The following is a 72,089-nucleotide window of genomic DNA, read 5'->3' as shown; positions in this document are numbered from 1 at the left end:
CTATGCGTTAGAAATATCATTATAAAACCACTGATGAATAAGAATGAATACATACCCAATGTATAATTGCATGATCAAAACAAATCCTATAATCCGAATGCAGACAGTTTATTTCCCTATCAGGATGGAAATATCATAGCATTTGAATAAGTTAATAACGAAATTCTTAAACATCAATTATTAAAATATATAATTTTAGAAATAAGTCTTTAAAACATTTAATTTAGTATTTGAACGACATACATCAAATTGTTAAAGCTGGCGATGCATATCCACGAAGTATTTAAACTATGTTTTACTTTGACGTTTAATAGACGGACTCGTTACGCATTTTTATGTATCATGTACTCGTTTACAAAAAGTCTGTAATCGTGTTAGCTTACTTTTAATCTTGAAGACAAGATATCGCTCATTTTGGGCAAACAAAACGATACAAGAAACACATACGTGCCTTCTGCAGTTTGGATTTTTTTGGAGGTAAACATACTAATTCTAACAACTTGTAAGAAATAATTTATTTCAGTTGCAACAGAGCTGAAATAAGAATGAGTTTTTTGTTTGTAAATTTTGTTTTATACATATTAACGAGTTACTTATAGTTTACTACATAATATTATATGTTTTTTTAATCGACCGATAAACTGTTTTAAATACGTTTTATGTGTGACTGTCTATTAATGAATATCCCCTTAATGTTTTACAAACATAATTTGTGTGCATAAATGATGATAATGATGGATCGATACAAAGTAGATTAATGCGTGTGCGTGTGTGCGTGTGCGTGTGCGTGTGTGCGTGTGCGAGTGCGTGAGCGTGTGATTTGCGCGTGCGTTCATATTTCTAATAAATGATTGGTCTGTGTTACATTGATTAATGTGTAAATGCATTTGTCCAGATGGCTTTATTGGGCTGAGTGAGTGAGTGAGTGAGTGAGTGAGTGAGTGAGTGAGTGAGTGAGTGAGTGAGTGAGTGAGTGAGTGAGTGAGTGAGTGAGTGAGTGAGTGAGTGAGTGAGTGAGTGAGTGAGTGAGTGAGTGAGTGAGTGAGTGAGTGAGTGAGTGAGTGAGTGAGTGAGTGAGTGAGTGAGTGAGTGAGTGAGTGATCGAGTGATCGAGTGAGTGACTGATTGAATGAATGAATGAATGAATGAATGAATGAATGAATGAATGAATGAATGAATGAATGAATGAATGAATGAATGAATAATGAATGAATGAATGAATGAATGAATGAATGAATGAATGAATGAATGAATGAATGAATGAATGAATGAATGAATGAATGAATGAATGAATGAATGAATGAATGAATGAATGAATGAATGAATGAATGAACGCATGAATCAACGAATGAACGAATGAATGAACGATGAACGAACGAACGAACGAACGAACGAACGAATGAATGAATGAAGGCACGAACGCGCGAACAGACGAACAGACGAACGGACGAACGGACGAACGAACGAACGAACGAATGAACAAACAAACAAACAACAACCAAACAATCAAACAAATAATAATAATAAAATAATAATAATAATAATAATAATAATAATAATAATAATAATAATAATAATAATAATAATAATAATATACAATTAATTACTTATAAGCTGGACCCAAATATCTTTATTGATTGAGGCGATATAATAGATAATACTGACTTTGCGGTCAACATGATCTGTATATTTTAAAAAAAAATAAGTTAATAGCTGTTTATCTACTTGATTACGCATGTCATAATATCACGTCACGATAACAGTATGACTGTGCCATTATTTCTACAGTCGGATTATATTTTAGAACTTCGCTTTTAAGATCATCCGTGCAACATCGATGTTATGTAACTAAGTTAGTTTAGAATTAAACTGATATTAAACGTATTGTCAACCAGGTACGACTGCTGTATATTGATCTGAAAAATACCTTAATTCACAGTACAAATTAATCAATCTTTATACATGAATATTGTTTTAAAAAAGGAGAAAATAAAATAGTCTATTTTCATTTCATCACCTTATCTAAATGTGTTTTCGTACATAATTGTTTTTGTGTTTGTTTAGCAAAAACCGGTCTTAAATGGTAAAACACAAAATGTTAAGTCGGAAACACTTAATAAAGAAAAGCACATGGACAGAAATAGCGAATGAATCTATTTCGGGTTGTAGAATTACACCTCGGAGTGAATAACAACTCAAGTGATGTAGGATTTCTTTTTAAATATCTACTGCTACTACTACTACTACTACTAATAATAATAATAATAATAATATTAATGATATTAACAATTATTATATTACTACTACTTATAAGAATAATAATCCAACTGACTGTTCGCTATGAAATGCATATCAATTCCCTGACCACACTCTGAATAATAAAAATGCGTAAAACCTCAAAGCTGCAATGTACGTGATGTTAGCGGCCTATCGGCATTTCGGCCAAGCTGCTTGAAGCAAGCGGCCTGGCGACCAGGCAGCCTAGTGGCTTAAATTTCTTCCTAATTATTTTATTTGCGTTTTCTTCTAAAACATTGATAAAACATTGATAAATCTAATGTTCCTTTTCACAAATCAATATCCTTTAGCGAATACCAGCATCTTCCCTAGCTGGACTGGTTGATTGAATATTTTTATACTCGCTTCAGAGTGTTGAAGTTTTTAGAAAATATTGTTAAAGGGGAAAGCTCATATAAAAATGATTTCTGTTTATCTATGAATAAATATGCTTTGATTTATCATTGTTTTTTTCCCAAAACGGATGTTCAATTTCATTGAATAGAGAACAAATCTATGCTGATAGGACCCTAATTCGCGCAATTTCGCGCCGCACGGCCGCTCGGCTGCTAACTTCACGAACTTATAGCTAGCTACCTATTCTTGCATCAAGGGATGTATTGCAACAATCAGATTTGCTGGGCGTTCATAATCAGTACGAAACAAAACAATTATGTGATATGCGCATCCTTTTGAAAATTTGATTTTTATAGAAGTCCAGTGCATGTACATCATGTAGCCCAGTATTTTCAGGTCACTTATATTTCCAAATAGCTGATAGTTTCTCCTTGTCATGTATATTTAACACTCAGACTCATTCGGTTTGTATTTACATCTAATCCTCCGAGGTCGGTTCAAGTGGCCTTGTGAATTTATATGAGATATATTTGGGTGCCATTTATAAAACTTATTCAGTCAAATCCACACATAATTCATTTTAAAGTGAAGAATATTACTGGTCATAAGATTTTCATGAATACAAGCCAATGTGCCTGGTCAGCTTTTTTTCTAGGTGCATAATTTTGACAATTTTGGTCTAAGACTGGACTCGGAAATAAAGGGCCGAATTCAGATTTACCAATCTCGCCCACACACAATGAGTTAATCCTCTGTAATAACGGCTCAGAAATGAGTAACACGTAAGTGTTTTGTGTGTGGGACATTTGTAAGTGCACGACTAGACCACCCATAATGTACATGACAAGCAGTAAAGATAAAATATTTAATACATTTAGAACGACTATGGGGCATGATCGTTCCCAGACAATATTCGATAGACCGGGACAGTCCATTGGAGTACATGTACTTAAAAAACGTGACTTCTGTGAAGACATCAATTTTCAGAAGGATGCACCATTCACATATTTGGTTTTGTTTTATGCTGATCTTGACCGCCTTGAAAACTTGATGGTTGTAATTCATCGATGACTGCAATAAAAAACAGCATTATGTACGTGAAAAAAGCGGCCTAGCGACGTTATAATCGGATCGGCTAATGATGACAGAAACAATAATAATAATAATGATGATAATGATAATAATAATAATAATAATAATAATAATTATTATTATTATTATTTTTATTATTATTATTAATATTATTACTATTGTTTCTGTCATCATTATACGATCGTAGTTTTCCTACATTTCTTTATTCTGTTATTTTTCTTAAGAAGTAGATGAATTCGCCTTTTATATCCATGTGCTTCTTTATAAAGTGCATTCAACTTCCATCTTTAATTTATTTTCAAACGCTAAGCCCACTTCCTGCAGACTAAATTACATTACGATTATATACGAATATGTTCAAATCACGTGATACAATTGAAAACGGTTATATTTTAAAAACAACAGGAAACAGAAAACATGCATTTTAACGAATTTTAGAACTGTTATTTACAATCCAAAATGTTTATTTTTTATTAGCGAACTGTTTTAAAAGGTAAGTTTCATTTTAAGAATAATAATTTTAATTGTCATTTGTTTGTCGCAATTACTGACAAAAAGGTACTCAAATCACATATGTTTACATGGTATACTATAAACACCACCATGATAGTGAAGCAGATAATCCGATATGATCATTAAAACATAATGTATTTGTACCGTATTTGTCACTTGATGAAGTGGAGTGTAAGCGAGGCATGTGGATATGAACAGGCCCAAATTTCTTGAGACTTCTTAAGCTTAACAGGCTTAAGTAGCTTATTTTATTTAGCTTAAATACTGACTTAAATTGATTTTTTATAAATGAACAATGGTGTATTGTGATTATCATAGAGATAATTTCTATTTAAAGTATAAATTTCTGAAAGAAGTTAATATAATGCAATAAATTGAAAACAAACAATAATGAGATTAGCTTAATCCTGTTATAAGGGACTTAAAATGTTTGGAGAAATCGGGGTCAGATCACTTGAGTGTCACTTCCCTTTTTCCAATCAATTGGTAACTTGAGTTTCACTTACAGGAATGTGGTTGGAGTGTGAGTGAGAGTAGATGTCTTGAATTCGGGCAAAGAAGATTTGTAAAGTAAGACAAAGTATATTGAAAACCTTGTACCACACTGGGCCAGTCCGGACGGCAAAAACTTAATTTGAACAAACTGTGTTGAGCACCATTACATAATGGTTAAGATCTTATTTCAAGGGTCTGTGCCTTGCTGTTTCAGAGGAAAAAAGTGTTGTTTTATTACTTCAGACGTTATAAACGAAGGCCAAGGCATGCTTTGACCAAAGGAATATCATTTGATTTTTTTAGTTAACAGCCATAACATGAGGCTACATACAAATTTTCAAAAGTCCTGTGATCGAGAGAAAATTTTAAAATACTCGTAAAAAGGAAACCAGGGACAGCTTGGGCATGGTCACTTATGACAACAAAGCTAATATTTTATCATGTTGTTCAATTGGCATTGAAAAAAACAACAACATTGAGGCTCCTCGGAAGAGTAAACATCGCGTCCCGCACTCAACCACCAATACTTGGGCCTGACATTTTGGGACAGGCCCTGATCCTAGTTAAGACCACACACACACGTACAACAGCATGCCAATAAGAATAAATTAGTGTTCGGTTTACAGCCATAGTCAGGAGCGTAGCTCTTCCTCTATTCGTGAATGTGTTTACCTCCACTTTTAAAAATTGTTTACCATGGTGCAATCAGGTGCATTCTGGTAGTTCGTATGTTCTTAATAAGGCTGTAGGCAGCTAGGCCTGCATACTTTTATAACCGTATTCCTGAAATCGCATCGGCAATTCGACATAACATTTTTAACTTTTGGCGAATTAATGCGCGCACGGTCGTATCAACCCCAGCGCGGTTAGAACTGCGGTGGTCACCGGCCTAATTTGCATTTACATTCGCATCGAAAATACCTCGAGGGCAAAAGCTACTTCTTATTAATAAGCTTGCTATAAATAACGCTGTAATGAGTTCTCAATCTATGTTATGCGGTTAATATATTCGAATAAAATGCATTTTACGTAATATAACGCGATTGAAATTGTAAAATAAGCAATTATTTAATTATCTGCGAGTTACAGAACGTAATTTAAAAAGCAGAATCCTATATACATGTGTTTCGATTTTGCTTCGGCCGATGAATGATAATATCTGCATGTACAGTGTCGTTTAGAATAGAATGTGGGTCATCGTTTTCGGACAGGGGTACTCCCTCTGCGAAGTTGTCAAAACCCGGAAAAATATGAATCATTTCATGATGCAATTAAATGCTAATTAGGCGTTAAATATAAATTCATAATGTTTTAAATGAATCATTCATTTTATCCTACAAGCATTTTGTTTGGGGGGGGGGGGATTTAGTTATTTCATGAGTATATTTTCTATGCTTTAAATGTCTTGACAATTTTTATTGAGATTCTTATTTTATCCTTGTGTTTATAAAATGTGTGTCGCATTGAACCATAATCTTGTGTAAGCACTTACTAACAACCTTTTAACCCTAAATAAATGCATATAATACATTTTTACCACTCAAATTAAACGGCGTAAAACGTTAAAAGGTTATCGACCTGCTACAATTTGTATCATAGTCATGTAATGCCAAACTGAAAGTATGTGAATATTTCTCAGTTTGTCTCAGTAATTTCAGTCCAATATTTTGAGCATGATCAATATTTTTTTTAAAAAGAACTGATATAAATGTGTTCATATAAATATGTTCATTTTTTCCACCAAAGATATACGTAGAGCGCATAATTAAGATACAAGTATGTACATCAAACATTTATATATAAATAGTAAGTGGGTTTTCGAGCCATAGGTATTTGGCGTTGTAGAAAGAAGGCTTTAACATAAACCTAATTAAAATGTCCAATGCATTTTGTTGGGATTCAGTAAGTTGAGCTAACATACCCTGGTAGTAAATTAAGTCAGATTTCAAGAGTAGAGTAGATTCTACTAAAATTTCCTTCATGCCTTATCCGTGGCAGTGCATTGTTCATGAAACCAAAGCTCCAGATAAGGGTTTAATATGAGTTTGAGATTTACTCCCTACCTTATATGTAACGTTTGGCGTAGTCCACATTTTAAGTGACTTATATTGCATGATCTCATTAAGAATCAACTTTAAACTCTAAATGTGTTGACGAAGGAAATTATGAGCAAGCATATACTATCTTTAAAAAATGATGGTGTTTTTTCGAGAACGTTTAGTTTAATTGAAAAAGAATACCTTGTAGAATACATTTGCTGAGTGCAATGAGTGCAATTGTAAATGTGGAAAGCTGCGTATTGATATAAGAATGCAAATGCAGGTATTAAGTTGATCATTTAATTGACTTACACAGCAGAGTATGTGTATAGCTATAATACGGGGACACAAATCGTTATTCATCTGTTTACTTGAATTATTTGGACTTTTAAAAAGGTACTAAATGGCTAAATATTTAAGTACACGAGTCCTGCTTATTTATTACGACATATGGAAATTTCTTTGCTAGTAGTTTTTGCACAATGATGAGCTTGAAATACCAGAACTGAAAGTCTCTGACGTTTTGCCGAACGAGTGTTAAAAGGACCATAGTGAAAAAGTATGTTTACCATTGCTTTGATGACTCTTTTAAAACTGGTTAAAGATATTATTTTAGCAAATGATGGTTTGATCAGTTTCGCAAAAATTTAAAACAAGTCTAAGAATTTGAGGACTGTTGCAGCATATATTGCAAGGTCGTACACTGAGGAGCTGGCCGAAAGGATAAGTATTGAAAATGTATCTGTTTACAAACTTTGACATTGGCTCTCCGATATGGGTGCCAGGTTTGTGCTTCGACATTTGAAAGTGACGACAATGCTAAAAAGGGCAATTATTATATTTTTTTATAAAGATGAGTCATTTACCAGGCGGTTGATCGGCATTGTTGTTTCGCACGAAACCCTGCTTCGAATCCTGGTCCGGAGTGGAACTATATCCAATCAAGGAAATATGGTCTTCTGATAACTTAATATTGTCACCGTTTAGTGGCCATTTTGAGTTAAAAGTAAACGGTTTCTAACTTATCTGAATGTGAAAATATATCACTTTATCAGTATGACCAGATGCACATACTTTCCAGTTACTCTTGTGTACAATGCACAAAATACCCTTGACCAACAGTCACACCCAATGCTTTCTTTTTATAGATTTTATCGACATTTCATGATGTTTGAAGTATTTGTCACATTTCAATTTTAACATTAATTAAGTCACTGTGTATTCCAAATAAATTTAAACACGGCTTGCATAAACATATATCGTCATATACTCGACATTAAAGTCATGAGATAACGCGTTGTATTGTCTAAATTCAAAAAAAATATTTCTAAGACACAACTTTTATGCTAATCTGGAAAATGTACACTCTTACTTACACTAATATAAAGGTGAACACATATCCATGAGTTTTTTTACAGCGACTAAAAACTACATGATATGGGTAAAGGGTCTGGCATCAAAAGACAGCACGTTTACGATGTAACCATATAAACACAGTACAGCAAGATTGCTTATAATTGTTGGGATCACATTTTATTTGACCTGTTTTTAACAACAAAACTATTTTATGCAATTGCTCAGTTTAAGTTCCAACGGCAGGACATTCTCAGACGGGACACTAGTGCTGTCTCTTCATCGCTCAGTTCAGTGTTCAAGCGGTTAACTGTTGGATGTTTACAAACATTAGATTTGAGTATACTTAAATTTGGACTTTCTTTGGACATTAAACAGTAGAGAAATATTTTGCGACATTTTATGTGTTACAAATTTAGTAGAAGAGTAACTGACAGGGAATCTCATTTAAAGATGCACTCTCACTCCCACATAAGAAGTACCACCATTTACCGAAACTGAGAAAAATAATGGTTGTTATGAAGGATACCGAGTTAGATATGGAAGAAAGATGCGTAAAACACAGAATTTCCTTTTTATGAGACAATAATTGATTACTGTCGGACCCACCCGTCATTCATGTTCAGTGCGTTCTAAGCTACTAAATACATGTTTACAATCCTAATATCAGCAATAAATAGTTTCCATAAATGCATAATAAAGCAAGAATAAAAAGTTTATCACTCAAAAGGTATGTTTGTCATACATATGTATGGGTTTACTTTTCATACGATTGTCACCATAATATGATTCAAAACTATTTACGTACATATATTTTTCAGTAATATACCATTTCGCAGTTCTTTTTACCGTTAATAGAAACACACATACAATTACATTAAAACAGTCAGCCATAATAATGTTTTGTCCTAATTCAAAGCTATTGACGTACATATAATTTTTGCAGTTCTTTTCGCCGATAAATGAAACACATATATGATTACATGAAAACAGTCAGTCAACTAATCATTCACTATAAAGTTAATGCCGCTCAACTGCCTGGTAATAGTATTAACGCATCATTACGCGATGAACAGTTTTTCGTTTGCTAAACCGTTCTTTTTATAAAGAAATAAACATATATTTACTGAGCCTGAAACATAATAAAAAAGGTATAAGATCAAAAAATAAAAAACCTAAACCACTTGCTTTTTAATGAATTCCGCAAAATTTGTTGACAACGGAAATAAAAAAGACTGTTATTTAATGACTAGTACGATAAGACCACACATTTTGGAATGGTTACCGGCAGCATGCAGTCTTTACGCATTCCATATAGGAAATTGTTACCTTTGATTTATGTTTCTGTAGATACAGACTGGTCAATTAGTAGCGATTAAAGATTTTAGATACAGCTTTTGTATAAAAGGCCATATATTTTGTAGGCAACCTTATAAGTTTTCATGATAAAATGATATGTGCAGTGAAAAACATTTAAATCTGTGATGGCACAATACTAAAATATGTCAAATAACTGTTATGAATCACTATAGGTCCATGACTTAGATATATGTGCTGTATTTGGCTTGTAATGGTTCAGTCTGAGCTTATTAGTTTTATCTGAGAGTTAGCATATGAACCTAGAATTGCCATTCGTTGTTCTCACGTAGTTGCGTCAGGACCGCTACCCTGGATAGTTAGGGTGGTGCAATTGTTCAATAAAACATTTTAAAATAAAACTATTATGATAAGCACTTTTGACATTTGTGTCCATAAACTTTTAAATAAAGTAACAAATGCAACGAAAAGTACAGGTCTTTCTTATATTTTGTAAAGTATTGCATTCACATCAACCTTTGGGCGACACAATAACACGGAATTTACGCATATTTCGAAACTATTTTTTTGAGGGAATTTTGAAATCTTTTAAGTTGAACACAATTAAATTTTCTGTTAAAAAAAGTTTTGTTTTTCACATTTATGAACTCTTATCTTAAACATACAACTATGACAAGAAAATTATTAATAAAAATATAAATGTATCCCAAAGGTTGTTTTCAAAATATACACACTTTTTTTGAATTTCATGATTTTTCCTAAAATGGTATTCCTGCTGATTAGTGCTTAATGACTGAACCTTTTTAAAGCGCTCAAAATCGTTTGCAAAATTGTTTTATTATTTTAAAAAATAAATTAATAGAAAAAAAGACAATTACTTTTGGGCGACACAACATATATCCTATGGGCGACACGAGTCTCCCAAAGGTTGCATCAAAGTTACCCAAAGGTTGGATTGTTCTAAATATATATATATATATATATATATATATATATATATATATATATATATATATATATATATATATATATATATATAGTACGATATATAATGCATACAATATAATTATAGATGATTGTGAAAGACTAAATTCACTGCCAACAACAGAAGAACTGCTTGTTATTTAAAATGGTGTGAAAGACTTCCAAGTTTCATTAACTTCTACGAAAACGTTTCCCTTTTACTCCTAGTATGTTTCACTTAGTCATTAAGAAACTTTTACTTTAAAGTGTCAGGCAATAACAGTTCAAGCCCGTAGAGGCAACGCATTAGTTCATATTAAGGTTTTACATATTTGGCACAGCGGGGAACCATGGGTAGATGCAGGATTTGATGTTAGAGGTGGCATAAATTATGGGCATTTGCTTTTGACATGCACGCTCTCTCAGAACCGAACTTTTTTTGGTTTAAAGTGTTGATATAGGTAGTTTTGGGTTACTCTACCAAGAACATTTTAACAATCCCCCCGCACCCCTGGATTGCCTGGAGGGAACAGCCTGGTTCCAACATATTATTAAGGAGACAAAATGTATACTTTTGACATTTAATTGATATACAGGTGGAGGAGTCAGGAAATAAATTTTGCAAACAAACAAATAATTCTGATCAATAAGTCGATGTAAGTTATATGTACAATTTTAAAAATGAATGGCCCATAAGCCGGAGCCATTGCTTGTCCATTACTTAAAATTTTAAATTATACTTTCATACAATAAGGACAAATATATATGTCATTGTGAGTGATAAATGCAATCACAAGCGAGTCAAAGTTTACTTTATATATCAATATAGGAGAGAAAAAGTAATGAAATACACACAAAATGCACCATTTTATATACAAATTAATATAAAAATATTTTGGGGGTGGGGGGGGGGGGGTGGAGGAGTAACCTCCAGAAAACCAGCAAGCACTTTTAACGAAATCATTTTCGGTTCTGAGGGAGGGGCTCAAGTCTTAGGGTAGCAACCCTTAGTTACGCCCCCTCTAACGTCGATTTCTAGATCCACCTCTTGCAACTGCTCGAGTAAGATATGTGTTTCCTGCAAGCTTCTTGTCTCCTGTATGCACCAAATATGTTAAAGTTTTAATAAAACAAACATTTTTGCGATTGGTTATAACTATTAAAAAAGAACAAACTTACAAATTTATGTATGAACTATTTCATGGAACTAACTGTTACAATTAACCCGCTTGGTAGGTATCGGTTGAATATTTACTTGGCCACATGTGCTAGTAATGAGTTGATAGATCATTTCTACCTACAAACTCTAACCGTGTACATGTATGCACAAGCATTTTGAATGTGACCAATTTCCTTCAATTGTTTTCATTCATCAGTTCAACAGTTCATTTTTCTTTTTTTAAAAATGCTCAGCCTTGAAACGGCTTGTCCAATAGCTGAACGATAAAGAATTTCCGCCTTATCAAATAGTTCAGATCATCGGCCATAAAAACCTGATCAATTAAAGCAGATTAACCCTTTGCATGCTGGGTAAGTTGTCGTCTGCTCAAAAATGTCGTCTGGTTTGTTCTAAATTTCTTTCAATTTACTTAAAACTTTGGGGATATATTGACTGAGTGGCAAACAGCTTGGAACCTGACCAGGCGCCTTACTAGGCCGTGGTGTTTTCCGACATCTTGTCTGCGCTCCATCCCTCCCAAAAGCATCTGCGGGCACATCCTCGACATTTCCTCTTGGGCCTTTGTAAACACAAAATTTAACGAAAACGTTACATGCAACTTTAATAGATATGAACTTAATTCGCTATCTGAACAATAAAGCATCTTTCGGCTGCACTTGCCATCAATTCACCCCGGAAAAATAACATAAGATCCAGGGACAGTCCATCTTTGTTAATTCAAATCTGTTCAAAAATGCCACATGCTCAAGTTTTTTATTTAATTGTTTTAATACGCGATACATATATTTATTTATTTCCGAAATGCTTTTGATTAAATACTTGCTTTGTGCCTCAATAAATGTTGAATATAATAGGTTTCGTTGATGGTAGTAGGGTTTTATCTTAAAACAATTTCTGCTCGCTCGAAAAGGATATTTTTTCTGTGACCGCTCGTGAAATAAAATATGATCTTGCATTGAATTAAACAAATATCCTTTATTTCTTCTTGTTACACTTTGGGACCAATAACAAATCGATATCGATCTAATCATTCCACTTGGCTTCTTCTACCTTTAATCATATTTTGACTGACAATTATTAAATCAAAAAAAGGGATCCCCTTTGGTATGTTCAAAATGCGCATGTGTAGTGACAAACATCCGTTTAATTACCGCTAAGGTAACAATTGCGTACTTGCGTTGAAATGTTTCAAAGCGTTTCATTTCGTAACTGCGTGTTTATATGGAAAGCCATATAGGTTCGCAATTACACAGGCCTCCATATATGCGGACCTGGGGGAATTTCCTATGAAAATACCATCAGAACTGCGTTCATTAGCGGCGCAACTAGTGAGTTTTCTATGTGCGGGATTGCGGAACTTGTAACTACGGCACGGCAAACTGCTTCAGTTACTGCGGGCTAGCTAAGTGCGGTACCGTTTCAATAAAGTATTTTAATTTAAAACTTTAATAACTTAAACCTGTTTAAAGATTAACAACATACATGTACATCGATTTTTTTATTTACTCAACTTGGTGTTCATTTTCAATGCTGACTCAAGTTCAATTCACTGAAATATGTAACAAAATATTGAAACTATGACACCGAGATAATTTCAATTTACGCTAAAACTCTTTTTTGAAACGCACCCCTGTGTAATTGCGGACCTGCGGGAAATTGAAAATACCCTCGGGACTTATGGCTTTCCATACAATACCTCGATGAAGGGCCGATCATAAGAACAGTTTCGAAACAGAAACAAAAACTTGATAGGTAACGTTTAAGCAATGGGTAGGTAGAAGGACTGTATTTAGGGATACAGGGAATAACATAACTGGACATTCAACCTGTGTCCGTTTTATTTTTCTATCCAAACAGCCCAGTGGAGCATTGTCCCAGAATATGAACGGCCTGGTTGACCGTCTCTCCCGCCTCTCTCCAGAGGGCCTGCTTCACGATCCATGATATCCGCAACCAGTCTGCCCATCCCAGGTCGCAGAACGTGGGGACGCCAGCCGCCGCGCGCGTGTAGCACTGCCCATGCGTATGAAAGGCGAACGTCTGCACTTCTTTACACGTCATCGGTTTAAGCGGTTTTAGAGCAGGAACTAGACGTTTCTGGAAAAAAGTCAGGATGTTTAATATACAACTGAATACCATTACATTGGTTAAGCACATCTCTCAAATAGCTTAATAGTGCAATATTGTAAAGAAAATATAAGCGATATGTGTTACGTGGTGCTTAGACTCGCTAATGTCAGCTCAATGCGGTGTCAGTTATTTCACGTACACACATGCCTAAAATTTGAGCTAACGCTCATGAAAATGTGAGCTTTATACGTAATGTGTGATCAATAGCTTGTCACAAGGTGAGGTGCAATGTGTAACGTGCTAGTTACTCGTTTTAAGGTGGCTTTTGGCACGATGAGCTATGTGCTTTACGTGTGAGCTATTGCCTTTATTAAGGTTAGCTTTATGAGTTACGTTTGAAATAAAGCTTGTGACTTGGTGAGCAATACGTGTTACGTGTGAGCCTGTACCATGGAGGCTATATGCAATGTGAGCTATTGCTTTAATTAGATAAGCTACATGCGATACGTGTAAACTATAGTTTGACAAGGTGTGTTATATACGTTAGCAATAGGTTTTGCTTGATACATGGGGGGCTATACGTGTTACGTTTGAGGTTTTGCTTGTTACATGGGGAGCTATACGTCTTCCGTTTGAGGTTTTGCTTGTTACATGGGGAGCTATACGTCTTCCGTTTGAGGTTTTGCTTGTTACATGGGGAGCTATACGTCTTCCGTTTGAGGTTTTGCTTGTTACATGGGGAGCTATACGTGTTACGTTTGAGGTTTTGCCTGTTACATGGGGAGCTATACGTGTTACGTTTGAGGTTTTGCTTGTAACATGGGGAGCTATACGTGTTACCTTTGAGGTGTTGCTTGTTGCATGGGGAGCTGTAAGTGTTATGTTTGAGGTTTTGCTTGTTGCATGGGGAGCTATACGTGTTACGTTTGAGGTTTTGCTTGTTGCATGGGGAGCTAAACGTGTTGCGTTTGAGGTGTTGCTTGTTACATGGTGATCTATACATGTTGCGTTTGAGGTGTGGCTTGTTGCATGAGGTGTTGCTTGTTACATGGGGAGCTAAACGTGTTGCCTTTGGGGTGTTGTTTGTTGCATGGGGAGCTAAACGTGTTGCGTTTGAGGTATTGCTTGTTGCATGGGGAGCTAAACGTGTTGCGTTTGAGGTGTTGCTTGTTGCATGGGGAGCTAAACGTGTTGCGTTTGAGGTGTGGCTTGTTGCATGGGGAGCTAAACGTGTTGCGTTTGAGGTGTTGCTTGTTGCATGGGGAGCTATACGTGTTGCGTTTGAGGTGTTGCTTGTTGCATGGGGAGCTAAACGTGTTGCGTTTGAGGTGTTGCTTGTTGCATGGGGAGCTATACGTGTTGCGTTTGAGGTGTTGCTTGTTGCACGGGGAGCTAAACGTGTTGCGTTTGAGGTGTTGCTTGTTGCATGGGGAGCTATACGTGTTGCGTTTGAGGTGTTGCTTGTTGCATGGGGAGCTATACGTGTTACGTGTGATGTTGAGCTTGTGATACGGTTACCTTACCAGTGTTAAATAACGTCAACGTAAATAAAACAAAAACCTTGCGACTGTAAACATGTGGTACTTATAGTAGAATTTATTACAAACGAGAATCGATGTAACTATGCACCTGAAGACATGCACGTGTGGCGTCCACCCATCGTTGTCCAAGGGGGGAGAACTCAGCCCTACTGTTCGTGAAGTCAGTGCAGATCCGCTCACCGAACCCAATAGCGTACGAGTCGTTACTTCCGTTACATCCGTCCACCTTCTGTATGTTGTCAATGTTGTATAAGTTATATTTAAGGAACTGCTTGCCAAACGAAAGCTTACGAGATATTTATATCAATGATAAATACGTGTAAATCAGTGCTTGCACGTATGTATATGCAAAAGAGAAAACATATGTAAGAGGCCTGTACCACGTCCTATATTAACTTACTGAGGCAGTCCCTGTACCACTTGCAAACTTAACTTACTGAGAGGCCGTCCCTGTGTCACGTGCGGTTGAATTTACTGAGTGGCAGTCCCTGTGCCACGTGGGGTTGAACTTATTAATAGGCCAACCCTGTATCTCTTGAAAACTTAACTTTCTGAGAGGCAGTCCCTTTGTCACGTGAAGCTGAACTTACTGAGAGGCCAACCCTGTGTCACGTGCGGTTGAACTTACTGAGAGGCAGTCCCTGTGTCACGTGCGGTTGAACTTACTGAGAGGCAGTCCCTGTATCACGTGAAGCTGAACTAATTAAGAGGCAGTTCCTGTATCACGTGAAGCTGAACTTACTGAGAGGCAGTCCCTGTATCACGTGAAGCTGAACTAACTGAGAGGCAGTTCCTGTATCACGTGAAGCTGAACTTACTGAGAGGCAGTCCCTGTATCACGTGAAGCTGAACTAACTGAGAGGCAGTCCCTGTATCACGTGAAGCTGAACTAACTAAGAGGCAGATCCTGTATCACGTAAGGCTGAACTAACTGAGAGGCAGTCCATGTATCACGTAAGGCTGAACTAACTGAGAGGCAGTTCTTGTATCACGTAAGGCTGAACTAACTGAGAGGCAGTCCATGTATCACGTGAGGCTGAACTAACTGAGAGGCAGTCCCTGTATCACGTGAAGCTGAACTAACTGAGAGGCAGTTCCTGTATCACGGGTAGCTGAACTAACTGAGAGGCAGTCCCTGTATCACGTGAAGCTGAACTTACTGAGAGGCAGTCCCTGTATCACGGGTAGCTGAACTAACTGAGAGGCAGTTCCTGTATCACGTGCGGTTGAACTTACTGAGAGGCAGTCCCTGTATCACGTGAAGCTGAACTTACTGAGAGGCAGTCCCTGTATCACGGGTAGCTGAACTAACTGAGAGACAGTTCCTGTATCACGTAAGGCTGAACTAACTGAGAGGCAGTCCTTGTATCACGTGCGGTTGAACTTACTGAGAGGCAGTCCCTGTATCACGTCAGGCTGAACTAACTGAGAGGCAGTCCATGTATCACGTAAGGCTGAACTAACTGAGAGGCAGTCCCTGTATCACGTGCGGCTGAACTAACTGAGAGGCAGTTCCTGTATCACGTAAGGCTGAACTAACTGAGAGGCAGTCCCTGTATCACGTGTAGCTGAACTTACTGAGAGGCAGTTCATGTATCACGTGCGGCTGAACTAACTAAGAGGCAGTTCATGTATCACGTGTAGCTGAACTAACTGAGAGGCAGTTCCTGTATCACGTAAGGCTGAACTAACTGAGAGGCAGTCCTTGTATCACGGGTAGCTGAACTAACTGAGAGGCAGTCCCTGTATCACGTGTAGCTGAACTAACTGAGAGGCAGTCCTTGTATCACGTGCGGCTGAACTAACTGAGAGGCAGTCCTTGTATCACGTGCGGCTGAACTAACTGAGAGGCAGTTCCTGTATCACGTAAGGCTGAACTAACTGAGAGGCAGTTCCTGTATCACGGGTAGCTGAACTTACTGAGAGGCAGTTCCTGTATCACGTAAGGCTGAACTAACTGAGAGGCAGTCCCTGTATCACGTAAGGCTGAACTAACTGAGAGGCAGTCCCTGTATCACGTGTAGCTGAACTTACTGAGAGGCAGTCCCTGTATCACGTAAGGCTGAACTAACTGAGAGGCAGTCCCTGTATCACGGGTAGCTGAACTTACTGAGAGGCAGTTCCTGTATCACGTAAGGCTGAACTAACTGAGAGGCAGTCCTTGTATCACGGGTAGCTGAACTAACTGAGAGGCAGTCCCTGTATCACGTAAGGCTGAACTAACTGAGAGGCAGTTCCTGTATCACGGGTAGCTGAACTTACTGAGAGGCAGTCCCTGTATCACGGGTAGCTGAACTAACTGAGAGGCAGTTCATGTATCACGGGTAGCTGAACTAACTGAGAGGCAGTCCCTGTATCACGTGTAGCTGAACTAACTGAGAGGCAGTTCCTGTATCACGTAAGGCTGAACTAACTGAGAGGCAGTCCTTGTATCACGGGTAGCTGAACTAACTGAGAGGCAGTCCCTGTATCACGTGTAGCTGAACTAACTGAGAGGCAGTTCCTGTATCACGTAAGGCTGAACTAACTGAGAGGCAGTCCCTGTATCACGTGTAGCTGAACTAACTGAGAGGCAGTTCCTGTATCACGTAAGGCTGAACTAACTGAGAGGCAGTCCCTGTATCACGGGTAGCTGAACTTACTGAGAGGCAGTCCCTGTATCACGGGTAGCTGAACTAACTGAGAGGCAGTTCATGTATCACGGGTAGCTGAACTAACTGAGAGGCAGTCCCTGTATCACGGGTAGCTGAACTTACTGAGAGGCGGTCCCTGTATCACGTGAAGCTGAACTTACTGAGAGGCAGTTCATGTATCACGGGTAGCTGAACTAACTGAGAGGCAGTCCATGTATCACGTGCGGCTGAACTTACTGAGAGGCAGTCCCTGTATCACGGGTAGCTGAACTAACTGAGAGGCAGTCCCTGTATCACGTGAGGCTGAACTAACTGAGAGGCAGTCCCTGTATCACGTGTAGCTGAACTAACTGAGAGGCAGTCCCTGTATCACGGGTAGCTGAACTAACTGAGAGGCAGTCCCTGTATCACGGGTAGCTGAACTAACTGAGAGGCAGTTCATGTATCACGTGCGGCTGAACTAACTGAGAGGCAGTCCCTGTATCACGTGAAGCTGAACTTACTGAGAGGCAGTCCCTGTATCACGTGAAGCTGAACTAACTGAGAGGCAGTCCCTGTATCACGGGTAGCTGAACTTACTGAGAGGCAGTCCCTGTATCACGTGAAGCTGAACTAACTGAGAGGCAGTTCATGTATCACGTGCGGTTGAACTAACTGAGAGGCAGTCCCTGTATCACGTGAAGCTGAACTAACTGAGAGGCAGTCCCTGTATCACGGGTAGCTGAACTTACTGAGAGGCAGTTCCTGTATCACGGGTAGCTGAACTAACTAAGAGGCAGTCCCTGTATCACGTGAAGCTGAACTTACTGAGAGGCAGTCCCTGTATCACGTGAAGCTGAACTAACTGAGAGGCAGTCCCTGTATCACGTAAGGCTGAACTTACTGAGAGGCAGTTCATGTATCACGTGCGGTTGAACTAACTGAGAGGCAGTCCCTGTATCACGTGAAGCTGAACTAACTGAGAGGCAGTCCCTGTATCACGTGAAGCTGAACTTACTGAGAGGCAGTCCCTGTATCACGTGAAGCTGAACTAACTGAGAGGCAGTCCCTGTATCACGGGTAGCTGAACTTACTGAGAGGCAGTCCCTGTATCACGTGAAGCTGAACTAACTGAGAGGCAGTTCATGTATCACGTGCGGTTGAACTAACTGAGAGGCAGTCCCTGTATCACGTGAAGCTGAACTAACTGAGAGGCAGTCCCTGTATCACGGGTAGCTGAACTTACTGAGAGGCAGTTCCTGTATCACGTGAAGTTGAATTTACTGAGAGGCAGTCCCTGTATCACGTGAAGCTGAACTAACTGAGAGGCAGTCCCTGTATCACGGGTAGCTGAACTTACTGAGAGGCAGTCCATGTATCACGTAAGGCTGAACTAACTGAGAGGCAGTCCTTGTATCACGTGCGGTTGAACTTACTGAGAGGCAGTCCCTGTATCACGTAAGGCTGAACTAACTGAGAGGCAGTCCTTGTATCACGTGCGGTTGAACTTACTGAGAGGCAGTCCCTGTATCACGTGAAGCTGAACTAACTGAGAGGCAGTCCTTGTATCACGTGCGGCTGAACTAACTGAGAGGCAGTCCCTGTATCACGTGCGGTTGAACTTACTGAGAGGCAGTCCCTGTATCACGTGAAGCTGAACTAACTGAGAGGCAGTCCTTGTATCACGTGAAGCTGAACTAACTGAGAGGCAGTCCTTGTATCACGTGCGGTTGAATTTACTGAGAGGCAGTCCCTGTATCACGTGAAGCTGAACTAACTGAGAGGCAGTCCCTGTATCACGGGTAGCTGAACTTACTGAGAGGCAGTCCATGTATCACGTGCGGCTGAACTTACTGAGAGGCAGTCCATGTATCACGTAAGGCTGAACTAACTGAGAGGCAGTTCCTGTATCACGGGTAGCTGAACTTACTGAGAGGCAGTCCCTGTATCACGGGTAGCTGAACTTACTGAGAGGCAGTTCCTGTATCACGTAAGGCTGAACTAACTGAGAGGCAGTCCTTGTATCACGTGCGGCTGAACTAACTGAGAGGCAGTCCCTGTATCACGTGAAGCTGAACTAACTGAGAGGCAGTCCTTGTATCACGTGAAGCTGAACTAACTGAGAGGCAGTCCTTGTATCACGTGCGGTTGAATTTACTGAGAGGCAGTCCCTGTATCACGTGAAGCTGAACTAACTGAGAGGCAGTCCCTGTATAACGGGTAGCTGAACTTACTGAGAGGCAGTCCCTGTATCACGTGCGGCTGAACTTACTGAGAGGCAGTCCATGTATCACGTAAGGCTGAACTAACTGAGAGGCAGTTCCTGTATCACGGGTAGCTGAACTTACTGAGAGGCAGTTCCTGTATCACGGGTAGCTGAACTTACTGAGAGGCAGTCCATGTATCACGTGAAGCTGAACTGAGAGGCAGTCCCTGTATCACGGGTAGCTGAACTTACTGAGAGGCAGTTCCTGTATCACGTAAGGCTGAACTAACTGAGAGGCAGTCCTTGTATCACGTGCGGTTGAACTTACTGAGAGGCAGTCCCTGTATCACGTAAGGCTGAACTAACTGAGAGGCAGTCCTTGTATCACGTGCGGTTGAACTTACTGAGAGGCAGTCCCTGTATCACGTGAAGCTGAACTAACTGAGAGGCAGTCCTTGTATCACGTGCGGTTGAACTTACTGAGAGGAAGTCCCTGTATCACGGGTAGCTGAACTTACTGAGAGGCAGTTCCTGTATCACGTAAGGCTGAACTAACTGAGAGGCAGTCCTTGTATCACGTGCGGTTGAACTTACTGAGAGGCAGTCCCTGTATCACGTAAGGCTGAACTAACTGAGAGGCAGTCCTTGTATCACGTGCGGTTGAACTTACTGAGAGGCAGTCCCTGTATCACGTGAAGCTGAACTAACTGAGAGGCAGTCCTTGTATCACGTGCGGTTGAACTTACTGAGAGGAAGTCCCTGTATCACGTAAGGCTGAACTAACTGAGAGGCAGTCCTTGTATCACGTGCGGTTGAACTTACTGAGAGGCAGTCCCTGTATCACGTGAAGCTGAACTAACTGAGAGGCAGTTCATGTATCACGTGAAGCTGAACTAACTGAGAGGCAGTTCCTGTATCACGTGAGTTGAATTTACTGAGAGGCAGTCCCTGTATCACGTGAAGCTGAACTAACTGAGAGGCAGTCCCTGTATCACGGGTAGCTGAACTTACTGAGAGGCAGTCCATGTATCACGTAAGGCTGAACTAACTGAGAGGCAGTTCCTGTATCACGTAAGGCTGAACTAACTGAGAGGCAGTCCCTGTATCACGTGAAGCTGAACTAACTGAGAGGCAGTCCCTGTATCACGGGTAGCTGAACTTACTGAGAGGCAGTTCCTGTATCACGTAAGGTTGAACTAACTGAGAGGCAGTTCCTGTATCACGTAAGGCTGAACTAACTGAGAGGCAGTCCATGTATCACGTGAAGCTGAACTAACTGAGAGGCAGTCCCTGTATCACGGGTAGCTGAACTTACTGAGAGGCAGTTCCTGTATCACGTAAGGCTGAACTAACTGAGAGGCAGTCCATGTATCACGTAAGGCTGAACTAACTGAGAGGCAGTCCCTGTATCACGTGCGGCTTAACTAACTGAGAGGCAGTCCATGTATCACGTAAGGCTGAACTAACTGAGAGGCAGTCCCTGTATCACGTGCGGCTGAACTAACTGAGAGGCAGTTCCTGTATCACGTAAGGCTGAACTAACTGAGAGGCAGTCCCTGTATCACGTGCGGCTGAACTAACTGAGAGGCAGTTCCTGTATCACGTAAGGCTGAACTAACTGAGAGGCAGTCCATGTATCACGTGCGGCTGAACTAACTGAGAGGCAGTTCCTGTATCACGTAAGGCTGAACTAACTGAGAGGCAGTCCATGTATCACGTGCGGCTGAACTAACTGAGAGGCAGTTCCTGTATCACGTAAGGCTGAACTAACTGAGAGGCAGTCCATGTATCACGTGCGGTTGAACTAACTGAGAGGCAGTTCCTGTATCACGTAAGGCTGAACTAACTGAGAGGCAGTCCATGTATCACGTGCGGTTGAACTAACTGAGAGGCAGTTCCTGTATCACGTAAGGCTGAACTAACTGAGAGGCAGTCCTTGTATCACGTGCGGTTGAACTTACTGAGGCAGTTCCTGTATCACGTGCGGTTGAACTAACTGAGAGGCAGTTCATGTATCACGTGAAGCTGAACTAACTGAGAGGCAGTTCCTGTATCACGTGAAGCTTAACTAACTGAGAGGCAGTTCATGTATCACGTGCGGCTGAACTAACTAAGAGGCAGATCCTGTATCACGTGAAGTTGAACTTACTGAGAGGAAGTCCCTGTATCACGTGAAGTTGAATTTACTGAGAGGCAGTTCATGTATCACGTGAAGCTGAACTAACTGAGAGGCAGTTCCTGTATCACGTGAAGCTTAACTAACTGAGAGGCAGTTCATGTATCACGTGCGGCTGAACTAACTAAGAGGCAGATCCTGTATCACGTGAAGTTGAACTTACTGAGAGGAAGTCCCTGTATCACGTGAAGTTGAATTTACTGAGAGGCAGTCCCTGTATCACGTGAAGCTGAACTTACTGAGAGGCGGTCCCTGTATCACGTGAAGTTGAACTTACTGAGAGGCAGTTCCTGTATCACGTGCGGCTGAACTAACTAAGAGGCAGTTCCTGTATCACGTGAAGTTGAACTTACTGAGAGGAAGTCCCTGTATCACGTGAAGTTGAACTTACTGAGAGGCAGTCCCTGTATCACGTGAAGCTGAACTAACTGAGAGGCGGTCCCTGTATCACGTGAAGTTGAACTTACTGAGAGGCAGTCCATGTATCACGTGAAGCTGAACTTACTGAGAGGCTGTCCATGTATCACGTGCGGCTGAACTAACTGAGAGGCAGTTCCTGTATCACGTGAAGCTGAACTTACTGAGAGGCTGTCCATGTATCACGTGCGGTTGAACTAACTGAGAGGCAGTTCCTGTATCACGTGAAGCTGAACTTACTGAGAGGCAGTCCCTGTATCACGTGCGGTTGAACTTACTGAGAGGAAGTCCCTGTATCACGTGAAGCTGAACTAACTGAGAGGCAGTCCCTGTATCACGTGCGGTTGAACTTACTGAGAGGCAGTCCCTGTATCACGTGAAGCTGAACTAACTAAGAGGCAGTTCCTGTATCACGTGAAGCTGAACTTACTGAGAGACAGTCCCTGTACCACGTGCAATCTGTTCCAGGGGGATCAAAGCACCATGGCGGAAGTGACAATCCTTTCTCTTCACCGATTCCGGTTTCATTTTTGTCAGTGGTTTCTGTAGAAGCCGTTAATATTTCGTTGTCGTTACTTAATGTCGTCGATGATTTTATGATCACAAAAGAAAGTGCAAATATCAAATTTACGTTAATTGTCTCCATCCTTTATATTTTACAAGATTATATATCTGCCTCTTTTCGACACCATAAATCTGATGGCACATCAATACTGTACGTATGAACCGCCCAGTAATTGTTAGTATTTCCTTACTTTTATATAACCTTTCTTATCTTGTTTGTGAATAATTAACTATGTCATTGTTATTCACTTAAATTTGAAGTACTATATCGTAAGGCTTGAACTAGCCATTGCTTTAGCGTTGCTCAGGTGAACAATACTTAGCCTTAACTGGGCCACACACGATATGCATTTGGGGCGAACTTATGACAAGTGTAGTAAATTCCGTTCGACAGCTTTGTACTTCTTCGTTGTCTTTGTCAAATCAAACATATTGTTTAAGGGTGAATACTTGCAAAAATGAAGTCAGCGGACTACCATTAAGACGGGGGTCTATTCAGCAGAATATATTCATGTAAACTGATGTAAAACTTCTTCTTAAACAGTGGCAAAATACAACTACATAGCTTTTTTATGTATTCTAACTAATAAGTCGCAAAAAAAGGTTGAAAAGTATGTCCAAGTTTCACAGCTCATATTTTTGCAACTTAAAAACTATGAGTGTATGTTCCCAGTACATATACGTCAGTAATTGATGTGAAATGTTAACGGATCGATTTAAACACACACAAACTATTGTAATATTTCCATCGAATTTATTATTTTTAAAACATTCCTGAGGGAAAACAAAAATTTAAAATACTCGAAACGTAATCGATCATTCTATACGCCCGTTCGAAAAGCTACATCATATATTATCATTATATTTCTGAAATACCTCACTAGCGGGTCAAGGGGTGGGGCGTAATCTTCAAAGTCCTTGCTACAAAAGAGGAGAAAAAAAGTAATAAAATACATGGACAATACTAAACCATAGACAATACTGAACCCTGAACTACAATAAACAATGGACAATACTGAACAATGGACGATTCTGAACCATAGACGAAACTGAACAATTGACGCTACTGAACCATAGACGATACTGAACGATACTGAACGATAGACGATACTGAGCCTTGAACATTACTGAACCATGGACGATACTGGACCCTGGACGATACTGATCGAACCATGGACGATACTGGACCCTAGAACGGCGATACCGAACCCTGGATCATGAATGATACTGAACCATGGGCGATACTGAACCATGGACGATACTGAGCCATGGACGCTACTGAACCATGGACGATACTGAACCATGGACGATACTGTGCCCTGGACGCTACTGAACCATGGACGATACTGAGCCCTGGACGCTACTGAACCATGGACGATACTGAGCCATGGACGATACTGAACCATAGACGATACTGAACCATGGACGATACTGAGCCCTGGGCGATACTGTACCATGGACGATACTGAGCCATGGACGATACTGAACCGTAGACGATACTGAACCATGGACGATACTGTACCACGGACGATACTGTACCCTGGACGATACTGAACCCTGGACGATACTGTTACCTGGACGATACTGAACATTACCAATACTGAACCATAGACGATACTGAACCATGGACGATACTGAACCATGGACGATTCTGTACCCTGGACGATACTGAACCATGGACGATACTGAACATTGCCAATACTGAACCATAGACGATACTGTACCCTTGACGATACTGACCCCTAGACGATACTGACCCCTAGACGATACTGAACCCTAGACGATACTGAACCCTAGACGATACTGAACCCTAGCCGATACTGACCCCTGGACGATACTGAACATTGCCAATACTGAACCATAGACGATACTGTACCCTTGACGATACTGACCCCTAGACGATACTGAACCCTAGACGATACTGACCCTTGACGATACTGAACCCTAGACGATATTGACCCCTGGACGATACTGACCCCTGACGTTACTGAATTATAGATGATACTGAACCCTAGACGATACTGAAACCTAGACGATACTGACCCTCGACGTTACTGAACCATAGACGATACTGACCCCTGGACGATACTGGCCCCTGACGTTACTTAACCATAGATGATACTGAACCCTAGACGATACTGAACCCTGGACGATACTGAACATTGTCAATACTGAACCATAGACGTTACTGTACCCTTGACGATATTGACCCCTAGACGATACTGACCCCTAGACGATACTGACCCCTAGACGATACTGACCCCTAGACGATACTGACCCCTAGACGATACTGACCCTTGGACGATACTGACCCCTAGACGATACTGAACCCTGGACGATACTGAACATTGTCAATACTGAACCATAAACGATACTGTACCCTTGACGATACTGACCCCTTGACGATACTGAACCCTAGACGATACTGACCCTTGACGATACTGAACCCTAGACAATACTGACCCTTGACGATACTGAACATTGTCAATACTGAACCATAGACGATACTGTACCCTTGACGATACTGACCCCTTGACGATACTGAACCCTAGACGATACTGAACCCTAGCCGATACTGACCCCTGGACGATACTGAACATTGCCAATACTGAACCATAGACGATACTGAACCCTAGACGATACTGACCCCTAGACGATACTGACCCCTGAACGATACTAACCCCTGACGTTACTGAACCATAGATGATACTTAACCCTAGACGATACTAAATCCTAGACGATACTGACCCTCGACGTTACTGAACCATAGACGATACTGACCCCTGGACGATACTGACCCCTGACGTTATTGAACCCTAGATGATACTGAACCCTAGACGATACTGAACCCTAGACGATACTGACCCTTGACGTTACTGAACCCTAGACGATACTGAACCCTAGACGATACTGAACCCTAGACGATACTGAACCCTAGACGATACTGAACCCTAGACAATACTGAACCCTAGACGATACTGACCCTTGACGTTACTGAACCATAGACGATACTGAACCCTAGACGATACTGACCCCTTACGTTACTGAACCCTAGACGATACTGAACCCTAGACGATACTGACCCTTGACGTTACTGACCCTTGACGTTACTGAACCATAGACGATACTGAACCCTAGACGATACTGACCCCTTACGTTACTGAACCCTAGACGATACTGAACCCTAGACGATACTGACCCTTGACGTTACTGACCCTTGACGTTACTGAACCATAGACGATACTGAACCCTAGACGATACTGAACCCTAGACGATACTGACCCCTGGACGATACTGACCCCTGACGTTACTGAACCCTAGACAATACTGAACCCTAGACGATACGGAACCATAGATGATACTTAACAATAGACGATACTGAACCATGGACGATACTGTACCATGGACGATACTGAACCAAGGGCGATACTGAACCTAAACTTTGGACGATACTTTACCGTGGTAGCTATTGAACTTTGGACAATACTAAGCCAATGTATGTATTTACCATTATGAACACTGTTATCATAATATTGGTTTGTAGTTTTCAAAATATTTTTCAAGAAAGCTGTTCATCAAAATAATTTGTTAATGTTAACTCTCTGCATGGAACAAAACTATGATGGCGTGCATGTTAAGTTAAAAATTAGAATTACGCTGGTTGTTGTTGGAGGCCGATTGGCAAATATATTGTTTTCTAAATCTTAATTAACGTACTCACAAGGACACGCCACAAACGTTATTGAACCATATGTTTACGGAAATGAAATGGCTTAGGAGATTCCATAATTGAGTGTATGTTTACCTTAAGGATCCAATTTCAAAACTTACAAACTCAGCAAAAACATCAATATTCACTTTACAATAATAACCATTAATCATCATCAAAAAATCATAGAACATGCATTTGCAGGCCCACGGAATATGGAAAATCTCCATATAAAGCAAACATTTCTTGACTTAGAGAATTAGACAAGCTCTGGAAAACGTTATGTCTCTATTTAATTTAAAAATAAAAAAAAATCGCCCGGTGACCCTTTACCCACAATACATTCGGCTTGACCTTGGGTCCTACAGGGAAACACCATGCCCATATACCCACCAGTGGGTCGATTTGGTTATGTACCGGCACCATCCCCATTCTATTTGTCCAATACTTAAAATAAACTCATGGCGTACTTATGGTAGAAAAACATGATAAAGCAAAATAATCAGATACAACAGAATACCCATTTTATGCTAAAGTCAATCGAATGAATTCAATCATTTGGTGCCGAATTACACCCCTACAACTTACATAGCAAATATATTAAAGGGGAAGCATTCAATATTGTTCTTCATTGGCTCTTTAAACAAGTTTATTCCAGTTTACATTTTATTTAATAGTTACAGGCAACCGGCCCAAAATACTTAACATGCAGCGTGAACAAATCAAAGCGCTGCTAGCACTGTTGTGCTCACTGCTTCGGGATGGGTAGAAAGTGACGTCACTTCATTGTCCATGTAGTAAAGAAGGACAGCTGCTGCTAGTGCCAGTATTGGCCATCCTGTTCATTTAGGTATTTTATTTCCTAAATGTTTGTGTGTGTTGTATAAATAGCAAACGCATCAGTATACCCAGTGTTGTTGTTCTATGTCGCATGGAGTTTTCAACTCAGATAACAATTGTAAAGCAATAAAAAACAAAATATTAAACAAGGCTTTGCAAGTCCTTGGTCCGTTACGCATGCATTGCTTTAAAAACTGAAGCAATCTAAATTGGGTTTGAACCATACACGTGTTTATTCAGTAGTAATTTCACCAGACGATTTCGCTTTCGCCAACTATATATGTTGTTAGGAACTTTATAACGATTCATGTGCACTCATTCATAATCAGCTAGCATACATAAACTGTCAAACATAATCAGATATAATTTTCTCAATGCTATATCCAGATGACGAATAATCTATTACATACATGTCTTTACTGAACTAAAGAATAACAGTCAACATAACGAGAGGGAATTATTAGTTTTGCATTATATAAGTGCATTGTAAATCATAATTATACTTAAACATAAAAATCGAACTTTTCCAAAGGCCTCTTATTCATAGAACACAGTTGAACATCTTAAAGCGAATAGACACGGCCATCTACAACCTCGGGCGGTTCAAGAAACTCTTTATTTATACGTACCTTCATACCCAATAACATAATGTATAAGTCATATCATTTAACGAGTTAGAATCGTGTGAGGTCCAACGGAGGTGGCATTAAGGAAAATCAGTTCGCTTTTTTCCCACGCGATGTTATTCAATTTAGTAAATGTTTTCAGCCATTAATTCGTTTTGGTTAGTTTTTACCGTTGGACTAGTTGTGTACTGGTAATATATTATACCCCAACAACACAATTACAACCACAGCAACACTTGCATCAGCAACGACAACAAATACATCATCACCAACAACAGTAAATGAAAATTATTATTATTATTATTATTATTTTTTTTTTTTTATTATTATTAATGTTGATATTATTATTATTATTATTATTATTATTATTATTATTATTATTATTATTATTATTATATTGATGATGCTTGTCTTTAATTGTGGTGTGAATCGTCCTGCATTTATTGCATAAAGACGAATTGCATTACATATTTCATTTGCAATATATCCATGAGGACGATCGAGTACCATGTTCAGTCTGCGTCTTTACATGAACACAATCCTTACAGATGGCGAACTGGACCATTATTTGCAAAAGCAGCATATTTTGTCAATAAAAATACGCTTGTTGCTGTTTGCACTCTTGTCTTACTGATTGTGGTGTGATAGTACAACTCTCTTCATAAATCATGCATACCAAGTCCTGACATAATGCAGAGGGAAGTGTATGAACGGGCTCCTGCAAAGCGTTTGGGCAGTATATATATATATATTCTTTTTTGGAATGCTACACTTGTGCTTTGGCTTCAAATAAAACAACAGTCACAAAATGGACTAGTGTGTTTTCATATCCGTTACGTTTGTAAGAAGTACACGTGTGTGTAATGTATGAGGCTGCTTTATGATAATTACTTTATTAATTTGTCCGGTGAACCGTCTCAGTGTAACACCAGTCAACCCAGGCTGAACATATGTATATTGTAGATATCTTACTTTGCTTGCTGCTGTAAAAAAGTAAAGTCGTCAGCATAAACAAGTCAATAAAAGACGTGAAGGTGGTACCCGGTTTCATTTACATTTATCAGAGTAAAATTAAGCCCCAGTGATTGACCCGATAAACGACATTTGACACAATGGAACAATGGCCCGGGTTTTTCTTAGTTACACTAATTCGATAATTAAGATTTCAGTAACAATTAATCTTCTATACAGTACGGTAGTTGATTTTGGGGCGATACTATTTCCCGGTCCCGGTCTCATCCGGTCCCGGTCTCCTCCGGTCTCTGTTTTATAGTAGCTATCGGGCGTGATCAAAAAGGTGTTAATGACCGCGGGGGGTAATAGGATTACAAAAGATTACAGTTGATTAAAACATTAGATATTTGATGATAATTATGTCACTATTTATTTCAAATTTTATATCAATAAAACATAAAATAAATTTAGGCAAAGATAAAAACATGAAATATGCACATGTACTGAAATTAATGTCATGAATAACAAACACATTGAGTGTGTGTTTTTTTTTCATATTAAATTCAGTTATAAGTATACTATTGATAATAGTAATACAAAAAATAACAATGCTTGACTACATGTAAATCAAATTTGTAAGTTATCTCAGTACTTCAGGAATTCTATTATCCTTCTTTTGTTTAACTATTGATTTTGTTGCAGCAGATGCGCTTCCACGACCAGTTGCCTTATGTATTTCTGCCAACTGATCTTCTAATTTTAATTTTTATGCCGACGCATTTCATGTGGAATCTTTTCCTGCATGTTATATTTTCGCAAATAACTAAATTATCGACGAATTCTGGCATTTCACATGAACAGAATGTTTTTAATTTGAAATTCATAGGGATCGCGACTTTTCATTTTCTCTATAAAACGGATTTTTTTTTATTTTTTAGACAGCTGACTAGATGTTCCCTCATTTCACTTACAACGAAATTGACGTTTGTATTTACATAGCCATTCTTAAAACAAAAATCCACAGCATTAGCAGTTGCAAAGACACCACAGGCATGTACATTTGGTTGTTATAGAAGTCGTGGAACTTTTATAAGCTGAGATTTGTTACTTTTTATAAATTAGGAGCATCGTAGTTCCACCGATCATGACGACTTTAAATAAAGATTCTTGTATGTTGTAAGTTATATTTCATTTGTAAAATAGCCTTCCGAATATTTCAGAAGTTTATTTATTATCATTTTATTTTGTCAAGGAACTCTTCATAACAGGTTTATGACAATACACAATAATGTCATATCATGAAAGGTGTAAATGCGTTATGCAACGCGTGTCAGAGATTAGCGAATGTCCCTCGATAAGGGCATGATAAACGGATTAGTGTTTTTTATAACACACGCACGGCTACTGTTCGGTTCATACCCTAAAAATATTGTTGTTTATTATAAAGGCAATTTTATAGAATAAATGATTGTTATGCAAAGGCTCTAATAATCTTAATTAGAAATAATACGATGATAACATATAACCAAATTCAAAAATAAATAAAATAATCAGCATCAGATTTCTTAAACAGCTAGAGTTTTATTGCAAACTTCAAGTTGACAAATAAAATATATTCGGCTAAAGTTGTGTAATAATGACGAAGGTATTCAAATGAATTCAATGTTATGCTAGGTTTACATCTGGCCACGATCTCCCCGATTATCCAGAGGCTAAAAAAATCGGGGAGCTCTACGATTAAATGGTCTACTCCACGTTCTGTTACGCTTCCTTACGAAATCAGCACGTTTTGTTGCGCCCTGCTGCGCTTTGCTACGATCGAGCCCACGATTTGCATCACGTTCTGTTACGCTTTGTTGCGATCAACACGATTGGCTTCCACGCTCCACCACGTTCCGTTACGTCCTGTTAAGATCTCCCACGACAAAGCCGCTTTGTTGCGATCTCCTGCGATTTGACCTACGATTTGAGACAAATGCCCACGTTTTACGTCACGATTTGAAATTTAAGCAAGAAATAATTCACTTTAGGCTTATTATTCGCAACAATGAACCAGCTGGATATAGACGATCCTGAATTGGCTGTTTTAATTTACGCATATATTGTTGAACGAAAGAAAAGGTCACAGCATACACGTGATATAAATATCGGATTAGAAGTCAGAAGAAGAAATAGAAAGCCTAGGTCATGCTGGGTTAAGCCATGGTTAAGTGTTGAAAGTAGGCTTCAATATGGACATTACACACAACTATTAATCGCCGAACTCCGTTGTCGGGATGTCGGAGCATCCTCAATTTCTTCCGGAGTGGAGGTGGGGGAGGGGGTGGTGGCGGATGAACATCAACCACAACAGTTCTTGAAGTTTTGGAACCTTTTCGTTTCGCTGGCATGATTAAACGATAGAGTACCAGTAGATAAAGCTGTTATGTATATGCAGCTTGCGTGGAAATCGTGGCTATCGTATGGAAACGTGTTGGAGCGTGTCAGAGCGTATCAGAACGTGAACGACAATCGGGGATACCGTAGGAGAGCGTGACGCAACGTGGAGCAATAAATGGTAGAAAAGTGTATATCGTAACAGATCGTGGTAGATCGTAGCAGAGCGTGGAGCTATCGTGAGACGTCGCAGCGAAGCGGGATGAAAAAATGTGTCCACGCTGGTCCCGATCTGTTGCGATTGTACTCCACGTTCTGTTACGCTTCGTTACGTTCCGTTACGTTTTGTTACGAAGGCCACGCTATGTCACGATTAGAAAATGAATCGGGGCAATCGTGGTGAAATTTAAGTTTGATTTAAAATCTGTCCCGATGCCCAAGATGTCCCCGATTCAACCACGTTCCGTTACGCTCCCCCACGATCACCCCGATTCGACTCCACGCTCTGTTACGTTCGCCACGATGCTCTGGAATCGGGGACATCGTGGTAATCGTGGCCTAATATAAACCTAGCATTAGCGAATAGCACAAAATTATAAACGAAAAATGGAGACATAATGTGTTGATTACTTCAGAATGGCGCAACTTCAAAGAAACACTCTTCATCTAGTAGCTTTAATGTCTAAGCACACGCATAATTACTATAATAGGATGTTATAACATTGCAACTTTTAGCTCCAGAAAATGTGTTTGTGTACTTTTTCTCCATTCATTGATTTACTTGTTTACATGCGATGAACATTGTATAATGTTTTACGCAATAAACATATCGTATCGTATCGAAATGAGTCGGATATGCAAACATGGAATTTTTCAATTGTAATCATTTATGCTTAAATTTTTTTATGTCGGGGGTAAACATAAAAGGAAGAACAATAAACAACTTTGACATAACATAATTTAAAAGGTGCAATTCTAAGTTACTTCATACTCTAGCCGTCCTCAATCTTTTATGCAAAAAACATGAGCATTTGTACTGCATCGCATCTTTCTCTACACCTTTAACACGAATTGCATAAATAGTGTATACCTATAACAAATTGCATAAATTAAGACATAATGTTTATATATTTTATACCATTTTGTTACATATAAAAACAAATAAGATTGTCAAAATCGTGTTATAAACATCAGCAACACAATCCGTTGCCTGGGGCCATAAGTTATGAACCGTGAATTATGAGACCGGATGAGACCGGATTTTACGAGGAGAGACCGGGAAATAGTATCGCCCTTCATTTTGCAATTTTTACAACTGTTTGATATTTTCATTATGAGTGACGTCACAACCCACGTGCCACCGGCAACTCGCCATATCGCGAATAACTGCAATTGTTAATAAAAACATTGAAATATTCATAATTAGCATGCTGTAAGACTCGACATAATGCCGACTTATTTCCAACGACCCGAAAATGCCCTTAAGAGGGCTAATGGTTAGCTTGATTCATTATTTTCTTAAATATTTCTGTTTCACCATTTGCCAGCTGTCAAACATTTTTTTTGATGTGGGTCATCAATGATGATAACATTAAGAATGTTTACTATTGTTTCAATCCCATGTAAAATCGGCATTGATTGTTTTTTTTTATCCTGTTAGTTCTACAATGATTTTAATCTTAACTTAAAAAATTGCGAGGGGCTGAGTAGAATTTAAATATTCCAACTGACTAAGCTATCACATTTTGTGAGGGACAATAATCTTCTCATAGTCAAATAGTCATATCAAAGTTAGAGCACTTGATTGTTAAAACTTAATATTTTTCTGATCAGGTTATTCCTACATAATAAGGTTGTAATACTGTACATGAATAAAAATGAATACATTCGTTACCAAGTGCAGACAATTTTTTTTAAAAAAATCCCGCCTTGTCGTTGTATATCTCCCAGTCTCGTCCTTCTACATTTTCCAGGTTTAAGACCTTTCAGGAACATTAGTAGAGCCCCCTTCTTCATTGGTTTTGATTGCATATGCAGACAACGAAAACTTTTTTTCTTCTCAGGACATAGCAACAGGTAAACACTGAAAGTTTACCTGTCGCACCAATTTTTTACCTGTCGCAATGTTACAAACAGTATTCAGTTACATCAGCCTAAACCTTGATTTAGAACCTCTTATTTAAAAAAGTTTTGTAATTTCCCATTATAACAGGTTTAGATCTTGCTTAGATGTGTCCTACTATGATAAATTACAAAAAAGAAGATAAAGGTAAAAAAAAATCAATATTTCGGATCTTCGCATAATTTACCTCCTTGCCTCCCCAAAAAACTCATATCTGGTTTGTCTACCCATGGTGCAGCTAGATCTAACTTTTAATTCATCTTTAAATCAAAGATACAGTACGGTTATAATAATATAACCAATTGTACTACAAGTCAAACTCAGACACAACATTCACAGACAACGCGAAAACTTTTTCTTCTTCACAGGACATTGCGACAGGTAAACACCTTAAGTTTACCTGTCGCAACAAATTTTTACCTGTCGCAATGTTACAAACAGTATTCGGTTACATCAGCTTAAACCTTGATTTTAAGCCTCTTTTTTAAATAAGTTTTGTAAATCCCCATTATAACAGGTTTAGATCTTTTTGGTTAGACTTGTCTTACAGTTCTATAATAAATTACAAAAAAGCTAAATATCATGTAAAAAATCAATATTCGAATCTTATGTCATAATTTTTTTCTTCCCTTGCCTCCCAAAAAAACAACTCATATCTGGTTCGTCTACCCATGGAACAGCTAGATCTTACTCTTTTAATTCATCTTTAAAGATACAGCACGGTTATAAAATGTAACGAATTGTACTACAAGTCAAACTCAGGCACAACATTTATGCAAAAACGAAAGTAGATTTCTTGTTATTGGCAAAGTTAAACAGAGCGGAAAGAAAGTCAGCTCGGTATATTAATCATCATATCTAAATTAAAACGATTGCCGGGAACCACTTCGCCGAAAATAAATACATACAGAATTTTGTAATTTCCAAACATTTCCGTAAAATAAAAGTATTAGAGTACGAGCTGAAATTGGAACCTTACGCGTTTTATCGGCTTTTACGGAAACATGTCGAAACGGGGTTTACAAATAGTGATACACGGATTAACACGCTGAATAATCATGATATAATAGTTAAAAATAACTCTGAACATTTATTTAGAAACTGAAAGTAAATTTTCCGAAAATTAAACGGTGCTGACTGTAATTTTTCACCGGACATTGTGACCGACCAAAACAAAAGTTTCGCCGGTCAAAATGGAAATATACCGGACATGTCCGACTGTCCGACGGACATTCGCATAGTCTGCATTCATGCAAAAACGAAAGTAGAGTTCTTGTTATTGGCAATGTTAAACAGGGTAGAAAGAGTGTCAGCTCGGTATATTCATCATCATATTTAAATTAACACGATTGCCGGGAACCACTTTGCCGAAACAAATTACGTACAGAATATGTAATTTCCGAACATTTCCGTAAAATTCTGTCTATATCAATAAGTATTAGAGTACAAGCTGGAACAAATAGTGATACACACATCAACATGCTGGATAATCATGATATAATAGTTAAAAATAACTAAACATTTATTTAGAAACTGAAAGTAAATTTTCCAAGATTAAATGGTGCTGTCTGTAATTTTTCACCAGACACTGTGACCGACCAAAACAAAAGTTTCATCGGTCAAAATGGAAATATACCAGACATGTCCAACAGCCATTCGCATTGTCTGCATATGCAGGTCTTTTTCTACTATTACACCCATACATAAAGCAAAATGTATAGAGAGTATGTGGGTGAAAGCCAGCCGCCCAGTTAGCTCAGTTGCTTAGAGCGCAATGCTAGTGTTCCAGTGCAGGGGTCCCCCGGGTTCTAAAAAGTTATCGTCACTTTTTCGCTGGGGGTTAAATGGGCAGTGAAAGGCCTCCTTAAGGGTCCAGAGCAGCGCCTTTCTGGGGGTTCGGAGGGGGCAAAGCTCCCTGAAGCTCATGGGTTTTAGCATTTTAAGTGCCTTAAATTGCATTTAATTAGCACATTGTCGTGCAGAGTATGATATAATATTGTTGAACATGAAGCAAAAGATATAGGCAAATTGTTATTCTATCGACGAGTATAAAAATAAAAATATTGCCAAAAATGAGACATCAATACGTTAATTTCAGTCAAATGCCTGCATACAAAAGTCTCACAGAATTAAAGAATACAATTATGATATTATGAGATAAACTTAAAATAAATGGAAACTTAAAAGAAATATACGTTGTCAAACTAAGCCCATACTGTCTGAATAAAATATTGTCTACTCTTTACTCCAACCAACTTATTGGAAGCCTTATCAAATGGGATTTAGTTTTATTTATTTGTAAGCATACCCAATGACTTCTGTTAATCTCTTTAACACTTTTTAAACCCCTAAAATGATGCATTTATAGCAATTACAAATTGCGACAAAACCGAAAGCAAATCTATTTTTAGCGCGTAAACATCATTTTTAAATCTGCATTTCACGTGTCTCTCCGACAACCTAAAATTCTATGATTTGCATTTTTAGAACTAACACGTTAATTACGCAGCAACAAAGCTGTTGAGCTAAATCATAAAATTGTTTGCTATAAGAGACATACTAGCGAAAGGCATTGGTAATCAGTGAAAGCAATAAAATTGGATTTGTGGTCGCACCAGCAGATGCACAGTGACAGAATCGATTATCATGCAGACCGCATGGGCACTGCTTACGTCATTTTAAGAAAATATTTTCTAAAAAAATATCAGTCTCCATAAATTCCCCAAATTTGAAAAGATTTTGTCGCAATTGGCGACAATGGCAATCGCCAGCGGGAACCCTGCAGTGGAATTGGGTTCACTTTTGTATTGATTTTCAGAAATTCTGTTATCAAACAGCTTCTATTAATGTGCTTTAGTTACTACTTTACTCTAGACTTTTGCTGTCTGGCTAATGCTAATTTTGACCACTGGTGTTTTGTCATATTTTGAGTAAGCATTACAAACCACTCAAAAATATGTGAACTGGCCTACTGCATAATTTATATCTTCATGGATGAAAGTTTTCCGGACTGCTCCGGAAGTTCCGAATTTCTTTTCCTTCGTGTAAATCTGTTGAGATTTCAGAGGGGGGTAGGGGGTATAGGCCTACCTCAACCCTGACTTCGACTTTCAAATTGTTGAAATGAAAACGAAAGTAAATTCTAGTGATTCGATCTGTTTAGTGATTTATTTTTAGTAACGATTCGTCATTGCAAGGTGCTCGCTTAGGGGTTTTTACGAAGATAGCCCGGAGCGCTTGCGGCTACGGCCGTAAATAGACTAGCTGGGTTCGACCGTTTCCGCCAATAAGTTCTGAACGGGAAAACCAATCGGGAATGTTCGCGTTTCACAAGACATTGCAGGCGCTTTTTAAACGCCTAGGTAGCGGTGAACTACGATATAATACGACAGTTCTGATTGGCTCGCTGTACGCTGTAGTCCAATAAAATAGCTGGTCTTTAGGCGGTTAGGTGATTCTTTAAAAAAACAGCAACAATATTCTTGTGATAAAAGATCGTTGCAAAAAATATTGAAAATGACCCTGGAAAAGAATTAGAGGCGTGTAACTGTGAATGTGTTCCAGTCTTTTTTTCTGAATTAAATTGTTGAACAATGTGCTAGACCTTGTGAAATTAAATTAAAATAGTAATCTTCCTACTCTTAACCAATGATCAATGGTGATATCATGCATTTTTTGCATGTGCATAATATATTATGTTGATATCAATTACATGGACACAAGAATAAAAATGTTGCTAAATAAAATTTTGAAGGTTATGTTTCATTTTAAATCTACATCAAAGAGTATGTTTATGGTACATGTATATCCATGAACAAGAGCTGTTTACAGAAAATCATGCATTTTCTGCATGATAATAAGTCAGTTTCTTTGGCAATCATATAATCCTGGAAAAGCACTGTACAAGCACTCAAAACCACTAATTCCCAGGTGCTTCAGGGGGGGCTCCCAGCTAAATTTTCAGGATTCTCAAGATTTCCAACTTTCACCCATGTGTCTTAATTTTAATCCTTACTTCATGTATTTGCTTACTATTTGTACTATTTCTGCTGTTTACAACCATCAATCTGGTTATTATTATAATATACACTGACAGTGTTTTAATTTGCAGAGTTCATTGATGTTGGAAAGAAGCAGCGAGCTCTGGACGCTCTATACGATGTCATCAAGAGCAAGAAGCACCGGACTTGGCAGAAAATCCATGAACCTATCATGGAGAAATACCTTGAGCTGTGTGTGGAGCTGCGGAAATCACACATTGCTAAAGAGGGGCTCTACCAGTACAAGAATATCTGTCAGCAGGTTTGTTCTTACAGGGTCTATTCTTTAGTGATGATCAGAACATAGTGTACATGTAGTTTAGAATTTATTTAGTGAATGCTCTGGAAAAGTGTCAAGTCATTTTGTTTGACAGTATCAAAATATTTGTCAGGCCAAAAGTAACATGATGATTACTATTTATATCTTCTATTATTAAGACCCATGTTGCAGTCTGTGCCGAGTGTGGTCTTGTAACAATTATTATGGACCAAAATGTTTCAAGTTAAAAAATTCTTTCCTGCGATTTAAGATGCAGTGTGTGAACATCTTGAAGATAAAATGAATAATTATTAAAAGATGTTTTTGTGTTTGTCTATGTAGTCTTTCACTCGAGGCTTTCATTCTATATATATTTTTAGCTCACCTGTCACGTAGTGACAAGGTGAGCTTTTGTGATCACTCTTCGTCCGTCGTCCGTCCGTCCGTCCGTCCGTCCGTCCGTCCGTCCGTCCGTTCACAATTGCTTGTGAACACAACAGAGGTCACAATTTTGACCTAATCTTTATGAAACTTGGTCAGACTGACCATCTCTATAAAATGTAGGTCAAGTTCGATATTGGGTCATCCGCGGTCAACAACTAGGTCACTAGGTCAATTAGTACAAAAACCTTGTGAACACAATAGAGGTCACAATTTTAGCCTAATCTCAATGCAAGTTGGTCAGAATAATCATCTCTATAAAATCTAGGTCAAGTTCGATATTGGGTCATCCGCAGTCAATAACTAGGTAACTAGGTCAATTATTAGAAAAACCTTGTGAACACAACAGAGGTCACAATTTTGACCTAATCTTTATGAAACTTGGTCAGACTGATCATCTCTATGAAATCTAGGTCAAGTTCGATATTGGGTCATCTGGGGTCAAAAACTAGGTCAGTAGGTCAATTAGTAGAAATACCTTGTGAACACATTAGAGGTCACAATTTTAGCCTAATCTCAATGCAACTTGGTCAGAATGATCATCTCTATAAAATCTAGGTTAAGTTCGATATTGGGTCATCCGCGGTCAATAACTAGGTCACTAGGTCAATTAGTAGAAAAACCTTGTGAACACAATAGAGGTCACAATTTTAGCCTAATCTCAATGCAAATTGGTCAGAATGATCATCGCTGTAAAATGTAGGTCAAGTTTGATATTGGGTCATTCACGGTCAATAACTAGGTCACTAGGTCAATTAGTACAAAAACCTTGTGAACACAATAGAGGTCACAATTTTAGCCTAATCTCAATGCAACTTGGTCAGAATGATCATCTCTATAAAATCTAGGTCAAGTTCGATATTGGGTCATCCGCGGTCAATAACTAGGTCACTAGGTCAATTATTAGAAAAACCTTGTGAACAAAATAGAGGTCACAATTTTAGCCTTATCTTAATGAAACTTGGTCAGAATGATCATCTTAACATAAGCTAGGTCAAGTTCCATATTGGGTCAACCCAGGTCAAAAACTAGGTCACTAGGTCAATTATTAGAAAAACCTTGTGAACACAACAGAGGTCACAATTTTGACCTAATCTTTATGAAACTTGGTCAGACTGATCATCTCTATGAAATCTAGGTCAAGTTCGATATTGGGTCATCTGGGGTCAAAAACTAGGTCAGTAGGTCAATTAGTAGAAATACCTTGTGAACACATTAGAGGTCACAATTTTAGCCTAATCTCAATGCAACTTGGTCAGAATGATCATCTCTATAAAATCTAGGTTAAGTTCGATATTGGGTCATCCGCGGTCAATAACTAGGTCACTAGGTCAATTAGTAGAAAAACCTTGTGAACACAATAGAGGTCACAATTTTAGCCTAATCTCAATGCAAATTGGTCAGAATGATCATCGCTGTAAAATGTAGGTCAAGTTTGATATTGGGTCATTCACGGTCAATAACTAGGTCACTAGGTCAATTAGTACAAAAACCTTGTGAACACAATAGAGGTCACAATTTTAGCCAATCTCAATGCAACTTGGTCAGAATGATCATCTCTATAAAATCTAGGTCAAGTTCGATATTGGGTCATCCGCGGTCAATAACTAGGTCACTAGGTCAATTATTAGAAAAACCTTGTGAACAAAATAGAGGTCACAATTTTAGCCTTATCTTAATGAAACTTGGTCAGAATGATCATCTTAACATAAGCTAGGTCAAGTTCCATATTGGGTCAACCCAGGTCAAAAACTAGGTCACTAGGTCAATTAGTAGAAAAACCTTGTGAACACAATAGAGGTCACAATTTTAGGCTTAACTCAATTCAACTTGGTCAGAATGATCATCTCTAGAAAAATATAGGTCAAGTTCGATATTGGGTCATTCGCGGTCATGTGGGGTAAAAAACTAGGTCAGTGGGACAAATAAAAGAGTGGCCTCTAGGGGCCATACCTTTCATTGGATCTTTATGATAATAGGTCAGAATGTTCACTTTATTTAGCAAAGCTACAGGTGAGCGATACAGGGCCATCATGGCCCTCTTGTAGAATAAAGTGATATGTGTACCAAACAGACACCATATAAATAAATTAAACCAAACGAAAGAACAATTATAATAAAAATTCTCTTCTAGGTGAATATCAAGTCTCTTGAGGATGTTGTAAGAAGGTACATCCATCTGGCAGAGTCAAAGACTGAAGAAGCTAGGCTGGAGTCTCACCAGGTGGTCATAGATGTGGATGACCTTGAAATGCCTGACACTCCAGAGAGGTGCAACATTCATATTCAGTCGACATAACATTTAATACTTTACCGGACAATTATCCAGACCAATATAATAGTTATCATGATGTTTTGTCATTAAGTAGCTATTATGAGCCATTCAGTGTCCCAGTATGACTCCACAAACTGTTCAATGCTGCACTGACCAAATGTTTCATAGACAGATCTACCTAAATGATTAAACATCAAATCCTATTATTTGTAAGTCTCAAGTCTATGAAAGAAAGCACTTGGCATATTCCTTGGTAATGCAGACTTGATTGAGCATTTTAAACCTTTTTTCTGTATGAATGTGTGTAATTGTGATATTTTAGCCTGTTGCTGAAGGCTGTGAGCGGTGAAGACACGCAGGACCGGACAGACCGGGCCATTCTCACGCCGTGGGTCAAGTTCTTGTGGGAGTCATACAGGCAGTGCCTCGATCTCCTCCGTAATAACTCTAAGGTCGAGAAACTCTACCAGGACATTGCCCAACAAGGTACCCATTGGCATAAATAATCGTTTGAGTTATTGCATTAAATCACATCATGGAAATCCTTGTGGTAAACAGGACCATAACTTCATAAAGATGATTTGGTTTCTGTCTGGCCTGGTTGGTGGATAACTAAGTACATATCCAAACAAATCCTAGTTTATGTATTATTTCAGCTTTCAAGTTCTGTCTGAAGTATGCAAGAAAAACAGAGTTCAGAAAGCTTTGTGACAATGTAAGTATGTCATGTCTGGATTAGATACATGGTTACATAAAGCAGATAAAAGGAATTAATTAAACACTTCTGTAGGTAATCATTTACTTTTGTTCTTATTTTGATATTTTAAGTGCACTATCTAGCAAACTCTGAACTTATGTTGGCACACTTTTCAAGTCAGCTTTGGCTTATGTTCAATCTGTGTCTGAGCGTAAGGTTTCCAGCATATTGAAGTCAAACAAAAGACAAAGTTTTATAGCATTACAACTGAAGCTGACTATGTTCATGTATGTTTGAAGCTGCGTACCCACCTGGGTCATGTGCACAAGCACCAGCACCAGCAGACTGCCATCAACTTGAACAACCCCGATTCCCAGGCCATGCACCTTGAGACGCGCCTCGCTCAGCTTGACTCCGCTATACAGATGGAGCTCTGGCAGGTATTAACAAAGGGCTTGTACTTGTTTGTTTTGAATCCTAGTCCAAACAATGTTACAAGTTAGTGTTATAATTTTCTTCAGTGAATGAAGATGTTTTGCTGTAAGCTGCCCTGTTTTGAATGCATGGATGTAAAGGATGGATACTTAAAACTTATAATCATTAATGTAATACAAGGCTGAAGTTTAACAGAGTATTTGCATCTAAATTAAAGCTATTATCTCTATGATAACAAAACTATTTCAACCCTGTTTTGGCTTGTTTGTGGATTGTCAGTTAACTTGCCAAACTATACAATGTGAATGTCCGTCGGACAGTTGGACATGTCCATATATTTCCATTTTGACCGACGAAACTTCTTCTGGAAAACTATCAAATAGAAACTGAAAGTAAATTTATAGAAAATTTAACAGTGCTGACTGTAATTTTTCATCGGAAATTTTCAGTGTGTATACCATGAGATAAATTGTATCATAAATGCTATGTCAGAAGGCAATATTTTGCTTCGAATGAAGACTAAACAAAGATAACCACTATTTCTTCACCATTTTTAATGAAACAAAGCGCAGTTTATGCTGCTTAAAGAACCCCGCCTTCGCTTTATTATTGAAGTTGGATAAGGTATTTGGTTTCATCAAACACTTCGACACAACTGTTTTCAAAATAATGTTTTGACAGTGCTCTGTCGGGCGGTCTTATTGTGAAATGGTTTTTGGAAGTGTTTTAAGAAACTAAGCTCTCAATCAAACTCTGGTAAATGACTTATAAATCCGAAATATTGATGATTGTATCCTGATGTTTAGATTCCTATTTTTGATTTATAACAGTTGGACACATCTACCAAGAAAATCTATATGCTATAGCAGGAAATTACAAAACTTATTGAGATAATAAGAGGCTTAAAATTAAGCTAAATTAAGCTAAAGACGGATGTAACTGAATACTGTATGAAACATTGCGATAGGTAAAAATTAGTTGCAACAGCCAAACTTTTAGTGTTTACCTGTCGCAATGTCCTATGAAGAAAATTCTTGTCTGCCAAACAAGGGCATTTTTTAAAAATATTACTAACGACCAGATACATCAGTACACTACATATGTGAAATGTACATTGAACAGGAGGCCTTTAAGGCAGTTGAGGACATTCATGGCCTTATCTCCCTGTCAAAGAAGAGCCCGCGCCCGTCACTGATGGCAAACTACTACAGTAAGCTGGGTCTGGTCTTCTGGAAGTCTGGTAACACCCTGTTTCATGCGGCTACACTCACCAAACTCTTCCATCTCTCCAAGGATCAGCGCAAGAACCTCTCACAGGAGGAACTACAAAAGTAGGTTACCTTCTATTGTATGATCATAAAAAATACTTCACCCATAGATTTTGTTAGGGTTATTTGTGCTTTTGTTGTCTATATGTCACAAATTTGAGGCAATGTCTTTCAAAATAAGATGTCAACATTGTGTGAATATTTCTCCTCCTTTCTGCCATTATGAGGACATTCCATTGAAACATATTTTGCTCACCTCTCCTGGCAAAGTAAGCAAACATGTATATTATCAAAATGGTATTTGCTCGCCATAGGAAAACTATTTTTTTATAATGACTAATAATAACTTGAATAACGGTTAGTGCTTTGTCATCAAAAACCTATCATATATGCATTTTATTTTCTACTTTATAAATTGTTCTTGTTATTTCTACCAGAATGGCATCCCGTGTCCTGTGTGCGACACTGGCTATCCCGATCCCAGCTGCCCGAAGTGCCATTGACACCCTGCTTGAGATGGGGGAGGAAACAGCCGAGAAACAGAGACGTCTGGCCGCTCTTCTGATGCTTACCAGCCCACCCAAACGACAGGGACTGGTCAATGACTTGGTATGTACAGTGTGTGAGTGGTTTTAGGGGTTTTGAATGCTCTTAAGCTCTGATTTCGATGAAAAACAAGAACTCAAGTAATCAGGCATTTGTCCATGACATGGTTTGATGTATGTTATGGGAGTGTGTGTGTCAACTGCTAGACTTGAATGTTTTATGTTCATCCTTGCATGTATTACATTACAAATACCATACAGGCATTGTTCTGTTCTCAATCCCTATGCACAACATTCCTTTGCATCTTTTGAAGGTAGGTTTTAAGTTTGACACAAGGCTCCAAGTCAGAACACCCTTCGTAGAAGCTCGCAAAACAGTCCTTAGACAGAAGATTTATGTACATTCATGGCTATTGAGTATTTTACTGAAATGTTGATGCTCATCTTCACTGTAGGCTAAGCACAACCTGATGCAGTATGTGTACCCGGAACTGAAATGCCTGTACAACATCCTAGAGATGGACTTCCACCCCCTTAAGCTGTATGAGAAGGTTAAGCCCTGCATGGACTACATCACCTCCAACGAGGACCTGTGTCAATATGTGCCTGCCCTAGAAGACATAATCGTCACTCGGGTACTTAAACAGGTACGTACGTGAACATCTAATATGCACAGAATTTACAGGTTGTTGTATTATAACTGCCATCAGTGAAATTTTGTGTCACACGTGTCAGATTGCACATTGTGTTGATAATGACATAGAAAGTTTCCTTTGTCAGTAAATCAATAAAAACAATTTATTTTCAAATTTTTGTTTTGGTTCATCAAAAAACAAACTTAATGAAAATATACAGTGATTTTTTTTGGAATTATTTTTGCCCCCTGTGCCTTGCAAATTGGGAAAAAAACTTTGACTTTGGGAAAAGTACAAAATCAGGCCAAAATAGCTAATATAATAGTTAATATATGTGTTCTAACTTTTTATGCATACATTATGCCACATGAAAGAGTAAAAAAAAGTGTTTTTTATTCATAAATGTTATCTCCAATAATCAAATTGGGAAAAAAATATAAAGTTTGGGAAAAATGGACATTGGGAAAGAAGCTTTTAGAAGGCAGTAAATTGCACCAAAAAAAATCACTGACATGTGAGCAACTTTGAAACAGATCTTCCTTCTGAAGCATTATAAAGAGTGGTTACAATTTCATGATATATTCAAAAACCAGGTTGCCCAGGTGTACCAGACCATTCAGATGTCGAGGTTCGCTGCCCTAGTTCCCTTTGCTACCAGCTTCCGTCTCGAGAGACTAATTGTGAACGCAGCCAGGCAGCTAGAGCTGCAGGTATTGTTATATTACAGGATTTTTCACTTTCTTCGGAGGAATAACTTGGTAAAAAATCCCAATTGAAAACCGTTATTTGACAATATTATTAGATATTTGTGTCAACTCAAAATAGTTTCTAAACAACATGGAATCATTATTTGTTCTGATTTTATACATGTGTTTGTTTCTAATAGTTTTGCATTTAAAAAAGGCCACGATTCGTCCCAAATTTGTGTAAAAAACATTTATCAGAGAAAGCCACTGTTGTAATACATACTTGGGGACACCTAAATTGTGATGTTTACGTGTGTTTATTCAGAACACATTTTGATGCCCCCGAAGGTGGGCATATTAAAATCGCACCGTCCGTCCGTCCGGCTCTGTAACTTTCCCTTGTAAGGACAAATTTTAAAATAACTTGCCACATGTGTTCCACATACCAAGACGACGTGTCGCGTGCAAGACCCGTGTCCCTACCTCAAAGGTCAAGGTCACACTTAGTGTTTATTCACAATGGAGTGCTGCATATAAGGACAGAGAGTATAGGTTGTCGTGTCCGGGCTGTAACTTTCTCTTATATGGACAGATTTTAAAATACTTTGCCACATGTGTTCCACATACCAAGACGGCGTGTCGCGTGCAAGACCCGTGTCCCTACCTCAAAGGTCAAGGTCACACTTAGTGTTCATTCACAATGGAGTGCTGCATATAAGGACATAGAGTATAGGTTGTCTTGTCTGGGCTGTTACTTTCCCTTGTATGGACAGATTTTAAAATTACTTGCTACATGTGTTCCACATACCAAGACGACGTGTCATGTGCAAGACCCATGTCCCTACCTCTAAGGTGAAAGATACACTAAGTATTTATTCACAAGGGAATTCTGAATATAAGGACATAACAGTGTAGGTTGTCAAGTATGGGTGGTATTTTTTTATGTTCAGAGGCAATTTAAAATAACTTGCCATATGTATTTGACACGTAAAGGCAAGATCAACTTTTCATGTACTGACCTTGTTCATAGGTCAATGTCACATTCCGGGGCATTCGTCACATACTGTGACAGCTCTTGTTGAAAGTTGATTTCTTAACAGGAAATGTGCATGTGTCTTGATTTCTGTTTTGATGTGTGGAAATAATTCTGAGTAACGGCCATACAATTCTTGATGTCAATAAAAGCTAGGAGGATAATTTGGAGACGTTATATAAGTACTCCTGTCCAAATAATGCTGTTATTACGCATGGTACTATTTTCCCCAGGTTCGCATTGACCATCGGAACCACTCACTCAGTTTTGGCACTGACCTGGGCGTGTCTCAGAAGGAGGAGGTTCCTGAGGGCCCGTACATCCAGCGCATGCCAAGTGAGGTGATCAGAATGCAGCTGACGCACCTCGCCATGGCTCTCAAGTACGCAGTGAAGACTATACAGCCTAGAGACCAGAATGTGAGTATTTGTGAGGTTATATGGCTGTTAGTTAAGGGAATGATTGTTTAAAGTGACTAGTGCTCATGAATATTAACACTCTACTGTTGGGGAATATTTTTGAATGTCTGAAACATTATAAAGGGATATACCCGGCAGGCAAACATCAAACATTAATTGAATAAAAAGGCACACTAGTTGAGATTAACATATCAATAGGCTTAAAAATTAAATTCAAACTTTAGTGTGCTTTAATGAATATAAATTGCAGTACCTGTTGGTATAAAGCATTTTTAGAATTTTACGTATTTGGATACATTTTTCCTTCAATTATACACAGATGTTTACACAGAAATTAAAAGTTGATTTACTGACTGTCCTATCTATTTGCAGCAACTCCTGGCTCAGCTCCAGGTTCAGAAGGAGGAGCTCAAGTCTCAGATTATGAATAACTACAAACTCACGTCCAAGAAGGAGCACTTGAGAATTCTGCAGAGACGTATCACCATTGAACAGCGCAAGGAACAGCTGGAACACATGAATGATCAGAGGGTAAGACTCTCATGGGGATTCATCATTTCTTTGCAATACTTGATTTTACATCAATAATATGTGATGCAAAATGAAGTAGAATTGCAGGCTTCAAAATTTTCAAAATCCACTTTGAAATGCTTGAAATTTGAAAAGAAAAAAGATTTGTGTTTAAGCAGAAAAAATTCCAATCATATAGTTTGTTCAATGAATGTGTTTGCCAGTAGGGTGTAACAGGCAATGCTAGAAGGAAAGCCTGTTTAACATGTGAACTGGTATCAACAATATTCTCTGATTCTGTGTGGTAGGAGAGAGAGGAGCATGAGCAGCAGGAGTCGGTGAAGCGTAAGGCATTCGAGGCAGAGAAGGTGCGGCTGGAGTCTGAGGCCAAGGAAAGGGAGAGGCAGCGCCAACTTGAGGAACAGAGGAGTATACAAAAGAAGCACGCTTTAGAGAGGATTGAACAACTCAAAAAGTCCGAGCTTGGTGCGAGGGTCGTACAGAATATTGATGAAGAGGTATGTGTTGTTGGGTGTTAATTGGCTGGAGTAAGTTAAACTGTTTTGTTTATTTGAGATAATTTGAAGATTTTAAATACTTAAATAACTTTAGTAGGCTTATGATTTAAATAGGCTTTCTTAATTAAGTGCTTGAAATCCTACGAATTTACCTCAGTAATCAATGCAGTAGCCTAAATGGTTTGAGACAAGTTCGAAATTTGTAAGCATATAGAAATATTGAAAGATGTCCACAGTTTAAACTGATACTGAAATAAAAAACAGATCTTGTTAGACTTTGTATATATGTATAAAAATGCTAACTCATACATTCCTCATTCTAGGACTTGGCTAAGATGGATGTGGACGATATCATGGCTAAGCAAGTGGAACAGCTGGAGCGGGAAAAGAAAGAACTACAGGAGAGGCTTAGAAACCAGGAGAAAAAGGTTCGCATTGTGTTTGTCTTGCAGTATTAAAAATCCTTAACTTAAATCTGATCACTAGCCCAAAAACGTAAATGAGTTTTGGTAAAATATATACAGGCATGTTTATCATAGAATACAAGCAAAAAAGGCTGTTTTACTAGGTTTTTAATTTTTGGCTCTGCAAATTTGTTATCTCTTGAATAAGAACTGGGATTTTTTGTTTTTGAGTGTTAAATTTCAGAAACTTTGTATTAAGAATCACTATTTTATTTAAAAATGACTGCAAATAATTCAAGTTGAAATTGTGTAATTCTATAATCATCAGGTTGACCATCTTGCCCGAGCCAAGCGTTCGAAGGAAATCCCTCTACTTGAGAAACAGTTTGACGATGAGGGGATCCGTTCTCGAGAATTTTGGGAACAACAGGAGGAAGACAGGGTATGATGTCACTCATAATGGGACATAAAGGACTGGCTATAAAATAATCAAGTGATAGGTGTACTTTAATGTGGATATTGATGAAGGTTTATCAGCTTCAAAAAAGTATTTCCTGTAAATCAAATGAAGTACCAAAATGCTGGTATTTAACCTGGTTTCATAACAATATGAAAAATTAAAACTTAATGATTGTTTCATCAAGTTCTATTTTTATTGCTTGGCTATTTCCTTCTCTAGTTTAAACTGTAAAAAGAAACCATCTTCATTCTTGCACTAGAAGAATGTAAATATCTAGGATATGTGCTGAATTTTGGATTAATATCAATGATTCATGATTTATTATTTACAGAGTGGTCACAGAAAGCTATTGATTTTGCTTTAAGTGAAACAGCTAGGGAACCAATGTTGATAGAAGCAGTTATAATGTCCAAATTTAATGAGAAATAATCTCTCTCAAAGATATAAGATGAAATATTGGGGGGGGGGGGGGTTGTAGCCAGATTGATTCGGTGTTGACAGTGTTTCTTTGCCGACAAATTGTTTCTTTGCTTAGATTATTACTTTGTTGTCTGATGGGTTTGTTGTTTGACAGATTGTCTCTTCGCCGACAAATTGTTTCTTTGCTTAGATTATTACTTTGTTGTCAGATGGGTTTTGTTGTTTGACAGATTGTTTCTTTGCTGACAGATTGTTTCCTTGTTTGTCAGATAGTTTCTTTGTTGGCATTTTTTTTCTTGTTGACAGATTATTTCTTTTTTAACAGATTATTTCCTTGTTAACAGATTGTTTGTTTGTTTGTTGACATATTGTGTCTTTGCTGACAGATTGTTTCTTTGTTGACAGATAAAGAAACTGGAGGAGGAGCATGAGCTCCAGATCTCGACACGTGACCGTATGACGAGGATGAAGAAAGATGCCATGGATTTCCTGTCTCAACTGAAAGACCGCAGGAAGAAACAATACAAGGTAGGAATATGATATCAGTAGAAGAGGTCCATTTTGAACAATTAAATTCTAAGTGAAAACCATACAATGGTTATAGTATAAGATTGCATTAATTTCACCAAGTGAGCTCCAAAAGTTACATCACAAGAGGCCACGAGTGAAGTATTTATTTTTGGTGTTGAAGAAATGAAGTCTTGCAATCTTATGTACACTGAAACAAACACTTTTCCTTTTTATGGTAATATATATATTAAACGAAATTTTAATTGCTGATTTCATAAAAGCATTTAAAATTTTATTCCAAATGTAAGGTCATTTTGTTAATAACAAAGTTGTGTTCAAGATGTAAAATTTCAAAAGGATGAAAAATATCAAATTGATATTTTCACTGTTTGCAATAGTGAAAATAGAATATTAGTACATATAAACCTTATTGGAATGACTACAGTTGACATACTCCTGATCGCTAACAGTGTAACTCGCCCTTTCTTCATTTCTATCTTCTTTCCTATTGTATTTGTGATGATTCCTCCTTTCTTGAAGTAGAGCTATAAATCATATCTCTGAGTTTGTGCTACATTTTTAGGAGAAGCAGTCGGCGTTTGACAAGAAGCTGGTTGAGGAGCGTCGTGCCCGCCTGGCAGCTAGGAAGGAACAGCGCAAGGAGGAAAGGAGGAAGAAATGGTACAAGGAGAAGGAAGAAGCTGAACAGAAGGCACGGGATGAGGCGTTGATACGAGGTGGGTGATACAGGGGTGAGGGAGGAGGTGTTAAAAGAAGCTGGATGGTACAAGGGATTAATTAGTCAGTTCATTGGAAACAATTGATTGGTACAGAGGATGAGGCATAGAAACAAGATTGATGGTGTAGGTTATGTGTCACTGAAACATATAAGATGGAACAGGGGAAAAGGTATTGAAATGATTTGGATGGTACGGGGGATGAGGCATCAAATCAGGTGAGGTGGTACATAGCAAAAGGCATTGAAAAGATCTGGCTGGTACGGGGGATGAGGCATTGAAGTGAGTTGACCGGTAAAGGGTGTACAGGTGCACAAGTTGTAGGATAGACATGTTATAATAAAGAGTTGTATGTAGTGCTAGTCAGAGTGCCATCTACTATTTAAGAGAGAGAAGGAAAAAAAGTAACAAAAGGGAATATTTGGCTCTTCAGTGAGGAGAAAGTGAATGTGTGTTATCACATGAAACAGAGTACTTGTGTTATCTCATGTAACAGAGTACTGGAAAACATTTGAGACACACTTGACATTTGTCTGACGTCTATAGTTTAAGCAGGACTTTTTCCTCTTATGTAGGGGATTTTTAGGAAACATATAAATACTCAAAGTATTTGTTATGTTTGATATAAATGTATAACAGGATGAGACTTCAACATTTATTTTTTTTAATTGACATACAATTTTGACATGCTCAATTAGACATTATTTAGATACCGAGTTATAACTAAACAAATGGTGGTGTAATCTTCCTTGCTGAAACTTCCAAGTCAGTGTCAATATCTGAATCACATTCAGTCTTCATCATTCACCACTGATGTGTCTTTTTGCATATTTGCTGCTTCACTTATGTGCTCTATCTCAACTTGAATGTAGTAAGATAACTCGGCACTCTCACCTGTTGCATTTTAATTCATTTTCATTACATTGATCAGATATCTATAAAAGTGCCGTAGTTTTAAATGAATTAGGCAAGACTCGTTTAAGATGCAAAGTAGGTTGAACTGCCGTTTTCAGGAAATGCCAGGAAGATGCATTTTAGTTTGATCTTTGTGTGCATGTACACTTCACAGATGTGGTATATAAATATCCATATACGAGATATTTTTATTTTGGCTATCAGTTTGACACTGACAAAATATTGGACAATTATGTTTTTGGTTCTTTGAAGATATGATTGACAGTTTAAAAATCTGCTGGCAATATCTGACAATTCAACACGTTTTTGTGCACACTTTGTTATAATTGGATATGTGCCAAGAAAAGGGGGTTCAATGAGTCCTATACTGATTTTGAAAAATAAGTTTTTCCATATAGATATTCATGGTACATAGATTGCAAAACAAGCCATTATAGTTGTTATTTAACAGAACGTGAGGAGAAGGAGCGTGCGGAGGTTGAAAAGCGTGAACAGGAGGAGCGAGAGTATGAGGAAAAGATGGCACGTCTCCAGGAGATAGAAGAGAAGAAAAGACAGCGTGAACGTGAGATTGAGGAACGCAGGGCAGAGGAGATAAAGAGGGAGGTTGATACCAAGAGGTAAGGCCCAAATATGTTACAATAGCATGACATGTATCCATGGACCTAGCCATTATTTGCTTTCCATGCTTGAGTTGTTAACACTAGGTCAATACTTTTATGGAAGATTTATTGAACTCAGCACAGGCTGTGTGTTTGGTTTTCCTGGATGTTTAAGGAATGTTTTAATTTTGAATTAAGAAATACTTATATTTTTAGATATCTTAGTTCTGATTTTTTTAAGTACAACAGTAAAACTGATATCTCTAGGATGCCAGGGTCCAGGCTTAAACCTCGAAGGAACCGATGTTGCAAATGACCCAATTTCCCTGGCTGTTGTGAAGTGTCTCTCAGTGAATTTTAAGTTTGAGGTCATCAACCCGAATGATCGACACCGATAATGTATTCTGTTGGAGAAATCGCTCATATGTTTAAAGGCTGTTCGTTTTTAGCTCTACTATTCGATGAATAAGGAGGGCTATACTACTCGCCCCTACGTCGGCGTCTGGTTAAAGTTTTAGGGCAAGTTGGGATTTTCACTTATAAGTCCAATACCCTTCATTCAATCGACTTAATACTTCACATAGTTGTTCAGGGCCATCACATAATAAGGTTAGATAACTCCTTATTATCCTTTATACAAATTATGGCCCCTGATTGACTATGGAACTTCGGTTAAAGTTTTAGGGCAGGTTGGTTTATTTATTAATAACTTCTATAACCTTTGTTCAATTGCCTTAATACTTCACACAGTTGTTCAGGACCATCACACAATGAGGTTACATAACTCTATATTGTCCTTAATACAAGTTATGGCACCTGATTGACTTAGGTTAAAGTTTTAGGGCAGGTTAAAGTTTTAGGGCAAGTTGGAATTTTCACTTTTTAAGTCCAATACCCTTCATTCAATTGACTTAATACTTCACACAGTTGTTCAGGGTTATCACATAATGAGGTTAGATAACTCCATATTATCTTTCATACAAATTATGGCCCCTGATTGACTATGGAACTTAGGTTGAAGTTTTAGGGCAGGTTGGGATATTTATTGATTACTTCTATACCCTTCATTCAATTGACTTAATACTTCACACAATTGTTCAGGACCATCACACAATGAGGTTACATAACTCCATATTATCCTTTATACAAGTTATGGCCCCTGATTGACTTAGGTTAAAGTTTTAGGGCAAGTTGAGATTTTAATAAAATAACTTCTATACCCTTCATTCAATGCACTTAATACTTCGCAGAATTATTGACGACCATCTTACAACAAGGAACTTAACTCCATTTTAACCCTTAATACAAATATGGCCCTCGTATGATTTATTTTTATTTTTATTTTAATTTCTTTTGAAAGGCACATTTTTATATTCTTAACCACATTTTCATAAAGGGAAAAGAAGTTATTTGAATGACTTGCGTCATTGTTCAGGCGGGATGGTGGGAGGGCAGCATCAAAGTCACCTTATGTATCGAATAATTTTAGCTAGGATTGACATAAAGAAACCAAACTTGGTATATACGAAGAGTTTATAGAGACCTTTTATGGGAATGCCTTTGAGGCCCCTATGATCAAGGTCAAGGTTACTATTAGTTGAAAAAGGTCTGGTATTGAATAACTTAAGTAAGGGTCTACATATTGTGACCAAACTTGGTATATAGTAAGAGTTTATAGAGATCTTTCCTAAAATTGTGTTTTGGGCCCCGATAGTTATGGTCTAGGTCAAGGTCACTGTTGCTAAAAATAGAAATATGGTTAGTACTGAATGACTCAAGTAAGGGTTGACATAGTGTGACCAAACTTGGTATATAGGACAAGTTTATGCAGAGCTTTCATGGATTGCCTTTTGGCCCCCTAGGGTCAAGGTAACTGTTACTAAAAATAAATTACTGTTTCAGTTATGGTTGACATACTGTGATTAAACTTGATATGGAGGAAGAGTTTATGGAGGACTTCCATGGGATTGTGTTTGGGGCCCTTAGGATCAAGGTCACTGTTCCAAAAAATAGAATAAAGCAGTTGAAACTGAATCTCTTCTGCCAATAATTAAAAACCTGGTTTTGTCACATTGCGATTCTTGTTTACTTTTTAATTTGATTGTTTTATTGCTTTTGACAGGCACATATTACATCATTATTGTATTCACTTCAAAGTCAAAGTGGCGTAGTTGAGCACGCTGTCTTACGACAGCTCTTGTCTAAATGTAAAAATGTAAAAAAAAAACTAATCAGTGAATAGATATCAAAGCTTCTTTTTTTGATACAACACATTTTTTAAACAAGTAACATTGAAATTTGACTGCATTTTATAATCATAATTATCTTTTAAAATGCCCTTATAAACAAATAGCGGTTATCTGTAAACAGTGATAAACGTTTCACACCTTATCAAATTTCCTTTGAACAGTCATTGCAATTTTTACAACTTTTGAAAAAACTTTTACACATAGCAATTCTGTTTATTTTGTAACACGCTTTCGGGAAAAAGTGTGAAATAATGACCTCGAGTGATTCATAAGGTTTTGTGCATGATTTATGTATTTGAGACAGGCTATTGTGCTCGACTCCTTAACTTATTTAGGTTTAAATGCATCATTGGTATACTTGATATGGAAATAGAAGGAAAAATGTTAGGGACTAAGCTTCAGCCTCGAGGGACCGCTAGTTCTAGAACGACCGCTGGTTCGAATGACCGCAGTTTTACTGTATTGCTGTTAATCTCATTGTTGTCTAAGTTCATTTTCATCTATAATAACAAGTTTGTAACTTTCTATTCCATTAATTTCTCCAGCCGGAGTGATAGAGGCACGCCAGGCCGCGATCGAGGTCCGGGAGAGGAGCAGCCCAACCAGCGCTGGAAGCCCACTGGTCAGACTAGCTGGCGGGAGAGGGAGCAGCAGAAACATGATAGCTGGAAGAAAGATACAGCCAGGTAGGATAGTCAGTCTAGATGCATGAATATAAGCAAGCACATGGCTGATCAAATATGTCTTTGAGAAATCTGCAGTTCACTCTTTTATTAATAAACATTTGAATCGAATGATTTTTGTGCAGGGCAAGTTATTACACATGTAGAATTATGTTTTAGCCCGTTAAATTCTGATGACAGGGATGAAATACCAGATGTGCGTGGTCCACCAGAGAGGCGCGTAGAACCTCCTAGTGACCGATTTGCCAGGCCAGGACCTGACCGGGATGATAGAGACAGTATGCGTGGTGATGATCGTCGTGATGATGGGGGTTGGAGAAGAGGTCCGCCAAGTGACGACCGTGCTCCACCTACCCGTGATTCCTGGAGGGACAAGGAGGCGGCAGCTTCCAGGGATCGAAGGTTTGACAACAGAGACATACGATTGGATAAGGATGAGATGAGCAGAATGGAACGTGAGCGCAGTGAGAGGGACCAGTCCGGGCCGCCCAGGGACGCAGGAAGGAGATGGGGTGCAGACAAGGATGGGGATAGGTGGCGCCGGGATGATGGGCCCCCCAGGAGAGATGATGGACCTCCTATGAGAAGAGATGATGGGCCACCCATGAGGAGAGATGATGGACCTATGCGGAGAGATGATGGGCCCCCTTCAAGGAGAGATGACGGACCACCTATGAGGCGGGATGCTGGTCGTGGGGACAGTTGGAGGGAGAGTGGAGGCGGAGTTGGAGGAGGTAAGATTGTCCCATTATTATATGTATAGCATTGCAGCAAGATAACATTTATCTATTTATTTAAAAGTACCATAGGTAACTTGCAGTACCTTACAATTCATTGTGGATAACATTCACAAGTAAAAAGCTGTACTAATAATTGCTTGTACCTAAAGGAAGCAGCTGGCGTGACCGGGAGAGGGACAGGGGCGGTGATCGTGGAGGTGATCGTGGTGGCGATCGTGGTGGGGACCGAGGTGGTGGAGGTGGAGCCTGGCGCCGTGGGGAAGACCGGGCACCACGTGATGATGACCGGGGAGCGCGAGATGACCGTAGACCGCCTCCGCCACGGGACGACAGAGATGCATGGAGGAAAGGTATAGCCAATCTTCATGCTGCATGCATGAGGTGTTGTTATATTTGAATAAATTCTAAAAATAGAGAATAAATGAGTATGGTTGGTGATTTTAAATTTACTTAAATTTCATGCTATTCAATTGTAAATAATGGAAGTATAACAATTGTGAAAACTTTTTTAACCCACGTGTATGTGGTTTGACAGAAGCCACTTCTGTTTCAGATGGCCCACCCAGAGATAAACCCAGGGACAGACCTCCTCCCTCGCAAGGTAACACATGCCATTTTCACTAGTTTATCGAAATCCATCTGTCTTGCAAATTTTTGAAAGTTTTTCATTACGCAATACAGATGATAGAGATATTCTTAACATGGGAGTATGAATCAGGTCCTATCATTTATTGATAATTCAAGCAGCAACGCTAGTTGAATTGCATTTCTACGTCAACTGCAAGAAGTGTAGGAGCATTAGGGAGCCTTCCATTGTGGTGCGCCGGTAGTAGAATTGCCTTTATGTAATGATATAATATTTATAAAAGATATGTAATACATCTGGATATAATAAGAAATGAAACAGTTAAACTACTGTAAAATTATGTTATATTAGCTAATGTTGGACTTAGAATAAGTATTAAAATCAGGTTTTCAATTGTTGTATTTATGGTTATGTGCAATTATTTTACCTCCAATTTCCTTCTTCTTCAGATGAGGAATGGACAACTGTGAGGCGCTAAGGGGGAGTCCCACCTTTCAGTGGAAAATATCCAGCTGTTAAATAAGGATTATGTTGTCACTTGGACTAGTGTTGCATTTGTATCCAATTATAGTGTTTTGTTTTTTTCACATTTATTAATAATTATGTTTATATAATGTTTTCCATCTGACAGGTGAATTCAAACCCAATCATGAATCAAAAATGTGTGTTTCAATATTCAACGCCACAGAGATGGGAGTTGATGTTGTGCTGGCCATTTGGCCGTTTGTCTGGATGTATGTCGTTCAATTTGTCAGTTAATATCCCAAACTCAATTTTTATGAACTTTCACAGGAATCATTAATAGCATGCCTTTTGGGCGCCTTTTCGTCCGCATGTTCTGCTCGGCTTAAATTTTCAGAAATCTTCCTCTTCAATTCCTTACCTTCAGTGCACCTAATGATCAGTTCTTCCACACCGGAATCTTATTCATCTGTCTTCTTTTGACTGCATTTAATGGTGTTTATTCTATATAAAAACTTCGAAATGCCTTCATTGTGAAATAATAATCACAGGAATAAAAATGTGTACAGGAATATTCAGTTTTTTTCCTTTTTATAAGCTCACCAGAAATCGCAAGGTTGAGCTATTGTGTCGCTCACTGTCCGTCCTCAACAATTTCCTTGAAACATCGCTCTAACCGCTGGGTCAATTTCAACCAAACTTCACATGACCCAAACTTCCAGATTCCTTCAAACAAGTGTTTCAATGCTGAATTCTGGCTGCCATGAAAGCCTAAAGCAAAAACTTAAATATCCTCAGAAACTGCTGATGAGCCTTTACCAAAGCTCTTTAAGCCATGTTGGTTTCTAAAACAACTGCTGTCGGGGTAAGGTGCAGTTTTCGACATGTCAAATAACTAAGCTCTAGCTACGGCAGTGCCGAGATATGTACTGTCTTGATTTGTGAAGTGGCCTGTAACCATTACTTTCCTCAACAATCTTCGATATCCATATCAACAACTAACTGCCTTGGAAACCATTTCATTTTAAAGACCAATCACTTAGCAGCCGCTTACTTCCCTAGCAGCAGTCTTATTCCCTTTAAAACATAGAAAATGTTTCCCTAACAACAGTGTGTGTATATCATGTGATGAATTCCGTCATATTACGCAATATTTTGCTTCGAATGAAGCCTTTAAACAAAGATAACCACTATTTCTTCATCATTTTAAATGAAACACAGCGCAGTCTACGCCGCTTACGGAGCACAGCCTTCGGTCTTTAACTAGAGATTGAGTGAGAGTTTAGTTTCTTAAAACACTTCGACAAACCTTTTCACAATACGCCCGTCTGACAGCACTCAAAATATTATTTTGGAATTGGGTTTGTTTAAGTGTTTGATGAAACTAATCACCTTATAAAACTCCGGTAATACAACGAAGGGGGTTGGGCTCCTCAAGCGGCATAGACTGCCCTTTGTCTCATTTAAAATGATGTAGTAAAAGAAAAGTAATCTTTGATTTAAGTTTTCATTTTAATAGAAATATTGCCTTCCGACATCGCATTTATGACGTAAATTATCACGTGGTATACACACACTGAACAAACACGATCTCTTGTATCTCACTATGTTTCTTAAAGGCTTCCAATGTCTGTATTTGACTGCAAATTGCTGTCACTTCTATATCGTGTGACTAATGGTATTTTAACACAATTTAAGTTATGATGGCGTCAGGGCGGGGTCAAACTATAACGCAGCCAATGGGCGGAGGCAGACCTTGATAAACTCAAATAAACAAACAGTGCTTCTTTAATTTCTCAGATGAGCAAAATTGATCCTCTTGTTAGGTATTGAGTTGGACTGCAACACCAAGGATCAACTGGAAAGCTCCTGTTGCCAAAAACCGCAGATAGCTTAAAACGCACAACACCAAAGGTATTGCGAAACATCTGCCTGTGTCCCGGGCAGCTGCCTGGCATAAATCAACAATGAAGTAGATCGTATCCGGCCGGAAACGATAACGAGCAAATATCTCCTCTTCCCTTAGGTCCTCCATAGGGTTACTTCTATCGCGAAAAACACGAGGACGTGGCACTTGCCTCAGATACATACGATCTCTAACGATAGCTCTATGTCCAGCCGCCATCTTTGAAGGTTGCAAAGCTTCTAAATTATAGACTGAACATTTGAGACTCAGACTCAGACTTTGAACTCAAACTTTGATCTCAGAAACATTAGTGAATACCGTTTTACAGCCCAAAGTCTGAGTCTTGAGTCCTAAGTCTACATTTGAGGCTAAGACACGTACGTGAATACGAGCCGGGCATATTATATGACAGCCATGACTAAGGGTAATATTTGAAATCTTACATTGTGTTTTGGTTAGAATATCAAGACTTTAACCCTGTACTTTCTATAATTATGACCTTGAACCTGAGCATGGGCTCAGCATGTCTTTTCCATCAGTAATAATTTTACAGGAGAGTAACGTAAACCTATCCGTTATCTTACCCTAACCCCGGGGGACATAGCGGGCCTAAATGAAATTCTTTCTGCGTGTAATTATTCATGGTTCTATATAATCATCTCTTCGCCACTGCATGGTTGAAAATTATGTTTGAAGACTCCTGACAACGTGTAGGTGCCCACGTTCATGTTTATTAATTTAGGATGGACGGACGATAGTACAAATGTATAAGTAAAAAGCACCACGCCCCCGAGTAGCACAGCAGTTCCACGAACCCTGTCCTTTAAAGGTATTTTTTTATATTTGACAATTACGTGAACACAACATACACTATAAGCGGTTGGCTGTGAAAATACGTTTCAACATCGATTATATCCGATTTTGGTTTTTTTTTTTGCGTGTGATAGATTAATAATATCTGTCATGTGTTCCCGTTCCGGATAGAAAAATCCGACCCGAGGGCACATGCGTTGCCAGGTAACGAGGCTTGCCGAGTTACCGGCTACGCAGCGTGCCCGAGGGTCGGATTTTTCTATCCGGAACGGACACACCTGATAGATATTTTTTCTAGCATACCTTAAATAACATTTTTTGTGAAGAAAATACATAAGAAAGCGCGTTTTTGTACATTTCACCAAAAAGCGCGTGCGATATGTTTACTGACGTCATGACGCGCAGTAATTTGTATTCACTGCATACGTCAATAAGTTCCTTCGCTATCACGTCTTTTAAGGGTTACTAGTATTTTGTTTTGTTTTTAAGGAATATTTTTGTAAAGTTAATGTTAATGGAACTCATCTATTAAAATCGCATAACTATGGTTACATTTAGTGTTTAATAATAGAAATTGAAAGTATTACGTCACAGCGCGTGACTCATCTGGCATGGGGGGATGCCAGATGGAGTTTTCCAGCACGGCTGAAATCACCGGAAATGCCTATCCGGTGTGCTAGAAATGATTTTCTAAACATATAAAACAGCTTTATTCGAAATATCTTGTGATATTTTCGTTATTTTTTTCTAAAAAATTACCGATATGTCACACGTGTTTGTGACTCAACTGTATTTCAAACTGACCAATGGAGAGGTCAATAATTTAAACGTGACATAAGACAGTTCTATGCCCAGAAACAACTGTATGGTCTGGTGTTAAGAGTGGCTTAGTTTCTTAAAAAAAGCTTACAGACAAATAAGTGTGTGTGTGCGTGTGCGTGTGCGTGCGTGCGTGCGTGCGTGCGCGCGCGTGCGTGTGTGTGTTTCATATTATAATCACCATCTATCAAAGTGACTGAATTGTGTCTTCATAATTGGTTTGAGGAAGATTGCTGTAGGGCATTATTGTACTACAATAATTGTACTAATTGAATGAGAGGAAAAGCATGTCTTCACATACTTAGACATTTTATTTTTATATAGAATGTATAACCACACACGGACGCTAGCGCACGCACACACGCACGCCCACGCAGGCACGCACACAGACACACACATACATTTTTATATGTGGACGAAAAATTCGCCGAAACTGTTAAATGCGAACAGTTTGATAGGTGGAGTTTACAGTAACGTCTCAGACGTAACATAGTTTCGTATTGTAAACTATAATCTAGATGTATATGAAGACAACCAGGGCAAACAGATTTCCATTAAGCTATTCAGTGGTTTTACTAACAGACGGCCGGACAGACAGATATTGTATTTTCAACATGTACAATGTACATCGTCAACAAATCTGTGTAATGTTCAATATCAACGTGAATACATAGTTACAAACCATGTAGTACAAACGATTGTATATTTATGCACCAGTCAATAGAAACCACATCCCCACCCCACAAGGTATACCGGGGATAGCCGAGGAAATGGGCCGTGTTTTTACTTTCCAGGTGGCCCCGCAGTGCTAGGTGAATGCGGTGGTTTTGTCTCTGCGCCAAATATGGCGGGGAATGGGCCTTATTAGGGTCCCTGGGTTGCGAGGGCATTTGGCGGGAATTTTACCAGCAGTTCGTCTCCGCAGGGCGGAAATTTTACCAGCAGTTCGTCTCCGCAGGGCGGGAATTTTACCAGCAGTTCGTCTCCGCAGGGCGGAAATTTTACCAGCAGTTCGTCTCCGCAGGGCGGGAATTTTACCAGCAGTTCGTCTCCGCAGGGCGGAAATTTTACCAGCAGTTCGTCTCCGCAGGGCGGAAATTTTACCAGCAGTTCGTCTCCGCAGGGCGGAAATTTTACCAGCAGTTCGTCTCCGCAGGGCGAGGATTTTACCAGCAGTTCGTCTCCGCAGGGCGGGGATTTTACCCGGGCTTGGCTGGATCGTAAGTCAAAGTCCCCGCTATTTCCCGGACCTGGGGGCGTGGTTACAATTGATTGGTGCATGATACACAGAAAAATACATAATTTAAAACAGAAAAAAGCTTATACGTTACAAAAAATGTGTAATGACAGTTATTGTTATATTTTTTTTTAAATACGAAGATGAAGACATTGTATCTCATTAAGGTTTTACGTTGATTATAGTGAATTATATTTTAACTACTGACTAAATGGGTCGTTTAGCGGCGACACTTAAAAAGTACTCTTTTATTTTGATAAAGCACCTACCATAAGGTCTTCGCGGGTTCGACCGTGCCCAATGGCTAGATAGAATACGAGTGTGTGTAAATGAAACTAGCATGTAAAGATTTCGGTGCATTGGATAATCGCGGGTTGTGTTCCGTCCAAACACAACAAGTGGACTTCGACTCAAGAGTAACATCTGTAAGCTGTCAATCAACTGCACACATCAGTGAAAGTCAACTGCCATGGTCAGCGAATGCGCGTATTCTTATACGTTTTATTGTGGAACTTACTTGCAGGCTCATACATCCACAAAGCATCCGTTTGGGAGGCGGACCAAATCCCCCTGGACAAAATCCATGCAGTAAATAATAAAACTAAAAAAAATATATTATTATTTTTTTTTTTTTTTTTTTTTTTGGGGGGGGGGGGGTCTGCCTAGAAAAAAATGATGGGGGAAATTATGTCCGCCTTATAAAACTGATGGGAGGGATAAAGTCCGCCATGAAAAATTGATGGGGGGGAAGGATTATGTCCACCTATACTAAAATGAGTGGGAGGGATTTTGGTCGGGGGGGGGGGGGATTTTGTCCTACACTCGTACAGTTTGTTTTGGTTTCGTATATACTGGCCAATTCAATCCTAGCTTAAAGGCCTAGTTTAAGGAATGTCTGGCATGATAATCCCCTGGCCCCAATTTTTCGAAACTTCTTAAGCTTAACAGGCTTAAGAAGCTTATTTCAATTAGCCAAAATATATACTATTATTGAAGTTTGATTAATGAAAAATGGTTGAATGTAATCAACATACAGATAATTCCTATTTAAAGTATAACAACTCTTAAAGAAGTAAATATTATGCAAATTTTTGAAAAACAAAAATAGTGAGCTTAGCTTAATCCGGTTATAAGAGACTTAAGAAGTTTCGAGAAATTTGGACCCGTTGTGCATCTCCTGTTAATTGCACTGGTGTCACAGTAGGGGCCAATTTCCTGTGTATTCGTTTATTGGCTCAGGGCCAATTATGGTCCATTTTTATAATAAAATATCGAAAATTGTTAAGCAGGATACTCATATTGGAGATCTGATAAGACATAAGGCAATAAGATTAAGATCAATTAACAGAGGTTGTGTACAAATACACGTTTATTTGTGTGTGTGTGTGTGGGGGGGGGGGGGGGGGGTCACTTATAGAGTTCTTAAACTAGGCCTTTAAAATACGCTCTTTGAATTGCCGAACGCTAGCCATTTGAAGTTACTCTTTTGGCGGTACATCGTGGGTCGAGTTTTGATTCGCTGGAGTTTGAGAGACAGTTCCTGAATGTTTATGTAGAGTTTTCTCGAGCCTTTTCATTTTTGTTTTGCAAACGTCACTGATGTTAGGGTTTTTGAAAAAGATTTATAAAAAAGTTTAAACAAGCATTTTTTCAAGTTTAACAAATGCTAGCAAATTTCTAGCATCTTGGTTTGAATGAAACTTTATTCTAGATATTTGAATGTTCACATTTCTTATTTTAAATTGGTATGGTAAACATGTTGTTAGATATATATATATATATATATATATATATATATATATATATATATATATATATATATATATATATATATATATATATATATATATATATATATATATATGTTGATGTTGTTGTTGTTGTTGTTGTTTGAAGTTAGTTGCGTTAGGTGGTCATAACATATTTAATAATAATTAAACCAAAGCCTGTTATAGTGTATTGTCTTGTCCGTGTGTGTTTGACATTATTATGATATTAACAATTATGTAATGTGATGTACTTCATCATTCTTACATGAATTATATTGTTATGTTTGCAATAATAGTCAGAGATTTGTTGTTGTTTTTTAAATTATTTTGAATGATGCGATCGTCTGAATTTTAACTCAGTTATAAGTATTAAACGTGATATTTCAATCGTGCTTATACACTATGTGTGTTTCCATCCTTTTTTCATTAGTAACGGTTTGCTATAATGCTTTTTAGAAATGCAATTTATTGGATAGCATAAGTTACAAAGTACAAAAACCTTTATTCAAAGTCGGGTATATGCTAACATGAAACATTAGCTCAATGCACTATTTTCCGACATGGTTCTTGGAATTGTGATGATTTTCCGTACTTAATGTAAACTCAACTTTGAAATAGTTGCATAACAATAAAACATGTAAAGTGATGTTCCAGTCTTGCTCTGTATTTATTTCTACCTATACTTATGAGCTATTGACAACGGTTCGAGGCGTAATCCTAATCTGACACTTATGGCTGTCAGATGTGGCCAATCGAAGAGTCCGTATAAAACACCTTTTCTATTATTATCAGTTCAAAATGATAAACTTTCATTTTTATTAATTCCATGTATGTAAAACCATTTACTCTAGAAAGAAACTCTCAGTGTAAGGCATTTATTTATGAGAAAAAAACTTTATTTTTCATATTTCTATCATTGTTATATCCATGAAATATATTAATATACTATTGACTTGTGTATGTATTAGGGCAATGTTGTATCTACATTTCATGAAAAAATGAAAAAAATAAAATAATGGAAGAATCTGTTGGCTCAATTCCATTGACACTATGTACCGTCGGTGACACTATACCTTCACGGACACTATACTGTCACGGAAACTAGACCGTAACGGACATTACACCGCCACGGAAACTACACCGTCACGGAAACTTCACCGTCACAGAAACTACACCGTCACGGATACTACAAGGTCACGGAAACTATACCGCCACAGAAACTACACCGCCACGGACACTACACCGTCACGGAAACTACCCCGTCACGGACACCACATCGCCACGGAAACTACCCCGCCACGGAAACTACACCGCCACGGAAACTACACCGCCGCGGAAACTACACTGTCACGGACGCTACACCGTCACGGAAACTCCACGGTCACGGAAACTTCACCGTCACGGAAACTTCACCGTCACGGAAACTACATGGTCATGGAGACTACACGGCCACGGAAACTACACGGTCACGGACACTACATAAAGGTGTTGCATCAACATTGTGACTTTATCAGAAGCAGAAAGATCTCAAAACTTTTGCGAGATGAATATTCCAAGTGGTTCCCCAAAAACAGAAAAGTGTAAACTATGGATATTTAAAGATGGCCAATTTATAATAACTTTATTGTGCATACAATATCTAGAATCTCATTGTATACTACAGTTACATCTTACATGTTACGTAGATGGCTAGATTTCCCTTTTTTCTTTTGCAAAATCAGATTTTATTGTATTAAAATTGATCTTAAACAGTTAATATATCAACAAAATAGAAACCTATGTCTCTACTTTAATTCTCATATTAACTGAACCATTCACACTTTTAGTATCATGTTAAAGCTTAAAATATTTCCTTCATAGAACTGTTTACTAGTATTTTGAATTGACTGTCTATGTTTATTGATAACTTTGTTTTTGTGTACATGTGTCTCCTTTTATCAAACGCAACAGAATAGCGTTGCGGGTACTATCCATGCAGATGGAAACAAATAACTGATAAAGTTATATTTTTTATATAAATAGACGCACAAACTTGACAAAGGTTATAATACTTAAGTATATAAGAAAAAGGGCATGTTGATGCAACCTACTACTGCTACTACTACTACTAATTATTTATGAATAAATCATTATTATTATTATTATTATTATTATTATTATTATTATTATTATTATTATTATTATTATTTTATTATTTTTATTATTATTATTATTATTATTATTATTATTATTATTATTATTATTATTATTATTATTATTATTATTTATTATTATTATTTATTATTATTATTTATTTAAATGCATCATTTCTATTTGAGTATGTATCATTATGCATTAACTGCCTGTCCCCAATGTTTAACACGGTCAGTTGACAGGCTAATGGCTATACTAATTGGTTTTCTACATATAACAAGAGAGCCCTAATTTTCCCGCCATGTCAATGTCAGCTGTCAAGGTCGCGAGACAATGACTTATAATTACTTAGTTTACATAATCTTTACCTGTAAAATACCCTTCACTGACTGTAATAGAAATAAACTAGCGGTTTATTGTCAAATTTAATATGTTTAATGATTATTGCTGTCTAGACCTAATTAGGTAAAGTTTCAAATATAATAAAATAATATTCTTTCTCTTTTCGAGTTCATTCCAGCAGTAAAGCGCTCGCCGAAGGGGGGTAGTTCTGTGAAACAAATACATTTAAGGATTGTCTACACGTTCAAAGGTAAATATTTGATTATTAATATAGTAAATTGTACACATATTACAATAATGCCTAATATCCAACCAGAGAAAACGAAATTTTGGTAGTTGCCGATTGATGCAAAATAAATTGCATGTTTTAATTATCTAAATTAATCCTAATAAATATGGTTATTTAGACGCAACATAAAGCAAGCCGTTTATATGATTTTAACAATCAGTGGAATAGTCTTTGAAAATATAGCTGTGCAAAATCTGCTTGGACTTTGTTTTAAAGATACTATATGTGCAAAGAACAATTTTTAAAATACATATACTTTTCAAATACTTGATTATTGCTGTCATGTTTGGAGCAAAAAAAAATATTATTACATAAATACACTCGGTACTTCTCGGACATTTTCCAGCAAAAACAACCTCGGATGTATGCCGGTATGTCTGCAGACGTACCCGTAAACTTTTAAGTAATAGTATAACTTAAATATAGTGTTTTAACGCGTATATGTTGTATATCTGAATTTAAATTGACTGTCAGTGAATTATTGCCTTAATAATTATTAGTTATTTTCGATGAAAAATGGCCGAAGAGTTTCGAATGACATAAATAAAGTTACAAAGACGGCCTTACTAATACTAAAGCGATCGCTCTACAATGGATTAAAGCTGCTCTCTCACAGATTGAACGTTTTGACAACTTATTATAATTTTTTTGTCTTGGAACGAGCCATTTTTTTGCGAAAATGCATGGAAACCATGAATTACATAAGACTGCTGACAAAAAATTAGATCGCAGATTTTTATATTGAAGTTCAAAATGGATGTTTTATGCCTTTTTCATAAACCTCTAGTAACAGTTTAATCCATAAACAGTAATTTTCGAACGGAACTATGAAAAACTGCGACCTGATCTTTTGTCAGCAATCTTTCATCATTGGTTTGCAGATATTTACGCAAGGATTTTTACTTTCCAAGACAAAAAATATTATTTTTTTTTGTAAAAACGGTATATCTGTGAGAGTGCAGCTTTAATACAAGCTCAATAACTGCTGGATGTCGTGCCTAATCTTAATGGCATGGCTCCTTCTTATACAAGTGAGTGTCTCATTTTTACAAATATTGCATCGCATACGATGATAACGTCGCAGACTAATGACATATACGAACATAATTGAACACAATTCTAGATTTGTAATTGATCGACTGCCTGGTTGAAGAAAATTGAATATTGAAGTGTTATTATGTTCAATTCAGAAAAGAGTGTGTAAACAATATTTAAATATAAAGGTGATAGTAAAGAACATATTTATAAAGTGCTTTTAAAAATGTTGTTTTAAATAGTTATTTTTTAAATGATATCAAATAAAGTTATTTTAAATTATGAATATGATATGATATTTACTCCTTTTTCTATTACTACTAATTCTACTACTAATTCTACTACTAATTCTACTACTACTACTACTAGTACTACTACTACCACTGCTGCTACTTCTGCTACTACAACTGCTGCTGCTGCTACTACTACTACTACTACTACTACTACTACTACTACTACTACTACTACTACTACTACTACTACTCCTACTACTACTACTACTACTACTACTATTACTACTACTACTACTATTATTATTATTATTATCAACGTTATCTTAAGCAGTACTTTGCAATCGTACCGTCACTTTTTACATTTTTATAACATTACTGCTGTCTTATTATCTTAGAAGAACTTTATAATTGACGAATTTATGTTTTACAAGAACACTGACAGTATGATTGCGCGAAAAGTCCTGCTGCTGCTGCTGATGGTGGTGGTGGTGGTGATGATGATGATGATGATGATGATGATGATGATGATGGTGGTGGTGGTGGTGGTGGTGGTGATGATGATGGTGGTGGTGGTGGTGGTGGTGGTGGTGGTGGTGGTTGTGGTGGTGGTGATGATGATGATGATGATGATGATGATGATGATGATGATGATGATGATGATGATGATGATAAATGAATATGGTGCAAATGCTTCAGGGAAAGGATTCTTAACAATTCTCAAAGAAAAATATTAAGACGTTAACATAAAGTTATTATGTTATGTTTTTTTAGACTGGGTTTGACCAACATGGAGACTCCCACAACGTTGCTGTACTGGTCGTTCTTGGCGAGTATAATCGCGCTAGGTGGCGCCACATTCCGGCCATCTTACTTCCGCCGAGCAGGCGTACTAAGGGCTCCACCTGTCAGGATGATAGGTCCTCCTCGCCATATGGTTCCGTTTAGAGGACTGCCTATTCAACATCCAAAAATATTTAAACCAATAATCCCTATGGTGAAACTACGAAAGAAGCCAGTGTCTTTACTTTTGAAGAAACGCTTACTTAGGCAAAAACTTATCAAGAATAATATTTTAGTTCGACAGAAGCAAATGCAGAACGAGGCCCAATTCGTAAAACACCTTATGAACAAATCGATGAAAGAAAGAATTTTTCTTCAACGTAAAAAGTACAAACGACCAGGATTGGAACAAATGCAACCACCATTCTCTCCAATGATGAATTTCGGAATACCTCAAGCACGAAATGTGCAGCTGATGAGGAATCTGCCACAAAGTGTAGGGATATTAGGCTTACAGAGGCAAAGACAGATGTTTTTCAGATCTAGATTCAATGACGACGACGACAAGGACCGCTTTGATGATGACTCTAGAGGAACTTTTAGAGCGGCGCCACCACAACACTTTCCTTTCCAACGATTTAACGATGATTTTAATAACAGGTTTGACGATGACGACGACGACGAACGCTTCAGAAACGATGACCGCGGATCTGATGGATGGGAAAACGATGACAAGCGTGACGGAGGGTTCGTTTCACACATTTCCCAGGCTCAACTCGGAAAGATAGACGACAGTTTTGACAAGCGCTTTGACCAGGGTTTCCAGTCTAGTGGTTCCAATCAACGACATAGAGGACGGCTTATCAGTGATCATGGTCAGTCTTCTCAAGGGGTCTTAGCTGGTACGCAGACGAATAGGGGCGTGATTGGTCACTCTGCTGGAAACTTTAACACTAACTTAGGTGGTGTAAACAATCACTTGAACAGGCAACTCCCCTCACATACAGGCCAAACACATGCCTCGATGTCTGCACACTTCCAACGTCACCAAGACGACTTTAAGGACGATGTTGAAAATGGTGTGGCCAATTCATTTGACAGGAAGTTCGATCCTTCAAGTGTTCACCCCAACATGATACCCACTTTAGGAGGCGCGGGCCTTCTCAGCTCATCTGTTGATCCATCATCGCGTGCTATGCACGGAAATCATTTTTCCGGTTTTGACACTGGTATTCTACGATCCAGCCACACTGCTCAAAATGGCGCCCATTTCTTACATTCAGACCATATCAATCGGGATCACAACATGCATAATGGCGGTCATTCCCTGACGTCGGGCCGTATGGTTCCAAATCAAGGGCACGGAAGTGGGCATTCATTACAATCAGGCCATGTCGGCTCTAGTCCCCCAAGGCACAGCAGTGGACATATGATACAGGAGCAAGGTCACCGCGGCAGTCAATTGTTACATCCAGGCGATATGGCATTCAATCACCGCAGGGATATGGATCATGATGATCGTCGTATGGACCAGCCGGATGATATGGGTCATGGACCTTGGCACGTAGGCGGATTTCACAGAGACATACAGCATGCCGATAAACAAGGTATACCGCGGGCGACGTCAATGTTTGACGACCTGTCAGATGACGGGTTCACTCACTCATCTTCAGAACGTTCAAGAGATTTGTCAGATGACCGGAAGGAGATGGCGGCACCGATAGAAGGCTTGGAGCTACTGGGTAGGACTTCGTGGAGCGATGTGGCCGCTGAATTTGAGAGTGTACGGTCAGATGATATAACCGATGATTTCAAAGACCTTTCTCTATCCAGCATTCCGGTGTTTTCTGTGAACCCTCTGTCAGAAGAAATACCTCCTAACACGCGGAACCTCCCCTTCCAGGTGAGCTTAAATGACGTTAGAGACCACACTCTCAAGCCCCATGAGCATACTAATGACCATGGCCGACCAGATACCGGTGCGATGAACCCTAGTGATATTGATCATGGTTCATTTTCAATGCTCGGTATTGACCCGGGCACGTTTGAAACCATGCAGCCGGCAACAATACAAACAAGCATTCCAGGTGGACAGGCGCCTGACCATCCTCCACCCATTTTCCCACCGGAAATTAAAAAACCTAGCCTTAGTGCACAAAACTCAGGGGACCTGCCGAAAAATAGCTCATCGAAGAAGCCAAGTGAGCCCAGTGTTAAAATTTCACCGACAGCTCCTCTTCCGGCGGCCCCCTCAGACAACTTTATATCGGACATGGTCGCTCTTTCCGTCCTGGGAGACGATCTAGAATTTAAAAGCATGTCAGACATTATCAGCTGACCTTAACCAATAAGGCTGTAGAGATTTACCTGTGGTTCATGCATTATGTCATACACTAGTGACAAAACAGTTTTGGACTGGGCCAGTTCTGTTTCCATCTATTCATATAGTTGTATATTGTCTCAGTCATTCGACTAGAAGAATAACATCGTTTAGTTATAGTATTAGTCATAGTATTAGTTATAGTATTAGTCATAGTATTAGAAAAGACAAAGCAGTTTAATAGTTGCTTCTAATCTTTGATATAGTATTACGTGCATGTGTGTCATTTGTATACGGGAGAAACTGTCTCAATTTTGTTATTATTATTATAATTATTATTATTATTATTACCTTATTATCATTATTCCATGCATTTTTGTTCATGCATTTGCATATACTTCTCGAAATAAAACTTACTATGTGTACATTGTTCAATGTTATCAGTCGTTTATACCGATCTAAATAAGTAAAGGACCACAGAAAGAAACATATTCGTTTTAATTGCAAAAGATTTGCAGAAAATAATATAATATTGAACCCACCGACAAGCCATGTGTTTAGAGATGTTCTGCATCGAGTAAGTTCAGCCATGTGCGTGGGGTTTTGGTCTTTTGTATCATACAGAATCTAACAGAAATCAAAGCGCGAAGCGCTGAAAGACCATCTGCGGGCAAATATGTGAGTTGCAAATTCGATTTGAACTATGGGAATGGGTGAAGGGCACATAGATAAAGGTGAAAAATATGCCAAGGGCCAAGACCGCTTGTGCCCACACTGGGCGAGGAAACAAACATATCTTCATCTATTTTAGGGCGTCTTGTGTCATTTTGTTTTTGTAAATGTCACTTCAATCGTCGTAATCCCCCATCCCCATGTATTTATTGTTACAATGCATGCCCCATTTCACTCGTTTCTAAAGGTTTTTCGTTGATTTGATTAGATATCATACGATAGGAAAATAAATACATCATATATATCATTTCCTTTTATTAACATACACGTTTTGTTTAGGGAAAATCATGATTTTACAAACAACTTCAGCAATAATTCCATTCAAAATGCACAGCTTTATATCAATTCAGTCGACGTATCCCCATGTATTTGAAGTTACAGTAAATGCGCTCTTCAATCGCGTCTAAAGGTTTTTCGGTGCTTTGATTAGATAGCATACGTTAGACAAATTTTATGAACTTACACGTTTTAATTCTTTAAGGAAAATGATTTTATTTTTACGAGCAACTTTAGCAATAATACCTTTTAAATGCAGAGCTTATCAGATGGTCGTTTTCCCGCGGTGAGGACAAACATGTGGTCAGTTAATGTATGTAGAGACTATGTTTAGAATATAGGTCAGTTAATGAAGTTGACACTATTTTTAGATTATCGGAACTAGTCTGTTTTTATGAATGAGAATATGATTGTGCTTTTTAAAGTTTATTGATAAATTTAATGTTATTTATGTTTAATGTTAGTACCTATGTGGAACAGTACTAGTGCTGTTATGAATGCCGTACTCTTTGGATGTTAAACAGGTTTAATCCGAACTACTTTGCTTCACCAAACGTATGCATGACTCACTGTCGTATCAGGGCATGTGTGCTTATATAAATTGAAAGCCTAATGTCTAAAACAATGCCAGGAATACACCGGAACGAAGTTTTATGCAAAAAATGAAAACATCTCATTAGAAATATAAACGCCTAAAATCATAGAATGAAAACTATCTTGTTATTATGTAGCAGGTAAATTACAATTTATAATATTTGAAGCATTAGCAATGTGAAACCTGAGATACAACTATTTTAACACTAAGACAATAATTGTATTTGTTTCTTATCTCATAAAAGTCAAATAAATTCACCATTACAAATAATTAAGCGTGCTTCAGGGTCACGTCAGGTTTAAATAACAAATCCTGCAGGCGATGGGACACTTGCGGTCGGTAATAATTTCTGAAACATCATGGGCTAAACTAAAGTGAATATCAATACTGTATGTTATCTTCCTACCAGAGCCTCCATTATCTTGACCCTCATTAATCTTATAAATATAACGATTTAAAAATAGTTATAATCTGCTAAAAAT

At 38.2% G+C, this 72,089-nt stretch overlaps 2 protein-coding genes across 4 annotated transcripts; one reads left to right on the top strand and one right to left on the bottom strand.

The window, feature by feature from the left end:
* Positions 1–13,357: 13,357 nt before the first annotated feature.
* On the bottom strand, positions 13,358–23,371 carry LOC128210264 (uncharacterized). Its single transcript, XM_052914489.1, has 3 exons — positions 23,039–23,371; positions 15,286–15,426; positions 13,358–13,683 (listed from the first exon to the last, which is right to left on the bottom strand). The coding sequence occupies exons 1-3, from the start codon at positions 23,252–23,254 to the stop codon at positions 13,432–13,434; spliced, it is 609 nt and encodes a 202-aa protein (XP_052770449.1). The 5' UTR covers positions 23,255–23,371; the 3' UTR covers positions 13,358–13,431.
* Positions 23,372–33,025: 9,654 nt separating this feature from the next.
* On the top strand, positions 33,026–56,900 carry LOC128211567 (eukaryotic translation initiation factor 3 subunit A-like). 3 transcript variants are annotated; one of them, XM_052916518.1, is made up of 23 exons: positions 33,026–33,173; positions 37,911–38,101; positions 40,674–40,810; positions 41,137–41,300; positions 41,471–41,529; positions 41,811–41,951; positions 43,069–43,277; positions 43,652–43,823; positions 44,215–44,406; positions 44,988–45,104; positions 46,347–46,532; positions 46,905–47,063; positions 47,351–47,560; positions 47,884–47,988; positions 48,293–48,406; positions 49,250–49,372; positions 49,938–50,091; positions 51,458–51,626; positions 54,403–54,543; positions 54,721–55,274; positions 55,430–55,630; positions 55,816–55,881; positions 56,316–56,900. In XM_052916518.1, the coding sequence occupies exons 1-23, from the start codon at positions 33,125–33,127 to the stop codon at positions 56,342–56,344; spliced, it is 3,642 nt and encodes a 1,213-aa protein (XP_052772478.1). In that variant the 5' UTR covers positions 33,026–33,124; the 3' UTR covers positions 56,345–56,900. The 3 variants fall into 3 exon arrangements, with proteins under 3 accessions (XP_052772478.1, XP_052772477.1, XP_052772476.1); XM_052916517.1 differs by having other exon boundaries at positions 54,700–55,274; positions 55,834–55,881; XM_052916516.1 differs by having other exon boundaries at positions 54,700–55,274.
* The last annotated feature ends 15,189 nt before the right edge of the window (positions 56,901–72,089 follow it).

Source organism: Mya arenaria, chromosome 12 (assembly GCF_026914265.1).
Source record: "Mya arenaria isolate MELC-2E11 chromosome 12, ASM2691426v1".
Taxonomy (NCBI): domain Eukaryota; kingdom Metazoa; phylum Mollusca; class Bivalvia; order Myida; family Myidae; genus Mya; species Mya arenaria.
This window is presented reverse-complemented; position numbering and strand designations above follow the sequence as displayed.

Coding starts and splice junctions, on each gene's coding strand:
- LOC128210264 (XM_052914489.1), bottom strand. CDS start 23,254: ATGGAGACAATTAACGTAAATTTGATATTTGCACTTTCTTTTGTGATC. Junction 15,427..23,038: donor GGTACAGGGACTGTCTCTCA/GTAAGTTCAGCT, acceptor GACAACATACAG/AAGGTGGACGGATGTAACGG. Junction 13,684..15,285: donor CCACACGTGCATGTCTTCAG/GTGCATAGTTAC, acceptor ACTTTTTTCCAG/AAACGTCTAGTTCCTGCTCT.
- LOC128211567 (XM_052916516.1), top strand. CDS start 33,125: ATGCCGACTTATTTCCAACGACCCGAAAATGCCCTTAAGAGGGCTAAT. Junction 45,105..46,346: donor CCAGGCAGCTAGAGCTGCAG/GTATTGTTATAT, acceptor TATTTTCCCCAG/GTTCGCATTGACCATCGGAA. Junction 47,989..48,292: donor TTAGAAACCAGGAGAAAAAG/GTTCGCATTGTG, acceptor TATAATCATCAG/GTTGACCATCTTGCCCGAGC.